Raw genomic sequence first — 72,089 nt, forward strand, 5'->3', positions numbered from 1 at the left:
TGACGCCTGAATGTGTATTCACACAGACTGTCCTTTGGGGTCAGGATCAACAGACTATTGGCAGCTGTACTACAGTCTAATACTGTCTGACCACTAAGCCAATTATGGTATAGGTCTTAGAGTGCAGAGTGTCAGCTGAGTGCGATAAACCCAGTTTCAGATGGCTCCAATGACCCACGCTTGTTTAGTGATCCGTTCCTGATCAGAGGATTTTTGTGGGTACCTTAGTGTTTATGTAACTATTCATCATAGAAGCAATGTTATTAGATGTACCTTTGTATGGCTCAAAGCTGAAGAAGACACAAAACAATATGTGACAGAATCTAAATCGAGCAATCTTACTAGATGAGCGTGATAATGGCACATATGAGGTATGGGACATGACTATAGTCTGCGCACTGGATCCATCCCATCCCAGGTTCCCCCAATAAATAATATGGGAATGATACGCGCCTCAGGGCATGACCCGATGTGTGTGTGTGTGTGTGTGTGAGAGAGAGAGAGAGCGAGAGAGAGGGAGGGAGGGAGAGAGAGAGAGAAAGAAAGACAGAGGGAGAGAGATCCCTGGACGCGAATCCCCGTGAGATGAGCCGTGGTGGAGAGACCCAGAGTAATCCCGTGGAGTGGAAAGAGAGGAAGATCTCCGCAGCAGCCCGGCTCGGATATCAGAGCTTTATTCTCCCCACGTTGCCAGGGTGGGTGAGTAAGTTGGCGCACATTCTGGAAGTCAAGCAAAAACTCGTTCCTCTGATTTACTAAAGCGGACCGGTGGGTTGGTTTTGGAAGGGGAGCTCAATGCGCTCCCGACGCGCAACATGAAGGAGGAGGAAAGCAGCGGAGCGCACTGAGAGACTCTCCAAGAGTTAGCGGCGTGTTAACGGCGTTAGAGTATGAAGGGATGTGAGCTGAACTTGTGGTAGAATGGCACCTTATCTCGCATGGATCTCTGAGGGATGGCAGCTTTTCACCACCACCATCATCATCATCACCACCATCCGAGCGCGGACCTGCGACGGCTCTTCCACCGGCTCACCATCGCCTCCTCTCTGAGCATCCTCTGCTTCTCCTTGGTCTATCTCCTCACCGGATGCTGCGAGTCGGAGCTGACAGACAACTCTGAGATCAAGCCACCCACGCGCGAATTCCTCGCGTCAGGGTCAGGATGGCCGTACGAGAGAAACGGAACCAGCGTCACCAAGGAGGTTACCGCCGCGGCTGGCGATGGCGCGTTCAGTGGTCATCCTGGGCTGGAGGCGAACAGCTCGGGGAAAGAATGGACAGCCACTCGGAGGTTACCCCAGGCTCTCATCATAGGGGTTAAAAAGGGAGGCACCAGGGCCCTGCTGGAGTTTCTGCGGCTCCACCCGGACATCCGCGCCCTGGGGTCGGAGCCGCACTTCTTCGACCGGCATTACGCACGGGGACTGGACTGGTACAGGTACGCGCACATTACGCATGGATTCTATCTCAGCAAAGGCATTGAATCTACCACATCCAAAATGTATCGTTGTTTATTTTCTCTTTTCTCTGTCTTATTCTGGCACTACACTTCCAGAGATTTTCTCAGTCCACTTTCAACTTTTTGCACAAAATGCAAACTTAATGCACGACTAAAACACATAGTGACGGACTCTGCTTGTCCTTTATATGTTGGATGTTTTTTTTTGTGTGTGTGTGTGTGTTTGTGCAAATCGGATGCTTTATATCAGTGCAGTCTAAGTCGGAGTGCCAAACAGGAGCCTGCAGCTTCCTCTGGAAGAAATGAATCTCTTTGTGTTGTTTGCATACCCGAACATATCCACAGCTATTCCGCAGAGGTTTAGGTGACAGTCAAAGAGACTTTGCCATCTGGCTATGCCAATCTGTGCATGTGTGCATGCGTGTGTCTGCAGTGCTTGCTGCCTGTGTGTTTGTGCATGTGTCTGTGTATGTGTGTGTGTGTACAGTAGGGGGAGAGAGAGAGACAGAGAGAGGCCTTGCAGGATGAGTTCTCACAGAGCAGCAGAGTAATCATCTCTGGAGCCTGAGCCAGATGTTACTGTTGTCATGTGGCTTTGTTCTCAGCCTGCAGTTCCATGAAAACTTGGAAATACTCAGAACACACACACACACACACACGCAAATGAGATTCAGGGGAACCAGATTCAAGTCACTCAAACTGCTTGAGGATAATTTGGGATGATAAAGGAAATGAAGGCTTTAACCAGACCCAGAATTTCAGGCGTAATTTTGCTTTTTCTAAGTGCACATACTGTAAATGCAAGCACCTATAGACCCACAAACCGCTCCAAATATGCCAGATTAAAAATGCATCCAAATCTGGACAACGTGGCGTGCTATTAACCAGATTACAGTATATTACTGGGGCTCAATAGTGGCATTGGCTCAGCTCTGGGAGCCTCTTTGGCATGTCAGCAACAGTTTAACCTACGATGGAGATAAAGTGAAAGGATGAATTTTTGTTTTCACGTTGATGTGTCACACACAGATTGAACAACACACTCCTGTACAAAGGTGAGGGGTGTTAACAAAGGCAGAGAATCTGTGGATTCTGGCGGTACTGGAAAAGCAGCTGCAGCCTCTCTGGTCTGCCAGCATGTCTCCTGTGTGTGTGTGTCGCGCCAGGTGATGTGAACGTGACACCAGATTGTCACGTCTTCCCCTCGGGCCAGATGGGGCTCGCCGCATGTCGAGCCACTTGACATCACTGTCAGCTCTGTCAATTGACCTCTGACTCCAGGTCACTTTACGCTGCGAGTTAATGATGTGTTCACACCACTTCATGACAAACAGCACACACCCAAAGTACACATCCTGACAAAGGAAATGTGTCTTTGCTCCAGTTGCCCAAGCAGAAAAATACAAAGAGGTTGCAAAATGACTTCAAAAGATATATACTTCTACATCAAATCTAAGCACATTTTCTTGTATCTTGGAGGATATTTCTGGTTCATTACAACTTGGGTATTATGTTTGTAGTTTTGACTGTCATTTACATCAGTTATGATAACATTGCTGCTGAAGTCTGATGGGGTGAAAACTCAAGCGGTCAGACAGCATGTTAACAACAAAACAGCTGAGCCAGAACTCACTGAACCACTTTATGTGGAGATAAAACATGTGAAATGTTGATGAATCCTTCACTGCACAGGATAGTAAACACACCTGCAAACACACCTGCTGAATAAAGAAGCTGAGCTAGAGAGTAAGTCCGTAAATTGCAGTGGGAAACTCTCGACCAGCTGCTACGACCTGCTAGCTGAGCTAGCCCTAATGCGCATGAGCTAATCTGCTAGCATGTTTACTGCTGACTGACCTCTGCTAGCTGATCAGCTGTTCTTACAGTATCCTCTTATAGACCACACTGACTGTGTGTGTGTTTTCTTTCTAGCAGTTTAACATTAGTTACCTACTTAGCTGTACGGGATACTGGGGTACGTTCTACATATTTCAGCAGCAAAACTTCCAGAATATTATTCTGCGCTTGCAGAATTAAAGCGAGGGCAGTTAATGTATTTAAGAAGCATTTACATCTCGACAACAAACAATAAATCAAATGCTCTGCCTGCTGCAGGCCTGTAATAAGTTCATTTCATTCATTTTGATCATGGGATGATTGGATGGATCATGTGCATGACTTCCACAAGGCTAGGCTGATATAAATCTAACTCCATAGCTAAATAGTGGCACAAGAATGGCAGAAAAAATGGGACCAAAGCTTGAAGTTTTATTATTAAATGGAATAGTTATTTCTGCACAATTCACAGCACTTTAGTTATTATTTTATTTATATGTGTAACAGTTCAGTTGCTGTTTCATCACATCCTCGCCTAAGAGTAATCTCAGTTCAGTGGGGGATCTTCTGTGAACCCACAGAGAGGGAAGTTGGGTGTTCACTGCCTTGCCCTGTTGATGTTAATTATATAAGATCAGTCAGAGAGAAACCTTCTGGCCTGTGGGTAGTAACTGGGCTCACATATTACCCACAGGCCAGAAGGACTGGAGAACACTACCAACCAAGAAAACAGGGTTCCAGTAGTGTTAAGCGGGGGTTTCTTCATTATCTCACATTTCTCCAGGCAGACATTGGTAGAAATCAGATCCACACATTAAAGCATTTGAGGGAAAATTCTGTAAGCAACTGAAAACTAACTTACATTAATCTTTAAATGTTGTTTTGAATCTGATCAACAATAAGTTATGTTTGCATGAATATTTTTCAGCTTATATCCAAATTGTAGGTTGTTGCAGACCATCAAGAGTCTCTGAAGCTGTGTCCTGGCTAATACTTTTACTGCTTGCCTTCGTCTTCTCTTGCAAATAAGTTTATCTAACCTGGGGCGTTGTGTCTTGCCATGGACTTCTATTTCCCAGAGAGCAGGTATTAGGGTATTAGGTTAACTCAATAAGTACACTGTCAATGTTACTGATATGGATTATGGCCAAAAACATGAGAATAAGATGCAGGTTGCAATAAACCAGAATTATCCTTCAAGGCAACAGTGCACCTTGAGATCACACTGCAAATGGAGGGTGGGCTGTAGCGCTTACTGAATCAACATTACTTTTCTATGTAGGTGCTCTTTCTCTTAAGCCCTATCATGGACAATCAGAGAGGATCAGATATAATGTATCTTCCTCAGAATCACTCCTTGCCTCTGTTAGAGTAAAATAACATTTAGCTTTACCAGGGTAATTGAGATCAGAGCCCCTGACAAAGATCCACTAATGGTGTTTGGAGCGGAGATTGGATCTGGAACAAGGCTGCGATGAGCTCTGAGATGGACTGGAAGCTTCCTCCTTACAGTGCTGTCTGAGATCGATAGCTCTATCTCCTCGCTCTGACCTTGGGTTGACTCCAGCATTAGAGCGTTGGTCAGCTCGGCTTCTGTTACAATTAGGAGGAAGCTTTATCCTACATTGGCATAATCCCTCCGCATAGGCACACAGGGGTCAGGTTACACACGGCCTTTTCTCTCTCTGTGGCTCTGGAGGAATCCATTAAAATTGCTCAGCTGGAAACTCACATCTCCCTCGTGATGGGTTCTTGCTGAAAGATGGCTTGACGGGTGGACAGCGAGAAAAGGGAGAGATAAAATAAGAGATAAGGCTCGGGTGAGCTGGAGGTTAAAGGGTGAAGTCAGTGTTTCCGCAAACTCACACATCTCCGCTGACCTTTGCCTCAACCCGGGGGACTGTCATCAGAGCCGTGTGTACGTATTCGAGTGCAATGGCTGACTTTTTCCAGGTTCAGTCACACTCAGGCTGTGGGGAAGGTTGTATTTTGTTCTAGAGATACGGCAGATTTATCGATTTATTATTGACTCTGAGTTACTGGCACAGCTTTAACCTGATAGGTTGCATTGTCAGTGTTTGCTGCTCATGCTTATTTCCAAGAAGTCACATAAATAAAAAAAAAAAGGTCGATGGAGTACAGATAAATGAAGAGGTCAAGAGCTTTATTTGTGTTTTGTTGGTGCACAGCTGTGAATTTTCTCTTAGCAAGCCCTCAACAACATCAGCTGACAGCATACAAATGGCAGAAATTTTAAGTAACTAATTGCCGTAATTTATGTAGTGATATTTTGATTTTAAGACATGAATAAAAGCAGCATCTCATTTCCAGCTGATTATCATTGATTTTGACGGCTGAAATGAAAGCTGTCTTTAACAGATTTGATCAGTTGTAGCTAGCTGGTGTAAAAAAAATGCTAACACTAAAGTTTTTTGAATGTACATATATGATGTTAAGGTAAACAACTGAAGCAAAAGCTACAGGAGAAACAGACGAGGGAGGAAAAGCCAGTGAGTTACGCAAACTTAACGCTGGCTAATGCAAATGTGGCTTAGCTGCTGAAGCATAATAATAAAAATCCAAAAGCTGCTGTAGAGCAGCTGCTAAACTCTAATATTAGCCTTGGCTCAGGTAGTTTCCAAAGTAGCATGTTACCTCACAAAACAATGTAATAAGCCAATGACATAGCCACTACTTTGGGAAATAGTGCAAGGTTACTACTGTCGGTAGTAGGTTAAGCTAGTTAGCTGGACATGCTAATGTTCGCAGCTAGCTACATTAGTTATCCATCCTTACGTTTTTGCATGTGTTTTTTGGTTTTGTAGAAGCTTGAAAAATGACGCCACCCATTATTTACCTTCTCTGTAACTTCTTTCAGTTGTTTTTGTTGTCCTGTGTGATTTTGTTCCACGAGTATGATCTTCAATTTGACTCTATTTTATTGCGAAGTTTAATGTTAGCCAACTGGTTGTCATTAGCTAGAGAATCACTATAGCTAGCATGAATAGTTTTCAGTGTTTGGTTAACCCCTTGACGCCTGAATTTATTTAGAATTTTTGCTTTCAAATTGATCCTAAATTAAGAGGAGTTTGTAAATTTTTCTGTAGCACATAGAATAGATATAAATTTAGGCAGGTTCACCAACTAGAATAGGGTTCAAACAAACAGTATATGTTCACTTTTTTCAATGCTTAAATGCAGTAAAACATCTTTTTTTGTGTATTCATAATTCATTTATTTCATCAAAACAGCCACAAAATTGGCTGACAACCATTACATTGTAACAACAATTAGAACAGGGGTTCTTTCACTTTGACCGGTCCGACGAGAAACCAGTGCTTGCAAAAGGTTCCTAGGTGTGTGTTGAATATGCACAAAACTGGCAAAATTTGCGACAATAGGCGTTAAGGGGTTAAGGCCCTCCTCTCTTTTTTATTTCTTTATTGTTTTGTTTAAATGTTTTGGGATGTTTATCAAACTTTTTTACTTTTACAAGTAACTTTTTCAAAGGGATTAAAAATGCTTTGGATTTTATCTCTGAGGCCTCTGCCAGCTTGAATTCATTTGGAGACACCGTGCCTCTCAGGACATACGGTGACAAGAAGGGGGGGCCGAAATTACTCCGTCTTTTCAGAGTCAGCTGCTCTGATGGCACAGATTCATTTGCAATTCATATTGAACTCGTTAAGGGAGGCTTTTAAATTCATACCCATACATTGGTGGCTTTGTCCTGCCATGACACAGCACATGGTGCTACTTGTGTTTTTTGTGTTTGTACAATGGAATATAATTGCCATGCAAATCAGAGAAGAATGGCTGCCAAAACATTTGATGTTCAGCAGAATTCAGTGGGCGAGAATTAGCAGCAAACACTGATCTGCAGGAGGGGAATCAAATATTTAGATTTTTTGCCTTTTTTCGGCATGTTTTTGCACTGAGAAACATCATGCTGCAGTGTGAAGTGATTAAAGCCATCAGTACAGATTCAGTTTTGACCACACTATAGGTTTTGAGTGGTGTGTGTGTAACTAGGGTTCAGGTGTGGTCTGTCCTGTCTCCGTACTGTATTGGAGGTGATCACCATAAGGCCCAGACGGGTGGGGCGATCTGGCCCTCATTAAGGCTTTCTCCTGGGAATTGGGTAGTGAAGGTGGGGGGATCTGGGGCCCCTCTATGATGGATGTGTCCTGGAAGTGGACAGGGCACAGCCACAATGGGCCGACCCCTTAATGGTCCTTCATACAGAGGAAATGGATGAGCGGTCCCCCAATAACACTCATGCATTCATACAGACAAGAAAAAATACACACTCAAATCTCATATCTGGCTCATAAATAAGCAGTCAGGTGTGCATAATGAACACAGTCAATACTCTGCTCTTTGACTGGTTATTGTTTCCTCCTTGGATCAAACATCAAAGACAAAGACACCAGATTTTACATCTTTGATCCAGCACCCCCTCAAATCCCCAAATCCTTTGCTGAATATTTCCTGATGTATATGTCATGCATATTGCAATTGCTTCACATTTGTTAACACACAAACACACACACACACACACACACACACACACACACACACACACACACACACATCACATGACACAGCATGCTACTTTGGGGCTCCAGAGGGTCCTGGCTCCCCCAGTCTCCACCTGCCACTCTTGGTCCCAGCTGAGGCCAGTACTGCATTACCATTCTCAGCTTACATTTACACTAACGCCTTCCTGCTTCATACACCCCATCATACCGCACTCATCCCAACACACACAATCCCTACTGTTCCCAGTTGTACACCATCCACACCCGCCTACGCATAGTTACCCTAAGCCCCCATAGGATCAATAGCCAGTGGCCTTGGCTGGCCCGAGGTAATTCACCGGGGAGACTTGCTGAAATATTGGGAAATGGACGACAAAAGAGTGGTTCCTCAAAGGCAAACAGGGGCTTATTATAAGCTGCAGGATAATCCCTGTGTTCATCATACTGGATATTTGATCTCACACTCAATAGTAAATGAGCAGTGTAAGGATGTTGGTATAACAGGGTTTTTAAACTGCCAATTAATTGAGCCATCTTTTTTTCGCTGGGATTTCCTCTGTAACATCTGGTGTCACCAGCCGGCTCTATTCACCTGCCAGTGATGGGCTTGAATGCTTGGGAGTTTCAAACCCCCCCCCCTTTCTTAACCACTCCACTGCCCCACTGTGCAAGCACCCAGGACAACCAGTAGGAGTCAGTAGTGCAGTGACAAGGAGATGCCTCACTGGCTTCGCACCTGTGAGCATGGCTGATAAGTAACGCTGCTTTGAATCGGCAAAACCCGGAGTTCCACTTTTTGCCACAAGCGAGAGTAATTTGCTGCCCTCCTGATGCAGCAAAGGTGGAAATAGCGTGACGTTTGTAATACCCTTGCAAAACATATTTGGGAGGCAACTGGGAGGTAAAAAATACTTTGATTTGGGAAACTTTGGTTCTCGACACACCCACAGTCAACCCTGGTTTAACTATGATGATGATGGATTCCCACCCATGACCATAATCTTTCCCTGCCCTCAACCAAATTGTTTCAGTTCCTTAAACTTGACCAGAACTGAACCACAAACATGGCAGATCATTACGGAAGACACTGCCAACCGACCCATTTGCTTGTTTAGATACACCAACTTGATGACACCTGAGGTGCAAATTACTTTCATGTTCAGATGCAGTGAACACGTGAAACTCGCTGACTCTCATCTCATGAATCTCACCCTTTCTCACTATTTTGTTTAACTCCAGATTCTTCAGTTTTAAGGATTGTTGCATTTCCTAATTAATGTGTCGTGCTGTTTCTGCATTTAAATGGCAATATTAGTCTTCTTTGGCTTTGCCCACTGAGACTTAATTCAGCTGATGACATTGCATCTGATTCTGAGAAAACATTACGTAACTAAAGCTTCAGTCTGCTTTCATGCAGAGATAAAATGGAATTGAAGTTACAGGTGTAACCCCAAGATTTCTATGCCAAGAGCAGCATAAGGGCGTATTTAGTTATTAGGAAAACTAACAGCAATTTTGTCCGTCAATTAGTGTGCCCGGGCAAATCATATAGCAGAAGCATATTTATAATAGATCTTTTCTTTTGATGGTGTTCTTACGAGCAGTAATTAGCTCTTTGTGCTTAGGTAATGGTATGGGGCTCTTGGCTCTAAGGCCATTCACAGACAGATCGCTAATGGAGGCACGTTTGTATGCACTCCCATCATTCCTTCATCAGTCACCCACCCCTTTCATTTGAAACACTCTAGCAAATGCTCTGAGACACACACACACACACACACACACACTCACACAGTTGGATGAGCACACACACAAGCTTTAAAGGGGCTGGTAAAAATCCACCACACCCACCTTTTATGTCTTCAGTGTTTGTGTGTATGTGTGTGTGTGTAATTTTTACGTGTGTGTGAGGGATGGGTCCGGTGGGATGATAGCAAATGCTTGACTAATGAGTGAATAATAAGTATATATTTGTGTTTTGCAGTGTGTGTGTGTGTGTGTGTGTGTGCCCGTGGGCATGGGCCTCCTGCATGTTTGTGTGTGTGTGTGTGTGTGTGTGTGGCAGACTGTGCTGCACCTCCTGCTCAGGGCATTGGAGTTAAAAGGGAGGTCTTCAGGCTAAGTGGTGGTAAGCACTGGCTCACACCGATCAGATCAAATGAAATCACTGTGTGTGTGTGTGTGTGTGTGTTTGTGTGTGTGTGTGTGTGTGTCAGATTCATAAAAATGGGCTGTGTTTGGGGGGTGGATGTATTGACAGGAGGTCATGTTGCAGGCACATCTGAAACCCGAGCTGATACCAGAGGACAGTCAGAGCATCCTGTCCTCACTGTACCAGCCGTGTGTCCCCTCTGGTCTCTTTCTGTTTGTCCTCCTGTTATTAACGTCTCATTTATAACTCCTTGGGAACATCATTTATTGACTCTCTTAGGTTTGTGATACATGCCTGAAATATAACACTACCTAAAAAAAACAAGGTCACCTCAGTCGTTACTTGTGAGCTTTCTCATTACGAGAGAGGGAAAATAAATTAAAAACTCAAAACAATAGCAACAGTGAACAACTTAAAGCTGCATTAACAAATAATTTAATATTAACAGTGGGTCAACTGGCAATATGTAATGTGAAGGGGATCACTTAGAGGGATGAATGCATAGAGCATTATGTGCGTGTGTGGGTGGGTGGAGGTCTGCTGGATGTGTAAATAGGCAGTTGTTTGCCAGCGTTTGCTGTAACTTCTTTGTAATACAATTAGTGATTATATGGAAATGCCTTGTTCCATTGGTCCTGAATAGAAATAAAAACATAACAGCAACAACCAAAATGCAAAAGAACAACCGATGCAGCTTTAATGTTTTTGCAAATGCCATATAATGGAAATTTAGATAGCGATTTCAGGCACAGCCTCAGGGGCAAATGTCAATATCATGCTTGAACACCACCAGGTTTTCATTTTTAACCTGTGTATTTCAAAAAGCTTTGATTTAGAGAAAAAACAAGTATGTTAGTTGAAGGTTTTTGATATTAAAATATTTATAAATCCATATCAGTTGAAATGGCCAGCACATTTAGTAAAACAATACCTGTTACATTGTACATCACAGTGACAATTTTGCATCCATGCTGCCATGTCTGCCAAGTGGAATGTATTCTTTAGGCATTTTAGACAACCATTGACTATAATTTATGCCTTTAGTGGCCATGCCTGAGCAGCATTAGTTTCTATTAGCAAACTTTTGAAACTTGCTTATGTTATGTAATCCACCGCAACAAATCTTTGCTGTTTCGAAAGTAATGCAAACTTTAGGTGCCTGTGACCTCAAAAAAATGTAAAACTGTACCACAAAAAAAAAACATGGTCAGAAAATGTATACATGATTTGTATTTAAAAAGATTAACACACGGACACGGGCCTTTAAGCTCTGTTTTAACAAGCCGAGATGCTGATTCAGAGCTGTGTATGACCATGCTGCTGAGGCTGCGTGTGTTTGGTCAGACGGTCAGGTGTGTGGCAGGTGTGTTGGCAGATGTCCTCGAGTCCCCAGCCGGTCCTGCGGACCCTCTGGAGTCATTTATCTCTAAATGAGTCCCATCTGCTGGGCTTCTGGTGTGGAGGTAGAGGTGAGCAGAGCCAGACACATTCAAAGAAAGCCCGCTGTGTTTATGCAGCACGGCTGTCACCTGCCTGTGTGTTTGGATCACTGGAGATCGGCACTATGAGCACTCACCGCTCAGTCTGTAAGAGTATGATGTCTGTCAAAGTGACTAATGGGGGATTGTATCAGGTTGTGTGAGTGTGTGTTTCTGATTGTTGAACACACACTGCAAAGGCATCATGGAGGATTCAGTTTCTGGCAAATATCTATATGCATCCTGAACTTCTTGAACTAATTTCCCTATAAATTCTCTCATAATCAGTTGTTAAGTTTTAATACAGTTGTTGGACATTTTTGGAGATTTATTTTGCGAGAGTTAGACGAGCAGATAGATATCACATATCTGCCTAGACAGTTAGCCTAGCTTAGCATAAAGACTAGAAGCTGGGGGAACTGCTAAATGTTAAAAACATCTGCCTGACCACACTTCTAAAGTCCACTGATGAACAAATGTTATTTTGCAGTTTCCTTTTGCTTCCAGTCTTTATGCTGTAAACTAAGCTAATTGTCTGATAAATAGTATCCATCTTCTCATCTATGTTTGAATAAGAAAGCAAAGCAATAAGCGTAATGACTGAGCGCAGCTTTTCTACACTGTATTACCACATTCAACCATGTGATATGGTGAATTATGGAGAAAACAGTATAAAACGAAACACAGTATATCTAGAACATTTCCATTCATTGGACTATTGCACCAATGGAAACATATTTGAAACAATACTGAAAAAAGTTTAATCTCTATTTAATGCTGCCTGCATATCATATCAGCCTCATGCTCATGAAAATGTAAGACTATTGAGAGATCAAACAAATTTAATGTTGCTAATGACAGAGAGACAATATTAACTGCTCTCTACTGATATTTTGCCAGTAATGTGTCTTAACAACATATTTTTCCTGTACTTCCAGAAGTATGATGCCCAAAGCCCTGGACGGCCAGATCGTTATGGAGAAGACGCCTCGTTACTTTGTTACTGTGGAAACGCCAGCACGGGTCCATGCTATGTCGCAGGATGTGAAGCTAATTGTGGTCGTCCGCGACCCTGTAACCAGAGCCATATCTGACTACACGCAGATCATCTCCAAGACCCCCGACATCCCACCCTTTGAGAGCCTCGCCTTCAAGAACCGCACCACAGGTACCGATCCTGCTGTCCGAGTTCAAGTGTTCAAGCACATTCTCAGGATGACACCTGAGATGTTCTCACACACACTTGTGTTAGTATCTTTAGTACCAATTAAAATGACAATGAATACATTAAAGAACAATGATCTCATATATTTTTAATGTATAAATATTTAAATGGGATATTGGTTTGATATGGAAACAAAAAGGATGCCAAACTGGAGCAGCAAAGAAATTCTGCTGCTACATGAGGTACATCAGGGAGAATTTAGTGCCACATTGACAGTTCCGACAATGAAGTGATTTCAAACAATCCCAGCTTTAATTGTCTGAACCTCTGAAAAAAAGAAAATAAGAACGGTTCAGTATACTTAAAGCCTTTAGTTGTCTGTTCATCCATGGGTTCACTGCAAACAGAAACTGCTAATAGTTAATTCTGCATACTTCTAATTGGCACACAGGGCTCAAGTTGTATATCAGCCCACAGCTAACTAACTGACACCGTGGCAACATTATACTTCCTGTTTATGGCCCCAAAATGACTGGTTTGTGTATTCCAGGAATGCTGATTTTCTCAGCCATCCATTCATATACAAATATTTGCCCTGTGTTGAAACTGGGGATGGGGCACCATGTCATCAGACATTGAAAACCCCTGGACTAGACCAGTAAATAAAGGGAACACCTCAGAGGTAAAAGTTGGATGAGATGATTTCAGACAATGGTGACAGTAGCAGTGATGAGTATGAATATCTGTGTTGTCTCTAGGTCAGATTGACTCTCTGTGGAGCCCGCTGTGGATTGGCCTGTATGCCCAGCACCTAGAGCGCTGGCTGGCCTGGTTCCCCAGGACTCAGATCCATCTGGTCAGTGGGGAAAGGCTCATCTCCGACCCTGCCGGAGAGCTGGGCAAAGTCCAGGACTTTCTGGGCCTCCAGAGGATTGTCACGGACAAGCACTTCTACTTCAACAAAACGAAAGGCTTCCCCTGCCTGAAAAAGCCAGAGGGCAGCAGTAAGCCTCACTGCCTGGGGAAGACAAAAGGGAGAACGCATGCCTCCATCGACCTGGAGGTGATGCAGAGACTGAGGGATTTCTACAAGCCACATAACCAGCGCTTCTATCAGATGGCGGGCCAGGACTTTGGATGGCAGTGACCCTTTGATCATGTGGAATCAGAGGCTTTTGTTAGCATTACACTGGTTTTGGTAGAAGCCTGCGCAAATTTCCCATCTTAAGTGAAACAGATGACAAAAGATTCAGAGAACAGAGCCAGTTATCCGCTTCTGACCAGCAGATGGACATGTCAGAGACTCACTAATGAAAACCCAGTGTCAATACATTCACCTCTATCAATCAGTTGTCTTGTTCTAGAATTTGAAGGATAGCAGCGTCATTTTATCTATCATAGATGTTCAGTAAAAAGGTGCTTTTGTGGTAATAAACAAGGGTGTCTCCTTGCAACTTTCACATTCGGTAGGCTACTTGTTCCTACCCCAGGTGGTAAAACACAGCATTTGTGTGCAAAGCTGGTCACGTGACTGTGGTTGCTATAGGTTGCAGCTGTAAAAAGTTGAATGGTGAAATACACAGTGTAGCTTTTCGTGTCTCTGGTCTGCAGTGTAATCCCGATGCTCTAGTTGGTAGGCTGTAGTGGCAACAATGAACCCAGGACAGACACATTGTCACATTCCTGAATTTCCATAACTTTCTTTTTTCTACCTGTTTGTTCTTCAGTCTCACTGGTTAAGAATTTAAGGGCAATCAATGCATATATATTGAGTATCGTCCTCCAAGCATTGTTCCCGAAAAAGAAGGGATGAATCTTTTATGTGGTGAGCAGCAGAGGGGTGAGTGAGAGAATCTTTATATGAGCTCAGATTTGACTGAGTGGTTTTGTATTCCTGAATAATGAATGTGGATAAATGGATGTAGGGGAACTGGTGTGGATCACTTGCCTCCTCGCCTATTGGTGCATTTATGTGCTAGGCTTAGGTTAGAATCCAAATGCAGAACTACCCTACTGTACCTTTAGAGAAGTAAAGGGGCCACTGGAGGACAACCAAAACATGACCAGGTCAAATCCATGAGAGAAGGTCGACCTATCAATGGTAATTTCTCTGAACGTGATGTATAAAGCTTTCAGGCTTTACTGTGTTACTGTGAGAAGGCCTGCTTACAGGGTTGTCTGTTTTCAGTTTGCATGTATTTGCACTAGTTTGAAAGCATAAAAAAATAAAACTATTTTTAAGCAAAGGACTTGCAATGGATTATTTTGGTGATCTTTCTAACATTTCTTGTTTTCCTCATTGTTTGCCACAAAATGCTGTTTTTTTTAAAGGTCTCATTGAATCTTAATGAATCAGGTTTGGATTTATGTCGAATGTGAGGGCAGACAGCATTAGTGCAATTGCTTTGCAAATGTAAATGTTTACGTCAGAGATGTAGGGCCTACACACTGCCTGGCGGATAAGATAAAAAAAAAAAATCTGGTATCCGCAGTAATAATGTGAATCAAATTAATGTAATGAGGAATTTTAATGGGTTTCTATGGGTGACTCAAATTTTAAAGGGGTAAATTACAATTAAAAATTAAAATCTGTCACAGAACACATTCTGGTATCCCAGTCCTGTATGTGTGTATACAAATGGTTGAGTTAAAGACAGAAACAAAGAGCAAATTTTCTCAAAAAAATTGAAAGTTGTTGGGTTTAAACCAAAAAGACGAGACACACTGATCTGCGCCAGTGTCAGAGTTAGACAACACTGACATCTTGTGGAGAATAAAGGAAGCATTTGAGGGCGGGGAAAAAGTCCAGCAGAGAACATGATAAAAACACGTTAATTCTTTATTATGATCTTCCCTCCTTGTTTACCTTTAAATAATAACTTTTCATAGAAATTTCTTCATATCAATATATTAGGTTGCAAATAATTATCCACAAAAAAGTTAACTAAAGAACACTACACAAAAAGTGCCACTGTAAATAAGTCTGACGTACACAAAAAGACACAACAGTCCATGCTTCAGTATATAGTGCAACCCAGGGTGATGAAATAGAATTTGAACTGAAACAGAATAAATCTTTAAGTTGTCTACAATAGATATCACTTCAAATTAAACAAATAAAATATGCAAATATACAATATACATTTTCAAATGCACTTAAAATGACTGGAAATAACAACAATCCTGCTCGGTGTTTCTCCATCAATGCAATTCTGCGTATACATACAGTAAGAAAAGTTATCAAGTAAATCTAACATAGAGAGCTTCAAAAGAGGTGTGCTCCTCCGGCTGATGAGTTTTGGCAGTTTGAACAGACAGCTACATGTTTCCTCTAATACAGTTATTAGTCGTAGAAACAGCGTTGCCCTCGTTAAAATGTTGTGAGCACAGAGCATGCTGTTTGATCAGAGGCATGCTGCTGTAAGTAAAGGCACTCAGCATGGCCTATAGGCATCCTCCACCCATTTTACACTCATTCTTTACATGCCTGCATGCCTGTGTGGGTGAAGCAACAGCCCTCTGGTCCACCTTGTTGCCACCTGTTACTTCCCTTGAATGGCGAGACGAAAACAAATACTGTTGTACAGGGATGAACACCCGATGAGGTTAAGCTACTTTAATGCTGTTTGGTTCACGTGTTGGGTGGCAGTCACTCCACTATACAGTATGTGTACCATATCAGAAGCAATATGCAGCGCTTCTTATCACTGGGCTGTCCAGCATTATGTATCTATAGCTGAGTGAGTCACAGAAAGTCATGGACGCACACCTTTAGCAACTTTGTACATTTTCCTCAATGAATAAAATCCAGCAGGCAGCGAGCCAAGAGGCGCTATATAGAGTCCTTACAGTGTGCTAGAGTGTTGGCTGAGGGAGACCACTGATCGGGCCACCGTCCTCTTCACAGAGCTTCATCTTTGTACTGAGGGTTCTGTTGTCACAGCGTTAAAGCACCGACCCTTCGTAGCAGTATTGCTTGAGAAGAGGTATAGGTCTGCTGTAAGTTTGGAGTAGTAGGGTGGATGTGGTGGCGGCTCCAGTGGTCCAAAGATGTGATGTTTGGTTCAGCACTGGTCTTTAAAGGTGCTATATGTAACATTTAAGCATCAATACATCATCACCGCATCAATTCGGAGACATTAGTATAGTTTCTGTAAACAACCGAGACCACTGCTTGAAAGACTGCAAACCTTTATCGTGCAATTTACGCTTAATGTGAACGTATTAACGTATACTAGCAAAGCACATAGGTGCCATAAAACACTAGTTCCCAACCTTCTGGCAGATGGCATTTGCTAGGAAACAAAATGACTTGGTGAACATTTGGCTGAATAATAATATTTTTATACTTTATTGGGTATTTTTGCTGTATAACTTTGGCATGTCTGTTTGTGCTCCATGTTAACCCACAACCACAGAAGTCTGTTTTTGAACTATGGTAGCTTATCAGTCCATTATCAACTACTTGGCAACTCAATCTGTGTTGCTATTACAGTTGTAACCTAGCTAGTTAACTGCTGCTGAACCTGAGCTAGCGAACATGTTGCTGGCTAGCTTCTGATGTTGTCACCTAGCTAAATATCAAAATCAAAAGTTTCTTGTTTGTTTCAGTCTCACCAATGTCATACACTGAAAATCCCACACAAACCCACCGTACGCTACCTACAGCACAGGATAGCAGCTAGCTGCCGAACAAAGTAAAACACCTAGCAAGCTAAGCACACAGCTATAATTCTCGGGACGCAAAAGAGAGCTAAAAGAAAAGTGAATAATGGACTCTCATTTTTAAATTTCCAAATTAATGGTAATGTTGCTCCATATCGGCTAGATGCTGAAACTGTTCGCTAACACGTTAGCCACATTCACTTCATATGTGTGTGCTATTCAGCTTGTTGGGGAGTAACACATCACCAGAGCTCTCAACCATGGTCTCATTTGGTTTACAGCAATTATATTATTGTACCACACTGAACATGACAATGACCTGCTGATGTTTGAAAATGCTACACGCAGCTCCTCTAGCAGTACTCCTCTCCCTGTGGGTCGGGCAGGTCATTGAGGTCCAGGAAGATGGAGGTGTTGGAGAGTTTGCGGCCGTTGGACGACAGGTCCAGCAGCTCCTCGGCCGTGCTCGGCACCGAGCTGATGTACATGTCCCACACCTGCTCCGGAGAGTCCAGCTCCAGCAGCTTCTGCTTGATCTTCAGGTTCTTCTCAATGTTCCTGCGCTTGTGCTTGAACTCCAGGATAGTTTTGGTGTAGCGGTTGATGGTGGTGACTGAGGACGCCATGCAGGCTGTGAAGGAGCTCCACGCCAAACTAAAGGAAAGAGACTCAAACAGTTTGTTCCCGCTAACCAAGACATTGTTCATTCAGATCAGCTGATAATGAAGAAAATATGTCCCGGATAATGTATTAATTGCTAAAGAGGTAATAAATCTCCTTCCAAATGAGCTGAAAATATACTACAAAACATTTTCAACGGATTCTAGAGAGCATTAGAAACAACAACAAAGGAAAATCTTAAAGGTAAACCTTAATGCACCAGGATGCAGTGATACTGTGTTGCTCACAACTTTGCAGTAACAGTTGGTGTTCGGTCCTTTGTTGTTTCAATATGTCTCTGCCACTGTGCACACTGCTAACTTCAGAAGGACATGATCTTCTCAGTTTATTCTGGAAGAATTTGCCCGCCCTGCACAGAGCCCTGACCTCAACCCCATCCAATGACTTTGGGATGAATTGGACCTAACTAAATGGGATCAACTCCCTGCAGGCTGGTTCCAACATGGGGTTTGGGAGATGGTATCTGCATTTTTTGCTAGTTCTGAAACAGTCAATACTCCCTAATAAGCTCCATCAAGACTTGTCTAAATGAACTAAGGTAACTACAGACGATTTGTTACAAAGCTCATCCTGTAAAAGTAAAGTATATAGTAAAGTACATCCACTGGTACCACGCAGTCTTCCTATATGTATGTGCTGGTTGTCAAAATGCTGTATGTGGAACTCACATGTACGACCAGCTGTAGTCCCATGTTTGAGGTTTCCAGTCCTCTGGGCCCAGGCTGACGGTCAGTTGGAAGGCCGTGGTGAACATCATGTGGGCCACCATACCCAACAGACCTGCCAGGCAGAGAGGGGACATGACGATGAGACAGAGATCCTGACATTCTCCTCTGAGACCAATCACTGCACTTCACTTCAGTCACCACTGGGTGGCAGTGTCATATTATGCTAGGTTGAATACACAATGAAAAGGCACGGTAAACCGACCTTCTGTGAGTGTCAACAGAATTAAATCTGTCATGTACCACATTTACATCCATATATAAGAGCCAAGCACCTATTTTATTTTCTGACAGCTGTACAAATAAGTTTCTCTTTCTTCCCTTTGCTTGCCATTGAAATGTAGGCTATAACACCACTTTTGAGCTCCCTTACTGCCACTGATGGAACGAAATACATTTACTCAACAACTATACAAAGTAAAATTCTGAGATATCTGTCCTTGACTTCAGTATTTCCATTTTATGTGACTTAACCTCATAGTTTTTACTCTCCTACATTTACTTCACAACTATAGTTACTTCACAAATTAAGATTTTACATAAAAAATCACACATAATAAGCTTAAAAACTATTCTTCCAACCTTTATTAGCTTGTGACCTCTTACAGAAAAGCAGTGTCTACTTGGGGCTCAAACAGTGAGTCTACATCTTAGACTTAAGCTTATTGCAGCAGAAATTACAACAAGTGCCCGTCCCAACTTTTTTGGATCGTGTTCCAGGCACAGTTTATCAGTTCGAACATTAGATATCTTGTCTTTCTTCTGAATATAATCACAAACCATTGCATTCTGTTTTTATTTACGTTTTATGCAGCATCCCAGCTTTTTTGAAATCAGGGTTGTAATTAAAGTATTTTTCATTCTAACAGAACCTCATTTGCTTACTATGAAAAAACAAGGTTATGCACAGGTTATATTTATGTTTCATTGGCAGCATATTTAAAAACTGTTTCACTTTTAGAAGGGGAAAGGCTTTTAGGATTAGCATCCAAGGTTTTTGGCAGCTGTAACAATGTGTGGTGTAATGTTAGCAGGGGTTGCTGGGGGGTAAACATCCCCAAATCCATGAAAGAGCAGGGCAGAGCTGCTGACGTTAACCTCTAATATGATATCATCTTGGCTTTCAGGGAAAGATTTTTTCTTACATAACCTGCGATGTATTTAGCTAGGGGGAGGCTGGAGAAGCGGCTTGTGATCGAAAAGGTCGCCGGTTCGATTCCCTCCCTCCATTAACCGACTGATGTTCCCTTGAGCAAGGCACTTAACTCCCCAATATGCTCCCTGGGCGCTTGAATGCAGCCCACTGCTCCTGTGTGTTTCACTGCATGTTGCATGGTGCATGTGTGTGTTTCAGTAAACCAGTGATGGGCTAAATGCAGAGAATAATTTCCCAGTTTGGGATTAGTAAAGTAAAAAAAAAAAAAGAAATGATGGTAATGGGTTTGGAATTAACGCCTGTGCGTTGTCATCATCCACTCCTCCAGTCAGTGCTCCTCATTGTCCTTTTCTCAAGTACACCTCTCTTTGTCTCTCCTTTTCCAGCTCTTGTGTGGTTTCCTCTATTCCCCATTCATTCATTTTTTTCCTTTTGTTGTTTTTTTCCCCTCTATCACGTTTCAGATTTAGTCAGCTGAAGCACAGGCTGTGGCTCTTCTCACGCTGGACTTCTCAACGCCCATAAAACAGAGCAGGAGCAAAAACCAGCATGTGTAGCCTACCAATCCGATTAGCACCTAAGCCGCCCAAATCCTCGGACTGAACAAGAGCGCACCGGATTCAGCACCAAACACCTAAATTCCCATCTCATCCCTATCAGTGCTCATGTTTATTCCTGAAGATATCCCAGTGCAATATTATCATAATGTTATTCAGATCAGTGGCAGCTTTGTGTCAGGATGAGTGGAACAAATCTGAGATCTGAGTCCTGGCACGTTCTGTCATGTGGAAATTATGCGTGTTCCGCTCGCACAAGGTCAGGTTTTTCCGCGTGAAGTCAATAAGTGTCAATCCAGGTTGTTTATGTTCAGTGCCAAAGCACTTAACAAGGACACACAGCATCACAGATGTGATGTTCCTTACACTCTTCAGCTGGATTACAGAGAGAGCGTGGTTTAGTGTCATCAATAAACATTGTCATGCCCAACAATGGCCACTAGAGGGAAGCACGGTTAACTATGATGTGATGGAATTCTGATCTATGAATAAATGAATGTCTGTTATTGTGAACAAGCCTTAATTTATTATTGTGACCTTTAGAAGCCCTACTTTAGTTTGATTCCTTTTCGTATTGTATTAATTTAATCCTGATCAACAGGATGGGAAAGCAGAAAAAAAAAGTGCTCCGCTAACTTACTTGTTTCTACATTATTCGATAGTTTCACCTCTAAGAAAACAAAACAAGAAAAAAAATCCCTGAACTGGTCACAACCGCATGGGACTGGCGACAAAAACAGATGTGGCCTCGTTTTAAAGGGCCCCACTCTGTGCGATAACAGTGATCTTGCACATTCACTGCATGTCACACTGTGGAAGACAAGCTTATTAAAATCTCAGTGTCAGCCTGTATGATAACAATTTTTAGACATGACGGACTGTGCGATGAATGCTACACTAACAATTACAAGTAGGCTTTAAAGACACAGTAACATAAGCTCCTCAGCCTCCGGGTTAAATTTTACCATCTAGGTTATGCTAAATATGTGCAAAAAAAATCTAAATCCCTCTCCTGTCTCTTCTTGGTGACTCATCTTGAAGTCGCTTGCATACAAATACGTTCATCCAATTAAATGTGATGTGGGCAGATTAACTAACGCCTCCAATCATATAAAATTGTCTGAGGGAGGTGTGGGTGGAGGCTACACCTACCATGCTGTATTTGCTAAGGCACTTCGGAAGGATTTGATTTGAATCTCTCTTAATTATGATATTCCCTATTCTTGTTTACCTCTGACGCTCTAACTTCTGTTTCCCTGTGTGATGCTTTCAGTGTCACCTTTGCCAGTGAATTCTGCATTAATTCATGTGGTAGACTGATTGGTTGGAGTTGGGCTGCCACCTCATACTGGCAGATGAAGAGGCACCGGAAAACTTTAAAGGGCACGTTGGAGACGCAGGTTGATATGCAGGAGTAATGATGCATAAAGAGATAACTAAAACTGAGGTGAAAATGGACCCCCAGGTAAAAGAAATTAAAGGTGGGGTGAGTCATTCAGACTAATATTTAATTGGCATCTCTTCTTCATCACAATGCAATTACATGTTGGCATGCCCCTCCCCTTATCCTGTGCTCGAGCAAGAATGCCACCTGTTGCTGATTGGCCAGACTAGCGTTGTGTGGCCCGGTCCGAGCCACTTCGTGTGTTTCCCATTTTTTTCAGTGCACACCCAGAACAGACAGCTAGCAGATCGTGAGGAAATAATTACTGAATTTCTAATTCAGTGACTATCTCTCTCCAGAATGACTCACCCCACCTTTAAGCTGAAGCAACAAGGAAAGAAAAAACTCAATGAAAGCTGCAGCCTCACAATAAGCTGCCACCTCCTTCCTCCCCTGAACTGCAGTGAAGGGCACTTTACCTTCAGTGTCACTTAAGTGGAACCTACCACTTGCACAGGTGAACATAGGGTGAACTAAACAGTGATCAAGCATTAAAATCAATCAAAATAATTTACAAAACACTGATGTAAAATTTAACTTAGTGCTGACATCACAATTTACCTACAGGAAGGAAGGAAGTGGATCCCTTTCAACAGCTTTGAATCCTTTGATTTCACAATGAAACAAACAATTAACAAATAATCCTGTGTTATTTATATAACCTGAATAATTTTTTTATTGGATATAATTTATTGAATAAACTGAAACATTAGACCAAAATGAATAATCATTATTAAATCATTCCCATCATTTAATAGTAATGGAAAATAAACAGAATAAATATGATACATTAGACAGAAACGAGGGGTCTGACTGGCCGGTTGACTAGCTAGACTGCATCAGATTCCTATCTCTGCTTTTAACTTTGGTCTGAGACAGCAAAACATTGAGGGATGGGAGCTTTAAGGGAACACAAACAAACAGTTGGGAATCACTGTTCTATTCCATTTCCCTTTGGCATATCAACATAGTTCATTATCATTACAACATGCAAATACATTACAGCTTGAGTGGCTGTAAAAAGTTTTTTTTTAACATGGTAAAATGAATCAGAGTGTCTCTCTCATCATCTCCCAGATGATTGGCAGCTATAATAAAGGTTAATCTGGTCCCTTCTATTGTTCCCCTGCACCTCATTACCATAACCACTCTCAATCTATTCACCTCATTAAAAACAAAAGCAAGTTTTCAAAGCCTCCCTCAATTCAAACATTTTACAAGCACACTAAACCCTTTGTGATAAGCCTGGGAGGCAGTTTAAGCCAATGGGCTGGGACAGACGCTAAAACATCTTTCTCACAGGGATGAAAATTACGCTCAGCGTGTACTTCAGGGTTCACCTCTCCGTTTATGCAAACAGCTCACTTCTCCAGACAGTGAGTCATGTATAAATAAAACATAACACACGCGGACGAGGCTGACAGGTTCACTTACTGTTCGAGTGAAAGTTAGAGCGGGCAAAATGCCAGGGCGAGGCCGTGAAAACACAGCTCATTCAAGCTTGAGTTTGAGAGGCTTCACCAGCCGGAGAGCGTGCCGGGTTCAGCTCCTGTCAGCTAAAGATGAAAAGTTGAGGACACCACGAATGGATGACTGAATTCATCTCTGTTGAGATTTACTGATTGCGAGGATGGTGTCAGCTCCATAAGAACCTATGGGCTGACCCTGCCACATGTAGAATGCACCAAAAACCTAAATATTTTCTGGCAACTTTTCTTGTCCTGTCATGCCGGGATGAGGAGCTGGAGTTGATTTTTTTCTGTTAAGGGAATTTGCACTTGGTTGCTAAGGGCCTTGTAAGATTTCCAGAAAGCACGTGGGAGCTAGTTAAGGCATCTTTCACATTGTTGCCTATACCTGTTTTGACGCCAAAAATATTTATTTGCTTTATTTGCTCAAGCCCTCATTCAGAGGGGGAGATGAATTAGCCTTCTTGAAAAACTGCAAATTAAAGCTGCACTCATTGATATCTTTCAATAATGGGGTCAAATGGCTACATGTAATGTGAAAAAGGCTTATCTCCCGACTCTGCAATTAGCTTTAAATTCATAGAGCGTTTTAGTGTCTTTTGGTACATTTGGTACTTTTTGGTTGTGGTTCACTTTCACCACTCTCATTAACCTCATTCGTAGCAGCAGCAGGCAACAGCAGACAGACAACGTCAGCTGCTAGCTGGTGAACTTAGTGGAGCATTTAGTGGCTAAAAGGTCCCTTATTTTCCTCACGAGTTGGTTGAGACAAAAACAGAGCTCCATCTGGATGCTGATATTGCTCTGTCGCTGCTGGATGTGCAAAGTGGCAACTGTTGGCCAGTGGCTGATAACACGTCAATGCTGTGTTTGCTGCTAGTTCCACTCCCCCTAAGTGACCAAAAGAAATCAAGTAATGCAGGTTTGAGGAACACAACTTGTTGAGCAGTGACCAAGAAATGAATGAAAAACAAATGAACAACTGCTATAGCAAAGACAATGATGACTCACTTGAAAACAGATGCATATATACTAATGAGCCAGTGTCTAATGATCATACACAACCATCTGTGCCTTATGAATTGTTCCTGATTAGCTCTGAATCAGCAGCTAAATGACAAGTGGTTAATGGACTCCTCTTACATATCAGATGTTTGTGCAGAGCGCTTTACAGTCCCTCACATTCACCCCCACACATTCCCCTTTATCCTTGTCATAGGACAGGACAAGTTTATGTGCTCTTAATATCATGATCAAAATGCTTTTTTTTTAAATTCTGCTCAATATGTATGTCATACGTACGTAAATTACTACAAAAACATGGTGTTCATTTGATGGGATGATGCTTAGGTTACAAGAGGTGACAGAAAGATGGTCATTCATTCTGAAGTCTCATTAAGTAACTGAGGCCGGTTAAAGGATCATTCCAAGACAAAAACCTGCCTGTGGCTCGCAGCCCACAGCCCACTGATGCCTTTTGATGATGTAAATCATTGAAAATTAGTCATAAATATATAATATATATTTTAAAGACTGAGTAATTTCCTGCTACTAAAACTGGGCGCCGTAGTGTTGAATTAAACATTACTCAAACAGGAGTAAACAGTGCATTTGTTAGGGACTATTTTCAGCTGCGGATGAATACACATGTATGCACATGCAGCAGGATGGTATATGTGGGTCTGACTGACTGATTCTTGCTTGCCTCTTGCTGACTATTCTGGATTTTATGTTCCTTATTGCTTCCTGCCATTAAAGAAGTAGATGTGTCATTTCCAGTTAACTGTACATCAAGAACAGACGCATGTCACATGACACCAAGCAGCAAGGCCACAGCCTCTCCATTGTTTCACACGCCAGCAAGATCAAAGGGGACTTAGCTGACTCTGTACTTGGTCTGAAATCAAAGCATTAGGCAGACTAGGAGAATCCTATCTCTAACACCAAGCTGATCAATATGCAACCTCAGGCCCAGCAAGGTTTAAATATCTCATGTTTCTGCAAAGAGCTTCTCCAGATCTTTGTCAATGGAGTCAGTGTTGCAAGATTATGTAAACTTTGTTTGCTGATCAGGGGCGTTCCTTCATAGACATAGTGTTGGATGCTTCAAGCGAGATAATACTTGCTGATCTCAGGATCCAGGAACACGACAGTCACATAAGTCTATTTGGACTTCACTCTCCTTACCTAAACCCAACTCATTCCCATATCCCCACATGTCCATTATGACTTTTGGTCACAATAACATTTAATCACAATTCAACAGAAAACATCTCAAACACTCGTCTTTTAATCTGACACACAAAGCAGTCCCCTGGAAACTGCTGTGGCCACGGTAACAATACACCTACCAACACTGTGAGGTCAGTGGGGTTGCCAGGTTTGGTGCACTCATGCCTGTACAGACACCTATACCAGAACCTGTGTACTTACAGCTGTTTGGATGGATTAGCAGCTGTTCATCGAGAACTACCCCCACAGCTCTGTTTATGGCTATCATCTAGCTAGTCTTTATTTTAGGCTACGCTAATCCCTACCCAGCTCCAGACCTGACACACATCTGCTAATAAGTGCTTTTGAGGTTAGCAGTCAGCTGGAGGAACCTGGAAGCTTTTCAGCACTTAAGAGAAGGAGGTGTGATTACACACATAATGAGGTTAGGTTAGGGTTGGAGTTACATTTCAACTCGAAGGGCGTCTTCATCTTAAGAAAACACTTGTGCATAATCAAAGTTTTTAGTTGTCGGCTCCATACCTGATTGCTCTGTTTTTTTAGGCTCCATGCTGACAAATGCACAGAGATTCCCTCGTCAGTCCATGAATTGAGGAATTCAGGCTATTCCAGAGTGAAAAGGCAGCCTCGCTGGGACTACCTGGGTGTTTCTAATGAAATAGACACTGTGCATATGGTGTTCATCAAAGAACATGTTCAAAGTGTGGACTCGGGGTGTACAGGGAGTACAATTCTTCAGCCTATGGCACTTTTAGACATTTCCTGAACCCGACCAATCAAGTCACTAAAACGCTGCGAGGCATCGCCATAGAGCAGAGTATCTTTCACTGCTGATTCACTGCCCCGAGTGTGGCGGTCGGGATCACTTTCACAGAGCGGATTAGAGAGAAGGTCATTGTTAAGTCCTCCGCCGAGAGAGGGAGACAGGCAGCGAACCGGCTGGAAATCTTCTCAGCGGCAGAGAGGCTGCAACTGGCCTGATTGGCCACATCCCAGCAACGAAATGTAATGAAGAACTTCATTGTTTTTTATGCTCAAACTGAAATCAAATAAAACATTTCCCCCTAAGAAAACAGTATATATCTTTAATTGTACATTTATTTATTTTTTTTGCAAAGAATAAATGTAATTATTATATATCTTCCTGCAGTGACAGCACAACCTACATTAGTGTTCTCCAAATCTTTGGTTCCAAATGGCAATGTCACTGCTCACTTTGGAGTAATTTAGTGAGATTCAGGGGCGGTTTAGGGGTACGTGGGCTCATTCCATCAAGAAATATTGCAATATCAGTAAGTGCCACATGAATGAAGTACTATTGTTATTATTATAATTATTAGTATTAGTATTATCTTTATATTACTTCAAACACACAATTAACGTTCAGCTGTATGAACAAATGAAAACTTTGCCTGAACTGCAATTTTATTTCACATGATTCATTTAAGACAACCTTAAAACCTTCTGACTGAAATGCATTTAATAATTCAGAAAGCAAAATCACCACCAGTGCAAAATAAGTACAATTACCAGCTGCCAAAGTTTCTGACAGACAAAACAGAAATTCTCCATCAAGTTTTGAATTAATATTCCAGCTACTGCATATTTAAAATAAGAGCTAATAAAAGAAAGGTTATTATCAGCTGCCACTGAATGAACAGCTGGGTAAAGTTATGTATCAGGCACGCCTCCAGGGCTCTGCCATCCTGCGGCACTCGTTCTTGTTTGGGATTTGGGGGACGGGTTGGGCCAGACCTGACACCTCTTCAGTATCATCATTATTATGGCGCCATCTGTTATGTTATTTGGCTTTCTAAGACATTTTGATGTCCAGGAAATGCTTTCTAACATAAGTAATGGTAAACCTACACTGTGAGAGCAATTTGGGAAACAATTTCTAGTTTTACAACTGAGTTTTAAGTAAATGTATCTGCTTACTTGCTTCATTTTAGTGTCCTGAGTGGGGTAAGGGTAAGAAATCTGGTCACTGGAAACTATCCCAACCCTTTTTTGTTGTCAGGGGAGTTGAAGTTGTATTGAGCTATGACTTATTTCAAAAATATTTCCCATGTCATGTCTAGAAATTTCCAAATTCCACTTGTACAGACCGAGTTTGCAGCCTGTGTGTCACCTGATTATAACTTTTAAATATACAACTGCACTATTCTGTATAACCTCACCAGAACTGACTAGAAAAGAGGACAAAACTCGTTCAACACAAACGACCAACAATAAATGCAACAAGAAATGTTGGTACAGAAATGAAATAACCGGCACTTGAGCAGCGGAGTAACACATAAACAAATCAGACATCACAGAGGTGTGAAAACAATATAAACTCCACAGCAGCTGCAGCCACAAGCACACATTTCAAAGCACAGAGAGCTGCACAGGTTTGCACACTGTGTAGCACGCACACATTCTCTTTTGAAAAATGGAAAAGTGTGCACGATAGCTACAGTATCGCTAAAGTTGAAAATTTTCTCACAGGAAAATTGAGGACAATTTAAATTTCAGTTTTCATTATCGGGATGCTTTTGATGGCACAAAGACGGCAGACATCGTGACGCCACTCACCTGAGAGCACAGTGAATATGGCAGCGAAGGCGTTGAGCTTGAGGCCGTCGATGACATTACCAAAGTGACACACCTCTATGGACATGAGGATGCCCCCGGTGGCCAGCAGGAGGATGTACAGGCACTCCGCGACAATGCACAGCCACAGCACTCCTATGGAGAGAGTTGGTTGTGACAGAGGAATAGCAAAGAGGAGGCATAAGAGACATATTCATGTTGTGGGGGCGCGGATGAACACGGCTGAGTGAATGACGGAGCGGGTGTAGTGCTAGGAACTGAAAGCGAAGCCAGATGGGGGGTTGGGGAATTGAGAAAGAATATGGATAAGCAAGGGTAAAGGGAGAGGAAAAGATGGAGGAAGGGCGAGAAGAAGCAGTCAGGAAAGGTGGACCGGTGACCCCATCACCCATATCATTAACCTTCACAGACAGAGGAAGGATATATGATCTACCAAGAGACGTACAACATCCTGAGCTCAGGCTGGTGCTTGTGGTAGGACAAAATATCAGCGGATTTAAAAACCTGTAGATGTAAGCTGTGGTGTAATTGCATATATCACCCAAGGGCAGGTAGTTATTGTGTGGTTAATTAATCACCAGGTGGACTGAAGTAATATGCCTGTTACCCAAAATATCCCTGTATGAATTATGAATAGAGTTACATCCCTCAGCTAAGAAAGTTTTTTTTACCTGCTGTAAAGTGAATTCCACACCCCTAAAAGATTTCTTTAATTAAAATTTATAGCAGGAGGGTGGAGAGGATTAAGGAAAATGTTATTAGAGGACGTTTAAAGCCTGGCCGCAATTAAGTGCATTTCGTAAGAGAGTTTCCTCTCATTTTGCTTTGATATATCTGATATTTTAATCATGTGATGCCAGCATGCGGTGGAGCGGCGTGCAGATGAAATCGCAGCAAAAGAGGCCGAAGCTCTCAAGTGAATGTAAAGTGATTGGTGCCAATGCAGCTGTGTGATAACAGATCACTACAGTGTCTAAATGCACCAGCATCCAAGCTGATCTCAGATTATCTAAATTATCTAAAAAGGCTAAGTCAGTTCCTAAAACGGCTGGGCGCTGGGCGTTTTTAGCAAACATTATTCACACAGCAGGAAACAATGCATTTATTGGGGACTATTTTCAGCGATGGATTAATCCACAGCTGTGGCCCACTGCACCAGCTATGTGTAAGCTCTCCCTTAAGTTTAGGTGCAAACTCCACACTAGATACTTGAAGCTAGTTAGTTTGATTTTAATGCTGTGTTGTCGGTTGGTTGCACCATGGACACATAAGATTCATCTTGACAACTCTGACGTAAAGTCCAAACCAATACTGCTGCAGGAAATGACGTTTTCACTTCCTGCGGCCAAGCATTGAAAAGCACTTTTCTTAATGCAGTGTTTATTACCATCTTGTCTCTCGTTTCCAGTCATCGTTGAACACTTTGCTATGCAATAGCAAGCAGGCAAGTTATTTTGTATTTGTATTTGTAATTCTAAAGTTATCTAACCTTTTATATTTCCAGTTAGTTTGTGTGCTAGTACAGAGGACGTGTTACCAAGGCAAAAATCCAGTGTAGTTTGTGAGTTATCCCACCTTTCAAACACATAAGCCACGCCAACTGCTATTTTATGGAGGACCTTACACCTACTGAGGGCTAGGTGTAAAATGTTAGATGTAGCTTATGCCTATGTTGGAACTATTTCTGCTGGGGCAACCCTTAAAATTTTAGTAGCACGTAAACTCTGTCCTAAGTCAGAACTTTGAGCTTTGGTGGTTGGTGCAACCCACTTCTGGTGTTCCACCGGCTACATGGGCTATGTGGGATTGACTAACGAAGGAGCAGGCAGAGGCGAGCAGACATTTATGGTGTTTATGAGCTTTTCTTATGCTTTCACTTTTCGTCTAGCAACATAATCAGGTCAAGATTTCAGTTTGTCCAAAACTTAATAAATGCTGCATAAACAATAAGAAACCCATTAATTTCTCATTTAATAAGAGGATGTATTTAATGATTTACTATTACTATAAAACACTGTAAAGGGCAGTGTTATTAAATACTTATTCTAGATTAGAAGCTCATGACCTCAACAGTTTTTTCTGGCAGCTAAACATTTTTCTCTGACACTGTTCTTCAGGTGGCTCACCATGACAGTCAAATACAAATGTTGGACCTCGCAGAAGCATTAGCATGGCTTTAGACCTTTAGTCTTATTAGTAGTTTTGGACAACAACTGAACTCCGTGGAACAGAGGAACCCGGGCAGCATTCATTACGATACATTCATTGTTGATTTTTGTCTTTCCATGGGGTTTATTGTCGACTGTAAGAGAAACACACAACATTCCCACCCTTGTCCTTTAAGGATGAGTATACCATCTTCCTGTGCAAGAGCCAGAAAACTGCTGACATAAACATTTCCCAGAAAATGAGAAAGCCTGGATGAGACTGACGCAGCTACTAGCTTCTTGGAAGCTGATTTACAGAAATAACCACTTTTAAATCATTACAATACTTTGATGGCCAAACCGCTCCTGGCAACCTCTACTGCAGCTTCTTCCATGGCAACTGAAACATGGACGCTGCCCAAACAGAAAACGGCTAACATGAAGTGAAAGAAACAGTCTGATTATCAGGCTAAACATTGAGGACGTGGATGGAAAGCAGGTTTCAGCACGGGAGGACGGCTGAGGAGACCTATTAGAGGACATGTGACCTTATGGAAGTGATTGATTTGCTGAAACACCACTTTACATATTACCAAACAGTGCAACTGATCCACAGCTCTGTGGCATCACCCCACCATCAGCCATAGATTGCGCAAAGGCAGTGAGGTTGGTTTAGCCCTGGTGTTATGTTGTTGACTTGATCAGCAGCGATACTACAGGTTAGTGCCTCAGTAGGGCATCATAGTCCTGCTTTCATTTCAAGTAGCCAGCGGTAAACCTGCTGATGGGAGGCTGACAGATGTTCTAACAGCTGTCTGCTTGATACAAAGACACTGTCAGTATTTCATCCCAGTGACAAAAGATCCTTTTCCAAAATGTCCACTTCAGTGGAAATGGGCACCACAGCGCTGAGCAGCTTACTGTGAGTGGTCAGAAAACAGCCCTTAATGTTGAGAGAGCGACCCATTCCAGACCCTAAAAAAAAAACAAAAAGCCTTGTGCTTTTCTTCTCTGTCTCTCACGACTCTTTAACCCATGTGAGCAGCACTGTGAACTTTTTCATGAGAGTGGGTGATTCTGCACCCGTGCAATGTATGGCCACATGCTACTGAATTAGTGATGGACTGCGTGCATGAACTGTGTGCATACCTCTTTCATTTGAAGGCGCAACATAAAGAAAACTCCTGCATTTTTCACCTGGAAAAGATTAGAAATTAGTCATTTCATTGACACTCATTGACAGTACTACTCCAACATGCTGATAGGAGGAACAGGAATTCATCTGTAATCTAACAGTGATTCGGATTGGGACAACAGGTAGCCTACGTGTGTCAAAGACAAAGCTGTGATGTGAAAAAAAAAATCACCATTTGATCCAATCTGTGCAGGGATTTCCTTTCTGTGTCTGTGCCACTTCCCCCCAGCATGTCAGACTCTCCTGCCTCAAATCCAGCTTGTAGCAGCGTGCTGGCCAAAAAATTCTGTGGGATTTCACTGCCAACAGAACAAACGCTCGCATGGCGGTCTGGAGACAGACACGGATACTGACACATATTCCTAGATCCACAGCTGGGGGGGACGTGCAACTCTCAGCCGGCTAATCTGGAACAGGCCAATAAATCACCTGAACAGCGTTCACAGTAGCAAATGCTGTACGTAAGAGAAGAAACCATCAGCTCTGAAGTGGAGATAATAAACCTTTAATCTAGTTTTTTCCATGTTTTTTTCTGAGACATTAAAATGAGCTTCAATGATTATTTGATTAATCAGATGACATATAGTTAACCAGCAACTACTCATTTTTAAATTGGAATTGCCAATCTGGTTTCAGCTTCTCAAAGGTGAAAATAAATTGCTTTTCTTACTGTATGAAAGAAATAAATATCTTTGGGTTTGGGGATTGTTGTTCAGACAAAACAAGCAAATTGAATATCAGAATATCAATGTCAAAATTGGAAAATGGAAAAAAAAAAAAGAAATATTATGAACCTACCATCCCCATCCCTTTTACTAAAACCTTGCTATGAAAGTCCATCATCTGCATCTACTATTCTTAGATGACCTGTTTGATGCGCAGGTGTTAAAATGAAGGATTATGCGCCTCTGATGATATTTTTCATCTAACTTTCAAATGATTTTCTGAGATTAATCCCGAGACCTAGTCTGTCATAAAGCAGGATTACTTTTTTTATTATTGGAAAATGCTGCCAGAAGCAGGACTTCTTGTTCTGAGTAACTGGATCGACGTGCCTTTCCATGACGCACCTCTCCGCGCGCGCAGCCCGCGCGCCCCCCCTCAGCCCGGTGCCTTTTTCCTCTCCAAACTTACCGGTCATGTTGATGTGCTGCTCGCAGGAGAACCAGATGCCGGTGTGAAACTTCCTCATCACGTACTTATCCTCCCCGGTCTCCCAGATGTACTGCACCAGCCGCGTGTCGTTGATGTTGGAGCTGTTGAACCTGATGCAGAACGACTGCTTGGTGGTGACCGGGCCGGTGCAGAACGGCTTCACCACTTTCCGCGTTCCCTCGCACCAGTAGCTGGTGGTGAGAGCCGAGACGGCCAGGAACAAGGCGAGGAAGTTCAAGGTGAGAGCCAGCGACGCTCTCCGCCGCCGGTCTATCCCCATAACGGCGACCGGAGGAGTGAAGACGCCTAACTTAATCCCTCGCCTTGTATGACACCGGATTCTGGCGACTTCTCTCCCTCAAATCCTCATAATCCGGTTATTCCCGTTAATATCCGCGGCTAATTATCGCGGCGCGTCTGGCCCCGGCAGTGCGCCTCTCACATCTGCTCTGCCAGCGCTGCTGACTCTCTCATTTTGTAGGCTGGCCCCCCTCCCGCCCCCATACCTGATACACCCCCTCATTCACACACGCACACACACACACACACACACGCCTCTTCTCAGCCTCATATCACGGAGGAGCAGCGGAGCGCATGTGGCTCTCTGAGGGCTCTTGATGAAATTCCTCTTGTTAAAATAATCACATAAAACTCCAGACAAAAAAATATATATATAATGTGGCTTTTCTCCAAACAACTTTTGTCAGAGGTCTTCTTAAGTCTTGCTGTTTCCAAGGAAGCTGCACTTGTTTCAGGATCAGCATCTGAGTGATGCAGATCGCTTGTTCGAGGCTACTAAGGACTCACCTGCAGCGATGGGCAGCCCAGAGAAGCAGAAACAGGCTGCACTGAAAACAGGTGGCGTCACGCCGGCTCAGTTTGTTTGATTTATTTCAAATGTCGATAAAAATGATTTGTCCCAGTTTATCTATAGGCTTCATTCTCCAAACACGTCCCACCACAACTATAAGAGCCTTTAAAAGTATTCACCCCCGTTGAGCTTTAAAGTGCCGCCACAGCCACTGCTCCTCTATAAAGTTGGGGGACCTAAAACCTTTCAGCCAAAGTCAAAGATATCCTGACTTTGAGTCAAGCTCCAAAAACATTCCATCCGACATTTCCCATAATGCAATCTGCAACATCTCTATCATCACTCCCTTATTCTTTCAAACCTCTGTTTTATTGTTTTTCCAGCATTATTTATTTAGGTACAAGTTCAATTCCATAGAAATGACAGTGGAAAGTAATGTTGAAATCATACAAAACCATATTCACAATATCAAAGACATAAAGTTGCTATATAAAACAAAAGTAGAAATTATATATGATGCACATAATTATGTAATTAAGTCTCTTTAAAGCCTGCTCTGTAGAATCTGTTTAAACTAAACCAGGAAAATAATTCTATAAACTATGACATAAAAATTATGTTTTAATTTATTTTGCCAAATGCCTCACAATCAAACAGAATAGCTTCTTGTCGAGAAATACATTTTTTTGTTCCAGTGAAGCAAGAGCCACGTTCATGTAGTGCAGGGAGCTCAAAGGTTGGTGTTCAGGGTGGACGGTGGGCGTAGAAAGCATCACCCTACTCTTTACTGCTTTAGTTGTTGCTATATTGGATCAAAAGAGCTCATATTGTCCACAGACAAATTAAAAATGTGCCGTCTTTTAACATTTGGCAAATACATGCATTTGATTTTTTTCCTCATTATGCTGACATACAAACCAAGTTCCTGAGAGACAGAGCTGCTGCATGGGTGAGATGTTCAGGAAGACGGAGATTAGCTGACTGTCTGCCTGAGTTACAGTCAATCTGTGAACGAAATTGAAAATAAACCACAGAATTAACTGGAAGGTTGCAACACGCTGTATATTTTTTTAAATGTACCCACCTCCCCAATGTTTTTTTTCCTACTGGACATGAACCCAAACAGCAGCACAAAAATTTCCTGCATGCAAATACACAGTTTATTTTTTGGGCCATAACATCTGGGACCACTGGCGGACCCCTCCCCCCATAAAAGGAGAGAAAAATTACCACTGACAGCAGAAGTTTATCACTCCGCAAACACACAGGTGCCACCTCCACGTAACTGCTACCGGGGGAATAGCTGTGCTGGTTTGGGGTCAGGGTGGAGGCAGGACAGCTTTCAGTCGGTGACAGAGGCACAGAAATCCATCAGAGCGGTCGAACTGTTCAGGCACTGATATCTGGCTTTCATCTTTAGGCAAATATTCGGTTTATATGAGCATGTGTACGTTCTTTTCTGAGGATATTCAGGGCAGTGTGATGTCCATCAGTAATTTCCTCTGACTACATGCTGTAGATATGAATAAGAGTGGTGTGTGTGTGTGTGTGTTGGAGTGACGTGGGGGTGTGTGTGTGTGTAAGAAGGAGGAGAAGAGCTGCAAACGTTTGTCCCCTGAGATTAAAAGTCATCATTCTTTCCTCCTTGCCCTCCCCCTTCTTCTGACCTACACCACCCCATTACACACACACACACACACACACGCACGCACACACACACACACAGTATCAGTGCGGCAGTTTCATGCTGCTGTGCCCCCAGAAGCGACACAAACACGGTCGTTCAATTGCGACCCCCTTCACATTCTTCTCAGCGTTCAACTAGAATCATATTTAATATCAGTGATGTATGCACTGCCTCTGCTTCCCATCACGGGGCACCAGAGATAATCAATAGGGGGTGTCAGTGCATGGATGTGACACACACACACACACACTGTTTGATCCTGCATCCTCATGCCTATTATCCTGATTCGAGGCAGCCTGAGAAGCCTTCTGCTCGCTGTCACCTTCAGGTTGATCTATACTGTTACTGTAGAGGAGGGAGGACTCACTCTGGCCGGAATATCTCGCTGAGGGCTGGCGCAAATGCTTTACTCCTTTTCTGCCCCAAAGCCACGGAAGAAAGACTCCAAGGGCGGCCGGCGAGATGGATTCTCGTCGCATGCGATGACCTTGCGGGGGCCCGGACGATGGGCCAGAGAGGCAGAGAGATAAATATTTGAGATGTTTCGTCTTCGCAGGAGGGCTGGTTTGCATAGTCTGCTCAGGTGATGGATTGTTAGAGGAAAGGCTGCTGTTTGTGGCTGAGGTCAAAGTATTAGCACTTATTCATGTGATGTATTCATTTACATGGGACTTCTTATCATTTTCGTAGGAATGTGGCAGAGCGCTGTGCTGCAGCCTGCTTTGCACATTCAAACATGTCATGTCCTGCCATGGAGAGCGACAGCAGCAGCCGTTTCAGCAAGCTGCCCAGAAGATCGTCATTTTAACCCAAACCAGGATGTTTCCCGAAACCTAACCAAGTCCTTTTTGTGCCTAAAACAAACCTATGTATAGCAGTGTCAGATCATAAACAGATGCATTTTCAATAGCATTTGTGCCAGTTATGGAAGACAAATGATGCCATTCTGCTGGTAGTGGTGTCAGGTGAGAAAAAAACAAAAAAAAAGGTGACGCCCTAGAAGGCACAAATGATTTTAATTTGGAGGGCACTTACTGAAACAACCGGAGGAAAGTCGCTGCAAATGGCATTCACAACCAAACATGGGATGGGAGCCACGTGGTCGCAGTGATCTACACTCTGAAATTAGAATGAAAGTGAAGGATGTCCAAAGATTTTTTGACTAAGTATCAGCTAATAAATCCAGATGTTTGCTTCTGGAATGACAGCTGTCAAAAACAACCCATTGCACCCTGTTATAAAGTATCTTGCGAGGGAAATACCATACCATCCATATTTTCCTGCACTGCATCCAGACTTATGTATCCCTATGACTATTACAGATGTAATAATGTAGACTGTGTTATTATAAAAAAAAAGCAGGTCATATTGTCTTAATCATAAACGAAAGTCAGATCCTGAAATGACAGACTGTTTTATGTAGAGGAGTTAAAGACATTCCTGCACAGATGACCAGAAACCTGAATAATGACAGAGTCACACGAGGATATGTATAACGATCTCTCGGTATCTGATGCTCCATAGTATGAAACTGATTAATAGCAGGATAAGTCATAACATGGACACTAGTGGGCCTGTTAAAATGCTAAATAATACCAGAAGCTACGGTGAGGTTGACAGAGTTACATTAAAAATAAAATATTATAAAAGATTATGTGCTATGAAATTATTATGTGTGCTATAAAATATTAAAAAGGAAAGAACAATCCCTCGGGGGCGCCGCTAGATGAAATTTAAAAGATATAGTGTTTTTAGCCTCACGCAACCAGCTCTCCAATCATACACCCCTCCAGAGTTGATGATGATGCAAACACTGGCATGCTGTAAACACAGCGGTCCTTTCTCTCTTCACCATCTTACCATGCTGCCCATATGAGGTGAGCACAGCGTAAATGACAGACTGCAGATCAGTCGTTTAATGAAGCATGCAGGTGATACTCACATTTGTGTTCAGGTGGTCATCAGTCATTAGTGTATATGCTCCTCACATTACTGCAACTACATACTGCAGAAACTAGACCAGCTGAACTCCGTTATTTCCTCTAAAGGATGGAAATAATAGAAGAAACTGTGTTGTTTGTTCTCCTGAGCAGCCGGTACATGTTGTTTATCAGATGAAAAGAAGTTATATAGATTTATTAACCACTAACCTGCAGGTTGTGGAGGTTTAAATTCACATCACCTTTCAAAATGATCTGATTTTAAGGCTGAATCTGACTCTCTCAAGTTAGGTCTGGTTCTAATTAAATCTGCTGCAGGTTTTAAACTGTTTCTTGCACTTCAGTGCAAAACTGAGCCTTTATAAGGACAGTTTGTAACAGCCCACCACCCCTCTGACTTACATTCATGTACTGGATGATTCTGCAGCTCGTGATTTACATCTACTGGCAAGTCCCAGTGCCAGTGCAGGAAATAGAGCACCCTTTATGTAGTGAGAAGGACAGTGTGGGTGTGGAGGTCGGGGTGGTCTGACACTCAGGAGGGAGACAGGAGTCTGTGTCACAGACCTGCGATTAATGCTGAGCCTTTTATTAACTCTAACCACAAACTTTTTCTCACTATAACAAAGCTTACCGTACCTTAAAGAGGTTTTCCAGAGGTGAAGCATTGCACTTCTATGCAGTTGAGTGGGCTTGGGAGAAACAGGTGGATTAAAGGATGGTCAAAATTGATGCAACCCTAACCTGCTGTCCGACAATTCCCATCATGCAACTGGACAGGGTCTTTCGTTAGATCATCCCTGCCCGACAAATGCCCACGTCTTTCAAACTCCACAGCTCCGGGTCGCAGCCCAGGCTTTCTGTTGTAAATTTGATGTCTCAAGCCGAATCTGAGATAACCCAGATGACATCACCATGACATCATCATGGCTGTTTTTTAAAACTTCTTTTTAGGAGCCATTTGGTATGTAAATGTTGTGTCTTCTCATGCTGAACACCTCTTTTCAATATGTGTTCAAATGAAATGCTGATAAACACTGTAAACTCGCGGTATCATGACAAACCCTGCCGACTTCCTGGTTATACACATCAACTTTTGGAATGGACGATGTGACCGGGGCTCATGACTGTCTGAGGCTAGACTGATTCATTTGGAGATGGAACAGCTCTCTATATAACCAGTTTGAGTTTGTGTGGATTTGACCCTGATGCAGGGTAATAAAGAAAATAAAGGGGAATAAGGGAAATGATTACGTAATGAGAGAAGTACATTTTATTGACTGTTAATTAGAATTTTACAGACCATTTTTATTGCAGTCCCTGACGAGTTAATTTAAACACGTCATATAATTGAGGCAGATAGATTTACGTAATGAAAACAGTAACAGTGAAAGCAATAATGTCTTATAGTCAAGGGGGCCCATTTTTCTTCAATTATCTAAGAGGCTCATTTGAATAAAGATGCACAGTTTATGTGGCTATAAAATACCTTTAGGATCATTTGGCTGATTGAAATTTACATTCATTATTCACTTATCTGCATGCTGGGCTGTGATGTGCAAAACAGATTTCTACCATAAATATAAAGTCTTGTGCTGCTTTTGTTTGATTAAAAGTGCCTGGCAGGCCTCGCAGGCAGTGAAATATGCCTCTGAGTGTGTACACAGGGGGAGAAATTCACAGGTGAGTCACTTCCTTTCCTCTGTCACACACACACACACACCTCTCTGCCCCCTCTCGGCCCCCTCTCTGTTGTTGTTGATTCACGTCTGTGCTGAATGACTGTCAGCTGTAACTAACAGACAGACTGTGACAGATGCTGGCTGCCGACTCATCCCGCTCACTCCTCAAGTGCATTCATTTCCATAATTACTCTCTCGCCACACATACATGTAAAGTGCATACTGTGTATGCACACACACACACACACACACACACACACCTCACACGTACACGATTCACATACAGGACAATAAATCGTGTGGATGTATGTACAAAGAGGTAGTGCTGCCATGTGGTTTGCATTAAAGCTGCACAATCACAGACGGTGTCATGTTTGAATGTCCTCAATGTAGCTGTGGAGCACATGCGGCGTTAGCTATGTTTCATCCATTTCAACGGAAACGGGCCCTGCCCTCCTAAAGGGCGACTGCCGATTCAGACTTTATTGTTTAATGAACAAGCACCCCACGATGGCAATCCTACAGCTGAGACAGGTGAGGAAGAGAGCACCACCTGCGCTCCAGACAGGGAGAGGGCCTCACTAGCATTCACATGACCAATCAGGGACTTACCAAGGAAAGCTATTTTATGAAGAGACGAAAAATAGATAAAGCGTTTGCAGGTCATGGTTAACGTACTCCGATCACCCAGCTGGTCTTCTGTTTCTGCTGTACTCTTTTTGTCTCACTCGACTCGCTCTCACATTCCAGGATCATGAGAAGCCAAACGCGTACCATGCCAACATGGATAGCCGGTGCAAGCTGGAAATGCACCTGAGAGCGCACAGCACGGCTGACGGCGCTGACCAAGGAATAGGTGTCACGTAGAGGTTCACCTTGCAGAACGAAAGCTTGCCTACATGAATCAAATAGCGAGAACTCTCTAGGTCTGGCGAGCAGAGGAAAACAGAGATTGCTGACCAGGATATGGGGAAAACCAAACAAAATGAGGTAATCGCACTTGTTGGAGACATGACACTGGAAGCAATAACAGAGAGAGTAAAACAATTAAATTACTGTGATAATGGACTGCACCACTGGCGCTGCACACGGAGCAGCTCTGCCTGACAGCGCGCTTGATGCCAAGTCAGTGTCGGGGTTGCTGTTTGCAAGCATTTTGTTGGTCTCCTACCAGTGCATGACACTCCAGATGCAGACCTAACAGCACATGGACAAGTTAGGATTGGATATCTCATAGTGCAGGGGGCAATCGGAGCAAGATGAGGGGGGTATCTATGAAAAACCCCCAAATCCATATCCAGCGTGCAATGGGAGTGTCGCGTGGAAAGTGTTAAAGTCCTGCACTACCAGATTCCTGATTTCGGCAATCCGAGAAAGGTGTGTGCTGTGTCTTCTATTTTTAAGTGTGTTTATGATCATTTTAAGTTATGCAAAGTGTCTTTGAGCACTTTTTGACTTGAATTCATTATTACTGCTCTTATCATTATTATGAGGTGACTGTGAAATGTGTCTGCAGCCAGAGGAGATCATGTCAGTGGAATTCCGACTGACTGTTGTCATCTGGTGCTACATTTTACATGAGGTGAATTGTGTCAGCAGGCTGCCCCAGAGCCCACAAGTGGGGGTCGACATTCTACAGCGCGAGGTGGAATATGTTCTGAAATCCCTCAAGGGATGCACAGAAAGAACATTCATCTGCCCAAACAGATGCCAGGGTTGGAGATGCCGGTGGTCTTTCCTACTGCGCAAATCTGAAAACCAAAACGTTGGTTCCATTATGAGATTCTTGCCTGACAGTGACTCCCGCTCGCACACTGAAAGACAGCTGCGTGCACATGGAGAGAAAACCTGACGATGTGGATGCTCAGGACCTTTTTGCGCAAGGTTTCGCCTGCAGTCAGTGCTGTGCCTGCATGAGAAAATGCTGGCCTGCAGATTCGCAGCTACAATTTAGTTGACCTACAGCCTTAGCATGGCTCTGCGAGTCATGTTTCTCATGCCTGAAGCTCATCCAAACATCCACGATGCTCCAGGAGCATCTTTCAGCGCTTGAGCGTGAGGTACACGATCGCTGGACAAAGATGAAATTATCAGAGCATCCTCAGCACTCAAGCATAGGATGGGGAAGTTCTAGAAGGACAACCTCAGACTGAATCAGAGGTAAATCTTGTAACTCATTTTTAGCAGAAACCAAGTTTGTAAGAATAATATTGATGCGTCGAGGCAGCGACCCATTTATTCTTATTTTCCAGCATTTGTACTGTCTCTCTCCTGCTCCCCCTCGGTCTCTCGCTCTCCTTTTCGCTCTCCATGCCTGTGGTAAGCTGTCCATGGTGCTGAAAGAGCCTGAAGCATGGTTCGTTGTAAACTACCAGTAGATTCAGACGTTTCTCATTCCCGAGCCAAACATGGCATGGCTTTTGCTGTTTAATTTGAGGGAATTGTTGAAGCTGCTGCTATGCCAGCTGATACACGCACACAGTGCTGGTCAATGCAGACAAGCCAAAAAGGGCGAAGCTTCTCTACACTCCAAAGCAAAAATCTCATTGTTTTTTTTTTCTCTTTTATGTTTATTTTGGGGGGAGAGAGGTCCTTCAGATCCCAAGATGCTTAAGGCCACGACTGCTGTTGAGCTTTTGTATATCTGACAGAACATTTAGTCAGTGTCTGATGAGTTTGAAGAAGTTGTAGCACGTGCTTGTCAGACTGAATCCTATAACTGTCTGTGTCTGTCTTTCCACACTACGTACATATGACGCTACAGTATGATTCAGATCAGGGAAGGATTGTGTTTATGATAAACCATAATAATAGTTCATGTTAGGCAGCTGTAACACTTGGACTCGACTGATTGTTAGCCATCACTCGTTTCCTGCAGTGCTGCTCAGGCGACTGCGTGGTCATACCAGTACTGTCACGTCTGCTCCTGTCTTCCTCCTGTGTTGGAAGGCTCGCCCTCTTGAAACTTAGCAATCAATGAAAATAGCCTCATGTTGTGCAGACCCATCTTCACAGCCTAACCTCAAGCCTCACTAAAATAAAGGACATACTACTTCCTGCATTGCCGCTGAATGTTGGTACTAGAGATTCCTAGAGATACTGGGCTGGGACACTAACCATGGTTGCTGCAATTACACATATCAGTGATCTGATTGACTGAGAGAGCTTGTAGTGGACAATCCACCGCCTGAGAAGAAGCACTGCCCTCTAGTCTCAGTTCAGACTCAAGTTTATTGCTCCTATCTATAAGAGTATAAGACTGTGCTGAAAAGCTCTCCATTTTATGCACATAACTACAGTGCACTGCCAAAACACGGGTGACCTATACTGAACGCTATGCTTGGACCAGTCCTGTGTATGCCATAAGATTAGCTCAAAAAATACCATAGTCACATAGAAGCAGAACATGCATTCATCACCTTCTCTGTTCCAGATGGCTTTCTCTTCGACAGTATGAGCTGCAAAGCGCCATAAGCTGCGTTAAATGCATGAAATGCAGCTTATGACTGAACTGTGTTTCTGCATGAGCACAAAATGCACCACTGCTCGCAGAGCTATGGCTTTAATGCGATGGAATGTGCACTGCACATACAAAGTAAAGACAGTAATGGAATAATTATACCACAAAACAGAAAAACTCAAGACAGAAGGACTACATTTACAACTTAATTAGCTCAGATTACATGAGACAGTTGCACAGACATGACGTGACGCTTTGTGAAAATGTGCCACAGACAGCACTTCTTTTTAATCTATCATGAATTATTATAATAATATAATATATTGCACAGAGCTGAATATTATGATTTTATGAATGATACAAACACACGGCACAAATATCTGTCACTGATATTTATGTTCTATTTTGTGCAAATGCATTCTATTCTGCAAAAAGTCACGTTTGGTGGCCATAGTTTCTTTTGTGCATGCATCAAAACATATGATTCCCAGCAGGTGATAGCATCTCCTTCCACTGAGGAGTCCCACTTCGACCTTTGTTCCATCAGTCTGCCGCCTCAGTTAACTGGTTGTTGGACATGTCACGGACATACTGCTTCCCTCACACACAAACACAGTCCACTGTCCAGCTCATTGAACAGGCCAGAGGTCATCACACCCCGTCCACCTTCAGCCCCACAGCAGGCGATGCGTTTGTGACCACTGGTGCTGAGGTCTCCTCTCGTAATAACAATAATAATGGCTTCACTCCAGACCCTCGTTATATCATCTCCTCCATGTTTCCCACCACTGATGATGTCGGCTCACTCTGACTGATTATGAGTGCCTGTAATGACTCACAGCTCCAGTGTGCCTCATTTGATGAAATGGACAATGCTTTTCAAGGTTAAGAAAGTGCCTGTCCACTAATGCTTGTTTGTGAGTGTGTGAGCGCGTTTGTGTGTGTGCATGCCTACGCTCTGTAATCATCAGCACGAGTGCGCGAGTTGTAACAGAGTGCATCCCTGGCTGCGTGTCAGTCTCTCACTCTGTCATTGCTGAATGTCAGAGCTTCTCTTCCTAATAAACTAATCCCACCTCAGGTAGAAACTCATCCCCCCTTAAATGTGATTTACTGCTGACAGTAATGTCCAAAGTGCATCACTGACTCGTTACCTCCCCGGCTAATGGAGGCGCTTGCAGCCGTCTTCCTCTGAGCTAGTTTGAGGGAGTCATTACTCCTTTTTGCCCCAGCTCAGACTCCTAGCGCTGCAGTTCAGCACATATCATTAATCAATCCTAAATATGCTGCATTCACTTGCAGCCTCTCAGTGGGAAAGAAATGCGCACACATTTGATGTGTTTATTGGCTTTAGTAATGTTACCTATAATTGTTCCTTTGAGGCAAACAGTAGCTACAATTTACCTATTTACAGGAATAATGAGGGAGAAAGAACAACTCTGTGTTCTAGACATCACATCTACACGCTACCATGTTTAGCAACCATACGCATGGCAGGCCTGTCAGGCTTTGGATTTCCAAAGCTGTAAACACAAATGCACCAATCTAGGAGATGTGATCATCAGTGATGATGCAACCAGCTAGCCTTGCTAGTCTTTTAGCATGATTTATAATGTCGCCACCAAGTCCACTGGAGACATATAAAAGTCAGCTGGAGACGGACGGTGTTTTCAACCAGCCAACAATAATTTAATTAGCTGGCTAGCAACAGCGAGATCTGCTTGCGACAGCTGTCATTTCAGTCTTTAAAAAAAGCTGTTGTTCCAAATGGACCAACAAAGTGGATGTTAAATTCAGGCGAGCAGTCAGTTGCTACGCTGTGTTCTCCTGCGCCACAGGAGAACATGACAAGAACACGCTGCAGAACTGACACTGATAGAAAGCATCTTAAGGCTGAGAGGAACAATACATGTGAAGAGACATTAGAAATCCATGACAATAATTAAGGGAATGTTTTTTTATTTTAGTAGAAAATCTTAAACAAACTCTTCAACTGACTATTGACTCCTAATCTTTTTTTTCCCCTACACACCTGTCAGGTGCACATTAGACTTTTCTCTATTTCTCTGAATATTGTATAGTTTTCCTCTTAATGCTTCTAAAAAATATTCAAATGAAACAGTCTGAGAGAACTGTTCTTATTATATTATCTCTGTTTTTTAATCTCCCTATGTGATGGTTTCTTGTCTCAAAACCTTCTCCACACTGTCAGTAGTAGAAATCTGGTGGCGGGCATCAAAAACAGTCCATTCTAAATGTATCTGTCTTGAAAAGCTAAAATGTTTATTTTATGTGTAGATGAAGGATGCGAACCTCTCCTGTGACCATTGCACATCCAAATTTGCAGAAACGACACAGAGGATATGACATCTGTGTCATCACAAAAGGCTGGGAACCACAACAGACAACACCAAGTTTGAAGTTTAGGTTTAGGATTGTGTCTTTCCACTTAAAAACTTCCCCTCTTAATTTTAATATTGTAGGACAACATATCAAATAAATCAACAATGAACATTTTGCAGATACTTTAGTTAGGGACATTTTGTGACTTCACTCATAACATTTTCTCATTATGTTGATAAAAATCATATTTGGACGACATTTAATTTGTCACAAAACAGATTTGCTTTTGCAAATGAGCATGTACAATTCAATTTCCTGGAGACAGTGTAATATTTACAGTTCATATTGCAATATAATATGCATCCTAAGACCACACATGACAGGAAAACAAAAGTCTGTTTGTACTAGATCAGATTAGATGGCATATTAATGCATATGCTTAAAAGAAAAATGTAAAAAAAACTGTGATATTCCAGCCATCTTCACAATAGTGGCAGGCAGCTCTGTGGCCTACTTTTCCATGAGCTGATTTTGTGGAGAAAGAATCTCATCCCCCTTCCTTTCACTCTTCTCTTGTTTTTTTTGGGGGGAGGTTAAAAGGAGTCTCAGGTGGCAGGGCACACTGGCCAATTACACAGCAGATAGGAGCATAACAGGAAAGCAAGGACAGTCATAGGACTAGGAGGAAAAATAAAAGCCAGGCTGTTACTGTTACAAAGCCAGATGGAACAGACAGGGATTATGCTTCTGAGACCCTCTTTTTTACCAACAGTACACATCTGCAAGTATACATCAGCCCAGACTGGAGCTGCAACTGCAGGGAAAATGGTCTTAGCAGATGGATTTCTTATAAGATCAGAGCACCTGGTTGGCTGCTTAATGAAAATGGCAGTTATGAAGACGATGAATAAATGATTGATGATTTAATAAATGAAGCCGCACAGCTTTGGTTGCTCATTTAGATCAAGTGTGTACTAATTTTTGACGCGACAGACTAATAGATGAAAAAATGATGCTAAAATGATGTTAATGAGCACCGGACCAGACATTTATATCAATGTCATTTTTCAATTCTGCGAACTCCAGTTTCTTTTCCTTCCACTGTGTTGAGGTGGAGGAGGAGCTCTGAAACCTGGACAAACAAAACGAAAAGTATTTTCATGGCTGGTAGGCTTGGGTTTCAATAGATGGATCCATCTTGGATGTGTTTTCAGCCTGCAGGCCTCAGGTGGACTGTGCGTTTCTGCTGTCCAGCAAAAGCAACGAAAACATGAGTTCAATCATCTTAGCAGAAATGATCCGATCGATCTGGAGAGAGAAGGAACAAAGATGCCCAGTCCGACACAAACTGGAGTCACCGCGGTGCCCAAAGGTATGCATATCAAATCAATATTTACCGTTTGGAGAGGCAAGATAACAGGACATTGACATATTATCACCTTATTAAGTTGCTGCAGCGAACAGTTGCCTCATCCCTCCGGCACATTAGCATTCATTTGGAGTTCCACCCAACATGACTGTCTGGTTCTTTAATAGTGCTCCACTTTATTCCCAGCTGTTCACTAACTTGTTCTGGTTTAAGTCCGGTGCTGAGCAGGGGGGGTGAAGTGAGTTCATCAGTGCTCTGTCGCCGCCGCCTGCCGCCGGTTGACGAGAGCAGAGGCTGAACCCAAACAGCGCGTGGGCCATAAAACCAAAGCAGCGCTCATAAAGACGCTGAGGTAAGCGCAGAGTCGGCTGATGAGTCTCTGTGGGTTGGTCACCACAAACTCCCCTTTCACGCTGCATGCAATCATTTGACCGCTTGTTCATAGAAAAATATTGATTAGTGCAGCTTTAAGCTAATAAAGGAATCAGCTCTGTTCCTGTTTGGCGCAGAAAGCTTGTGAAAGATAAGGTATAATAAATCGCACCTATTTTTTCCTATATTTAATCAACATTTAATCTGCGGCTCATCTCATTTTCCAGTTTGTTTCTACACATGAGAACATTCATTATGCTGCCACTCAAAACTGTAGTGTTTCTGCCCTCTCACCCAAAGCTGATTACACATCTTTTCATTTTAGTTATCTATAAATGTTGGAAGCTAAACCTTATTGGATCTGGCATCATTTCATTTGATGTGGGATTGAATTTAATAAGCAGTTTGATGCTGAATTCAGATTCAATAAAATGCCAACCCTAATGGATTGATGCTACTGGTGGTAAGTGAGACCAATAATTTTGAAATATGGGGAACCTTTGAGTTCATTTGAGATATTTATTGTGAAATGTAGATGCAATATATTAAAAGAGCCTAAATAAGGAAATGATGTACTCAGGGTCAAGACTTCCTAGCAACAGCAGCTAAACATGATAGCTAACAGTGCTGCATATGCTCTGTGGTAATTCCCAGTGTTATATATTGTAGCTCCTTTCATATGAGCTCCATTTAGTTGCCTTCATGCAGCAACTGAGATTTTAGCCAATAGGGCAGCCACAGAGGGTCAATAAGCTCTTAGTTACGGTTCACTTAGACCCTGGCTAGAGCAGCTTGAGATGTATGACCAGGTAACATGGGGACTGCTGTATCAATCTTACTGCTGCTTGGTGCTTGACTAATTCAATTAAACCGAACCTGCCGCATGTCCCCTTTGGGGAGTGAGCGGTTGATGAAAATAATGAATGCTTTAACTTGATTGGAATTGCAAATAATGGTATTTCTGTTTGAAAGCGGAGCACTTGACTTCATTGTGTGATTGTTTTGGGTGGAAATTCAGTGAGATTCAATCAGCCCTAAAGGACAGAGCTGGGCTGATGAATATCTGTCCGCATGCAGTTCATAATGTTTTATTATGAGGATTTTTGAGTGATGATTAAATGATTATTTCCTGAACAACCTGAGAAATAGAAAAGAGAAAAGAAGTTAGACATAGAGCTACACTCCATCCATAAAGCTTTTGTTTTATGGCCAAAGGAAGAAAGGAAACTGTTCAGACAAACATTAAATGCACCTGTTAGCAGCCAATGATGCATGGAGGCAGCAGATAAGGACGCTGCGCTCTAGTTATGGAATGACCTACACTTCATGGACACTGACAAAAGAAATGATCACAAAATACAGTTTTTTTTCAATAGTAAATTACATCTGTAGTAAATAATGACAACAATAAAATCACACAGACACATAGAAATGTAGAAATATGGTGACATCAGTGCAGAAAGTCTGGAAGCTGCTTTAATCTATATTTCTGTATTAACAATGGGCCAAATGACTGCACGTAATGTGAAAGAGATCGCTTGGAACGACGATTAACCCTCGAATTTGCAGTTTCAGCTCTACAGAGCTCACTGTTTTTGGGTGTACAGCCACAGCAGGCAGCTGTTGTTATTGTGATAAACCCACCGTACACTACCTGCCCAGCCCCAAAGAGCAGCCACTTAGCAACTGGCTGGTGGAGTGGGGCATTTAGCTGCGTTAAAGACAGATGTATTTCTCAGGAGTGGGTGGAGATCAAAAACAGGGCTAAAAGGAAAGTGAACATTGGGCTGACATGTTAGATAAAAGAAGAAGTGTAACAGGCTCGTTTAATATACGTTTACTGGCTTTCTTTGTAAAGATTAGATGAGAACATAGATATGAGTCTCATGTGCGTTAAGTACGGAGCTAGAGTCAGGGCATGGTTAGCCTAGCTTAGCATAAAACTAGAAGCAAAAGGAAGCATGCCTCTGTTCAGAAATGTATGTAAAGATATCGGCTATCTACCCTTTTAAAGGTCACGTTGCCATGCTGTCAAAAAAAATAGGACCGTGAATGTGGCCATTAAAGGCGATTTGTGTATGAGCAGCAGATCAGGACGCGCTCATTTGAAAACTAAAAACGTGAGATGAAATGATGGCACTAGAGGAAAGGTCACAGGAAAAGGTCACAGGGTCAAAATCAATACGTTTGCTCCTCGGGGAACGTGAACGTGCACAGAAAAGTTCATGCTATCTGCCCATCAGTTAACTGTTTGACAGAGATAACCAGACGGCTGTCCACTGTGTCTTTATAGACAAACGCAGCCACGGACAAAGATGAGATGTCGTAAGTTACTTTTCCCACACAGGTCATTGGATTTCTACTTTTGCATCCTTTCTCTGCTTTATATTTTGCTATTTCCCGCCGGAGTGAATGGGAAGATACTCCAGGCTGCTTTCATGTTTCAGTGTTCCCCACTCATGTGACAGCCACATCACCGCCTCTCTGCGCCAGCAGCAGTAGCTGTGTGGCAGTCGACGCTTTGCTGTTCTCCCAGCAGCAAAAAGCAGCCGTCAGCACATTAAGTCACGGAGGCCCCTGAAGTATGAGGAGCTCCCGCTTTAGCACTCCAGCTGCAATGGCAGCAATTCAGCATAGACGTCGTCGAGGTGATCGCTTCTGTATGTTTACCGTCAATAAAACGGTAGTGCAGCGTAGTCAGCTGTTGCCATATTTTACTCCGCCACCAAGGGCCGTTAAACAGGATCACATTTCAGAGATTCAGATGCTGAACTGCTTTAAAATGTGGAAAGCATTTCATTTGCATTCTTTAAACTCACATTATAGAGGTCATTGCTGCCCCTCTGTGAACAAAATGAAAAAATACACATGTGCTGACAGGACCACCACCAATATAGATAACTTAATGTATGCAGATTAAAGAAATGCGCGAAAGAGATTTTCAAGCACTATTTACACAGTAAATAGTTGCACACAACAAATGGTGCTATATATTGTCCCATTTCTCAAATAATCGTCTCTATGAAGCTGCAGATTCATTTGCAATGCATGGGTCACAACACAAATGTGGTGCTTGCATGTTGCAAATAGTAAATGATGATCACCACAAGGTGGATTGGCCTTTAAATGAATAAATGAAATGATTTGAAAAGGGTACTCCAGTGATTTCCTGTTGTAGTCTACTTCCATAAAATGGTGAGGCTTGTGAGAGTGGAATGAGAAAAAAAGGTCAAAAAGGTAAACAAACTGGTATGCAGATATTTTGGTTTTAGTCCCTGATGTGAGTTAATCCCTCGAAATATTGGATCCTTCATTTCCCACAATGCAACTCAATGGCATGTTTTGATAGACCCTCCTTGCCTTGAACAAACCAGTCTTGCAAAATCAGTGAAACACTCCAATGTTCCAGTGCATTAAACACACAAATTCTTCTTCCACACCTTTGCATACGACATCGTGGCTTTGTTGGCTGCCTCTCTCCACCTCACACTCAGTAGCTCTCCTACATGCTTGCTGCTTGCATGTGTCTGAACGTGTCTTTCGTTGCCTCTTCCTAATTACCGCCAGATTTCCAGACACTGTCTGCACGCTGTCAAGCAAGGACAGTGAAGAAGTGTGCCTCAGTCCTCTGTCACATCCCTCACAAAGACACTGTGTCACACCTGGAAATAAACAAAGTGGCCACAGACTTTCAGCTTTCAGGAGAGATAATACGCTGGGTTCTAAGTCACCCTGAATTACAAAGGTGGGTGAGATACTGTGTCTCAGAGGAGAGGTGAAGAGGAGTGAGCTGATAGGAGTGTCTGATAGTGTAAGGCTGAGAAAAAGGAAATGAGTGGGCTGATGGGAGAAGACAAGACAGTGCTGTGTAAACAGAAGGAAAGAGGTGGATTGTAAGTACAAGAATGGCTGGTTGTCTGGACTCTTAAGTAAGAGAAGTGGTGGGGACTGAAGGAGGCACTTGAGTGATGAAGTGATTTGAAGACTGCTGGAAAAAATAAGTGAAGACAGTTACAGCAGGCTGTGACGGGAGGGGACACCTTGTTCATCGCTTAACGCCTAAGCTCCTCTTTAGCTCTGAAAATATCATCATAATGAAGATGGCACTGATTTGTCCCAGAGGAGAGCCTCAAACGAATGTGGTGCAATCGCCAACATGCTTTTAGTGCACGGAGGTTGAAAGACTTTAACTGAATATGAAGTGAATTCAGACAGTATGAAAAAGTGTTTTTGACACTGATAAGACACTGTGCCTAGCTGAGATGCAACAGCTGTCAGGACCTCACTGGAATAAAACAGTTCTATCATCCAGGCGAGCAGACGTGCCTTCACTGAACACATGATTACATGTGATGCAGCAAACAGCACAAGTGATTTCTTTTTCTGCTGTAGCTTTTCTAAAAATGATATATTTTATGCGCTATTTGTGCAATCACGCATGACACTTTGGGCCAGTTTGCTCTACACATAGGGTCTAAATGTGTGCATATGTAAATTGTTTAACCATGCTAGTGCTGTGGCTCTAGGGATGGAAGTGTTGGCTGGTCCGTTGCTTTGGTCCACACTGAAATGTCTCGACAAATATTGGATGGAATGCGATGAAATGACGTGCAGACCTTCCAATCCACTGAGGATGCACAAATTTCCCCGGCTGGGGATAAATAAAGTTTATCTTTTCTTATCTTATGATGGCTTTTCATTTAGTGCTATTACCAGATAAGAGTTACAATTATCCATGAAATATACTTCAACCTCTCTTTGATTCACTGGCACCAAATTTGGTGCAGATGTCAATTTTGGATGCATTTATGTCTAAATACCTGCAAAACTAATGACATTCTCATCAGCCTCAGTTGCACTTTGTATTTATTGTTTACCTCGTTGTCCCTCCTTCAACAGGAAGGCTATATGTAAGGAAATTAAGTCTGTAGGCTAAAACTCGAGCCAGATGACAGTTAGCTTAGCATAAAGAAGGGAATCTGAGGAAAGCAGCCTGGCTCTATCCAAAACTAACAAAATACACTGAGTGCAAAGGCGTAAAGACAACATTTTGTGGTCTTACCAGAGGTTATGTGATGGACTGCTTCTTGGCCAAGTGACTGGTGCCATCACTGTTAGACCAGGCAACCAGGAAAATTACGGTGCCCAGCAAAGAGAGCGTAGGCTGATTTGGGCAGAACTAGTCTTTATGCTAAGCTTAGATTAATGTCTCCTGGCTCTATTGCTTCATATTTGGTCAACAGACGAGAGTGGCATTGATCTCATCTTCCTTCCTGCTAGACTATTCCTTTATATTTCCATTCCCTTCCCCTGTAGCTTATGCCTCTAAACAGGAAAACCATAAAATACACAAGTCAGACACACTGTTTATGGGTGTTGCTTTTGGTTTCTTTTACCTCCTTTAAACCTTGGTGCAGTACACATTCAGACTATTGATTTTCTAACAATGTAGATGTTAATCTAACATCCAATAATTGCTCTCTTGTTCTAAGCTATCCAACATTGCTTAAAAGCAACAAATTATGTCTGTGTCTCGATACACATTGTTGTGATCGGTCTGAGAATTCAATAATGAAGTGTGATCACCTCACAAATGCGTCTGGTTCGTGAAGCTATTTTCAGTCCTAACAAGAATAAAAGCACCTGTGGAAACACTGAAGACTTCTCAGCTCATAGGCTGAAAATGATGAAATGGGAAGATTTTATCCGGCCTCAAAAACCCACATCAGTCGATCTTCATTGTGAAACTACATAACTGGGCTGACACTGTGTCCGGCGATGACTCTGTGATTCATGCGTCACGCAGGCTGAAAGTTGGTATCAGGTCCGAAATCTCTGGGGTTAATGAAGCTCTGCTGCATATGGGGCATGTGTCGCGCTGCAGAAATGGCCTGGGATCCATCCAGCAGGACAGGCTCCTGATAAGACTGTTCGAGTGACAAGAGAAAAAAGCAGATCAAGTGAGAGGGATTAAGAGGTAGTGTGTCAGTCTGGGACACACAGCTGTGATTGACAGGGGTTATGTAATAAGGCATTGGCCGCTGACAGACGACTTCCACCGCTGGACACCATTTCCACATTGTTCATGTCCATCACATGATGGGTGATGATGCAGGTGGAGGCTACAGCCTTAACATGTGAATAAACACTGTTGACTGTTTCAGCCACACAACTGTTCTTGTCTCATTTGGCATGTTTGTTGGGATTGTAAGTAGTTATGCAGCTCAGTCAGACAGGTTTTAAACAAGCTAACATCTTAATGCCAGGATCAGACTACTCATTTTTTTTTTAAATGTCTTTAACAGTAGGTGGTGATAAAGTCTACATCAACGATACGTGAAATACCAGAGAATTACATTCTGAGCCTGCATAGTGAGCTTATTTTCCTTTGGCAATACAAGTTAAAAACACAAACAATAGTGGCTAGCTATTAATTCATTTGTAGTTACTCAACGCCTTTCTGGCACCTCGCCTAGCAGTGCTAGCCAAACATAAACTAGTCGTCCACCATTGTTGCTGTTTCAGAACCATGCTCATAACACAAAGCCACAATCGGCATGCAGTAATTAAGGTGATGACATCATTTCTCAAACGTGTTTACATGTTTGCAGAAACCGGACTTCTGAAAAAGGTTTAGGTCTCTAAAACAGTGCTGCCGTCCAGCAAGCATGCATGTACACAGACGCGTGAGCACCAGTGTGCTGGAATAGGCTACATGTAGGCCTGTGTTACCCCACAGAAAGTAGTGCAACAGCATTAGGGAAGTATGCTAGTCCACAAAAATGATCCCAAGAAGCTTATGCTAAGCTAACCTATCTTATGCTAAGATATTTGGCACTGACTCACCGAGGGAAGGCCAGCAGTAGCTGTCGCTCTGTCTTTGTGAAAGCATTATGATAATGTTTTCTTACTATCACCATCTGTAATTGAATTAGTCATAATTCGTGAGCGTCGTCGTGGCATGACACACACACTACCTCCCTGGTTCCCTGCATGCTGCTCTCTGCCCACTGCTTCAATTACACCCTTCTCCTGCTCACTCTGCCCCTCAGCCTCCATGAGCCACTACCATAATGCTTCTGACATGAGAAACAGGAGACGTGGAGGTGCATTGGCCCCGCAAACTGCCCGTTATGCTAGACTGCCAGTCCAGTGCTGACTGTGGTACAGCAAAATAAGTCAGTGTGGCTGGCCTAAGCCTGTGTCAGGGTCTCACTGCTCTTGTTTCTTGGCTCTTCTCACCTCTTTTTAGCATGCCATTAACTTGATAAGCATGATGTTATTGTTGCTGACAGAACTGATGGCAACAATAGAAATAAGATCAAAGTTATAAGAAACCAGCAAGCTCCTTTAAGATGCTTATCCAAGATTTTTGTCAGGAAGGTGGGGACTTAAGGGGAAACTAGGAGGGGAACTAAGGGTTGAACCCAAATGCAGACAAAGGGGACGTAAACTATGGATTCCAATTAATAAATGAATTTATTAAACACAAAACTAATTCAACATAAACCAAATCTCGGGGAAAACACAAGAACTAACTTGGAACAAGACACTTAGGACACAGACGAGACTAGCAACTGATGTTAACATAAAACATGGCATGACTAAGACAATGCAAGAACACACATACATGAAACATGACAAAACTAAAACACTATGGCTACAAAACTAGAAAACCAAAAACGCTCCTGAAGGAGGAAAGCACAAAGGGCTATGAAAAAAGGGAACTGACCAACTGAAAGAACTAGATATGAAAAAACTAACTCAAAATATCTTCCTAGAAAATGGAGAAACTAAAATCTAAATAACAAAAGTAGTCAAACAGAAAATCACTCTTACAAGAGGCAAACAAATCGGCAAGGCTATAACTATGAAAGCAAAATGGAAACTAGATTATTAAGGTTACAAACAAATATCAGGAAAGGACTATGGGTTGGAAACTCAACTAACGCAGACAACACAAGGATGGTGGAGCACTAACATAAAACAAGGCCTAAACAGGAACAAAGACAAGAACAAGACAAGAAACAAACTTACGGGAACTGTGGCAAACAAAGGACAGAGATAAACCAAGGAGACAATCACACAATCCACGGCACAGACATGAACAAAGAAAAACAACAAAGAACACTCACTTACAGGCTAGGGCTATATCAAGGAATCATGGGCTACAAGAATACATGGGCTTGGCAAGAGACATAGACAAGGTAGTGTTGACGACGACCCGACAAGGACAAAGGGGAAGACACAGACTTAAATATACTAGGGAGGAACACTAATGAGACACAGGTGAAACACATCAGACAATCACATAGGAGGGAAAACACAGGAAGTAAAGTAACACAAAGACACATGACATGAACCTTCAAAATAAAACAGGAAGTAACCGAAACCAGGCAAAGACAGGACACAATGGGAAACTTAACCAATGTACAAACACAATGTGGCAAGACAATACAAAAACTCTTACATAAAATGTGGCATGACTAAAGACTAAGACATTAGGAATACACAGAGTAGAACAGAGAAATGAACATGAACAAAGAAAACACTAAACAAAACCCGGCGTGCATGGCACGGGTCATGACAATTTTCGGTTTTCTTTAGATTTTCAGTATTAGCTAAAGAGTTTAATATTTCACCCAACAACTGTCTTAGGAAGAGAAATCTCTACTGATTGCCAAGTTTATTTTACTTCCAAACATTTGGAATATTGCAGGACTAGAGAAATATGTGATGTCTAAGAGGGTGTAATAAAAACTGGGTAATTAATAGCAGTACTTGGAATGTACATTTTATTGTAATATTGAAAAAAATCTAAACTAACATAAAGCGCAGCGACATGAAATGAATGACAAAAAGGGTCAACCTGATGCAAAAGAAAAAATGTAAAGAACCAAGCATGACCAGATTTTCCATCAGCCTGGTGGGAGTGGCGAGGGGTGGCTGAGCCAAGATAATCCGGACTGGACAACAGCGAGAAAGCAATCAAGCTGTGTTGACAACAAGGTGAAAGCTCAGTGACCGTGTTGGGACAAGAATGGTGTTTGGGTGCAATAGGCACGCTGATCCTGAAGGGCGAGGGCTTCGTGTCAGTCAAGTTGTTTCTGCAATGGGAAACCCTTATCCTCAACATGTAACTGGGAAATGACCTTTCAATAAACCCTTTCCTCATACGAGGATTGTCCAATCATAGCTTAGCAACTGTATCAAGGCACAGAAGGCCTGTCAAGTGTTGGATTTCTCCATGTTGACGTGGTTTAAATGAGGCTCTGGTAAAGGCTACGCTCAGCAGTGTAAAAACTCGATGACTTAACACACATTCACAAGTAGCACATCCGCTGTTTTGCATTTCCCCGCTGTAAGGATGCCTGATCCTGGATGCTAACCAAGTTTAGGCTAACTTTAGCAGCTCTGTCCTTCTCTTATAAGCCAGTATTACCCAAGATAATGTTAATTTCCTCAAACATACCGAGCAGCCTTTTTCTCTTTTAAGGTTAAAAGTGAATGGAATGGAATACATGAAGCATCTAACGGGTTACGTTTGAATGAAATAAGAATTTTATCTGATTTCTCCTTATCATTGTTTAAATACTAAATAGCTGTTCCTATTTCCATGAGATCTACATAGATCATCCCCTGCTGATGCTGATGCTTCTGACTCTAACACTAACCTAACACTAACCCTTGGGATCTGTCTCCCAGTCTCAGCTGATTAAATATATTAGCGACAGTGAGCCGGCTAGAAGCGACAAGCTGCTTTTGTCTACCTGTGCTTGAAATAAAAAAAGTGGAATTTCCAGCGGTAACTCTGCTACCTGTTATCTTTGTAATCTGCTTATGTGCCGTGAGAGAATGGAGAGCTGGACAGGTATATCAACAGTGCTGAGGGGGGCGGGGCTTAGCAATTAGCCAATTAACCAAGTGCCTGCATGTTAAGACAAAACCTGTTTTGTCCTCCTCATGCTTCAGTCTGCATGGCTCAGCATCAGATACTCATGCTCTGTGCGGATGACGTCCACTGCAGGCAGATCAATCGTTTCTTGTGCAGAGATTTTAACTACTGACTTAAGATTTGTGTTTAAATTATAACAGCAACAAATTTTTCCAGAGGGGGATGTGAAAAACTAAGCAGCGGTAAACAGGAATGATTCACCAAAACCCTGCTGCTCACAGCGTCATCCCCCATTGTTCACCTCTCAGACACGATCAAACCGAACTGCATTTGACGGACACATGCGGCACAGGGAAGGCAGGAGCTTGGCCGGTGCTGTGGAAAGCACAGACAATCCCATTATGCCATGTATGGGAGCAGCAGGGGATATTATAGCTACAGTATAGGCTTGGCAGGCTGAGCTATATTAGTTAGGCTGGCTGGTTCTTCATCCTGGCCCACACTGAATTCCCCAGCTGACTGAGCTGAGTGGGGAGCCTGCATGATTGCCTGGGACCTTTCAATTTGCCACTCTTCACACCTGCTCCCAGGGGGCGGAGGTGGAGACAAGGAAAGACTCATAATACCCAAATGAAATTGTGCGATGATGCATCGCATATAATTCATACATATAGCTCATTATTGCTGTTGGAATATGAGCAAACACATTGTAGTGGGAGCCTGTAGCACCTCCCTGAGGACTGGTATGATCCACAAGTTTTGTTTTACATATTTCTTGCACAGCGGAGTGCTTTGTAGATGATTGCCCGGCATGGTATTTAACACCAGAGCACATTAGAGCACATTCCTAATGACTGTGAAGTGGAGATAGAGAGGCAGAAAGAGCTAGGGGATCGGACTATGATCAGAAAGGCACTCATACACCCTGAAACCACACAGTACACTGTACCCCAGGGTTCACTGCTGCTCTGACCTAGATACACTACATGAGCGCGGGAGCACTGGGGCAATTACTGAAAAGAAGATTCCACGGGCACAATGCCTTAATTAGTCATGCGGTTTTAACTGCCGGCTGGCAAAATTAATCAGAATAGAGAATGGGCTTCAGGATGGAAAAAATAAGCGAAGAAGTGGGGAAAGGGGAAAGATTAAAAGGTATGAGGAGGAAGGAAAGGCTTTCATGGGATGTAAACTTAACTATAACACTGCGGAACAAAAGAATCTATTTGCCTTGATATACCCTACTGAAAAATGCATGTGTGATGTGTTGGTGCAGGTTATATTTGGTGTTTTTTTTTCTAGCATGTCTGTCTACCCGTTTCTCTGAGGTACTCCGAATGGATTATTTCTGTGTTTTGTGCGTCCCTCGATTCCAGTTTTTTTCTTATTTTTGATCAATCATACAAGCTGAAAAACAAGCAACAAGTATTTGTGGGAGGCAGAAGTAGGTCAAGATGGTTTCTCTCACTCGTCTCTTTGCATTAGCTCTCCTCCTGTGAGCCATTATGCTGTGGCCACAATCAATGAAATCACTCCCAGACAGAGAATAATGAAGAAAGAGGGTTTTATTTGAGCGCACTGTTGTGTGGTTTGATGCTGGGGAAGGGGCAGGAAGAAATAGCGTGATGTTAAACCAGTGAAAAAAACATCTCAGGGAGGAGGACTGGTCAATATAGTCAGTGACTGCAGTTCACATATTCTCATATCAACAGTCAACAGCAGCAATGTTTTTTCTTATCCAACTGTTTTTAGCAGTCTGTTTTATCGTTTGGGTGTGAAGACTTGTTGCACCTGGCTTGCTAACGTATAGATAAAAAGCTCCTGTGTGAAGACAGGTTTTTCTTCTATATCGTCTATATGTAGAGCTCTGGTTGGGACTGAGTGGTGCCCGTTATGTCAGCTGTATGGTTGAAAGTCATGCGTGGAGAATTTGTTCCATATCAAAGGGGCCACAAGGGCTGAAAAAGATCTGACTCTATGGAATTAATTTTTATTGACTGTTTCTTTGTCTTAATCACTTTTGTACTCAATAACAGTTTTCAATCAGGTTTTTGAGTTTGCCAAAGCACAGAGACAGCCCTCATGAAAGTCTCTAATGGCCTACTATTAGCAAGTTGATAGAGATAACTGATATGTCCTTGTGCTTTTAGATTTGAGTGCTGCGTTTGACGCTATCACCTCTTCTTTCTGCACTGTCGAAAACCCTGGCTTGATCTTAAGGAGACTGCCCTACAACTGCTGTGTTCCTGTTTGTCTAATAGAACATTTTCAGTAGTTATAATAAATGCCAGTTCCCCTGTTGCTGATTTTAACTGTGGTGTCCCTCAAGGGTCCATTCTTGGCCCTCTATTGTTCTCAATACACAATTCATGCTTCCTCTTACCCAGATCATCCAGAGGCATGGTGCTTCCCTTCACTGTTATGCAGATGACACACAGCTTTATGTTGTTTTCCAATCAGTTTAGTACATTTTAATGTCCTTGCCTTCCTCAGTGATATAAAATGTTGGATATGCTAAAACATTTGAAAACTGAATGATGAGAAATCTGAGGTCATACTCTTTGGTCAAACATATTCCACCAGCCTGCTTTACAGAAAGCTTGGTAAACTGAATAAACATATTAAGCTGGCTATTGGAAATCTTGCAATAATCTTACCTGGAGTTATCCATGCCTTTATTCTTTCCCACCTAGACTACAGTAACGTACTTTATGTCAGCATCAGTCAGAGCTCCCTTTAGTGACTGCAGCTGGTGCAGCATACTGCTGCTTGTAACAGGCATCAAGAAATATGATCACATTACTCTTGTGCAGGCCAATTTATACTGGCTGTCTGGTATATTTTGTATTGATTTTAAAATGTTATTGATGAGTTTTAAAGCTTTAAATGGCCTTGCTGCAAATTACATAAAAGATGTATCGACATGTGCCTGGGCATTCTTTGAGATCGGTGGCTGCAGCTCTGCAGGTTGTTCCTACAGCCCAGCATATGACCAAAGGTGACCGAGCCTTTGCTGTTAGAGCCCCCAGACTATGGGAATCAGGATACATCATTAGCATCTTTGAAATCCTCTCCTAAACCTTATTTCATGGCAAGGCATTTATGAAGCCTTAAATAGAAGTTACAGGTTTTACCACTCTACTACTACCATTTAACATTTTTAACTTTATTTCCCCCCAACTGTTCTATGATCCCCACCTTGTTTTTATTTGGTTCTTCTTTATCTGCTGTTTTATTAATCTGTGTTGTTTGTATCTGTGCTGTTTTTTTAATCTGTGCTGTTTTTTTAATCTGTGAAGCACCTTGTGAGCTTGTCAAGAAAAGTGGAATAAAGTTTATTATTATGGAGAATTCATTGTTGACACCACTTCCTACTGAGCTGAGTGATATGAGGAGTAACACGGTGAGAGCCTAGATGCCAAACACTGTACATATTTTACATGAGGTCAAGATTACTTCATTTTATGGGCTCACAGGCCAAAAGGGTTGAGAAGCACTACATACTTCATTCATTGAATTCATTGGGATTATCCAATGGTAAACGTTTCCAGAGTGCCAGACACAAAAAGTCATGTTTTTAAAGATGTTAACCCCAAGAAGCCAGAGTCCATTTATTATTTTCCTCTCTTTTATCATTTATGGGCACCCCCTACCATGCTACCTTGCCTGAGCTACAATCAGTTAGACCAATTGGATCTCATTTTAGATGAAAGCCAACAATGTACACCATAATTCTTCCAAATCTGCCTCATCAAAACAAAGCTTTTCTACCTCCTGGACTCCGTAACAAAAATGAACAACAATGTAACAACAGTGTCAATCCAATAAACCTGTACTACCTCACACATCTCAAGTCCCCTGTATGTACACCATTGTACCCCACACTGGAGGGCTCATTTACAACATATACAGTAATATTTCGGTTATGGGTCTAAAGTATGTTCCTGGACTTCTGTTGGTCCCAAACACAAATATACTCTCTATCTGTCGAAACTATCTATCCTTCATTTGTTATCACTGGCAAACCTTCAATGTAGGTAAAATTATAACAGTAACTAAAGCGAGCTGCTATCTAAAGCATTAAAGAAGTATTTTGTAGAACCTATGCCGATACTTCTATAAGTTTCTATTAGCTATGACATTCATCCCTGCTGCTATAGATGCACTCCTTACAAAAAATGAACGTCTATGAAGAAAATTCTTCCACATTTCCACGCTTGCTCGTCCACTACTCTTCCCGTGCCTCTCTTTGCGCTCGCTTCTGGAGGAGGATCAGTGAAAGCGGTGAACAGGTGTGAGCAGGTGCGCTGAAGGGGTTTGATCTCTCCCTCTCTGGCCTCATTCATCTCTCTCTGTCACACCCAGCTGTGGCTCTCTGTTGCTACCTCATTGTCATTCTGGAGAGATGTCTGTCCTCCAAATTTATCTGTAGACAAGCCGGGCTCTTACACTGATTATACAGATCCTCCAGAGGAAGAGGAACCCACAGCCAGCTCCATCTCAGACATTATCTCCTTGTTGTAGGTGACAAAAAGAAGCCTTGCACCAACAACAAACAGGCAATACTTTAATGCTTCATCTGATATGGGGGATTGAAAACCAATGAAAATACTGACTTTTTTTAAACAAAAGTGTAAATAAAAACAGAATGAAAACCCTGTAGAATATATTGGATTGAAAACATTCAATGTTGAAACTGATTGAAAATGTATTGTTCTTTGTAAAATTCTGAGTTTCTGTTTACCACTGTGTCACATTACCGTTTCTTTTACCACGACTCAGTAAGCAATTGGGAACTAAGGACAGAAACTGTTGAAGTTTTAAAAGTGAAATTCTTTCCCATTCTTGATTGATATATGACCTCAGGTGTTCAACAGTACAAGGTCTTGTAATTGTATGATGTCCTTCATAGTGCAACACACATTTTCAATGAGACACAGGTCTGGACTGCAGGCAAGCCAGTCTAGTACTCTTTAATATGAAGCCAATACATTCTACATAACACATGCAGAATGTTGCTTGACATTGTCTTCATGGAACAAGCAGGGAGGTCAATGAAAAAAATGTCATCTGGATGGCAGCATATGTTGCTCCAAAACTCCAAAATGTACCTATTACCTGTGCCATGGGCACTAACAGGTGCTGGCTTTTGAACTTTGCTCTGGAAACAATCAGGATGGTTTTCCTCTAAAACCCACAGGACACAATGTCCATGATTTCCAGAAACAATTTGAAATGTGGACTTTCAGACCACAGCACACTTTCCAGTTTTGCATCAGAGCCTCTCAGATGAGCTGGATGGCAATTCTGGATGCTGTTGATATGGTTTTTGCTTTGTATAGGAGAGTCTTAACTTGAATTTGCAGTGACGCACTGTGTTTACTGACAATGAAGTGTTGAATGTTCCCCAATCTGCCTCATCAGTAAAGCATTTTAATGTATACAGTTTTATTACTAAGAGCCACAACTACGAAAATAATACCTACGTTGTAATGAACCAACTTGAACGTCACACACATATTTGACGTACAGTACTGCCTAATAAATCTGGTGTGGCTAATGTGTTCAATGTGCATTCAGCAGATACAGAGTAACATTGTCATTAATATGGAGTCATTTTTCAGACGACCTGGCAAATGACAACAGTTGCCTGCTGCAGCTGGAAATGAGGCTGATGAAAGTGATTAAAGTCAACCAAAACTGCAGCAGCAGCAAAGTTATTAAAGCATATTAGAGGTAAATGAGATAATTAATGATTTTTGGTGAAAGTCTCTTAAACATCACACATAGATATCCAAATGCACATGCACACAAGTGCAGTGTGTGCATGTGCATGTCAACACAAACTCACTGGTGCACACGTATTAATTTCCTTGTTCTAGGGAGAGGATACCTGACACCTGATGAGAACAGTATCATCCTGTTCTGGGAGAAGTAGGTGAGGGAACAAAGTGCCCTTCAGACGGCCATATGGCACCGGACTGACGTCACATGAAACAAGCAACACAGCAAGTGAAAGACTGGAATGATGTTGTTGGGCGTGGAAGCCAAGTCCCATTAAGAAAATGAAGGAAAAAAATGATTAATTACATTCTGGTAAAACATGATTAATGATAAAAAAAAAGCATATAGGTTAATTAGTTGCTCAAAATAATGTGATAGCGTGTAGTATCAATTATTATCAATATATTATTATTAGGGATGTGGATCGACCCCTCTCAGGGGACGTGTATCAGTCCAAAACTTACAGAGACAATACAACACACTGTGATTGACAACCATTTTTCTATTATTTAAGTTATCTGTGATTGAATATTGATTCAGATTCTGATATTTTTCAACATTTTCTCATGTGTCTTAGTCAAATTTGGTCTGACACACCAACAATAGTTAACAGGAGCAGAAATTCTAGGTGACATTGTTATCAGTTGCCAAGAGGAATAATTCTTCAAGTAAAAAGTAGTGATTTTCAGCAGTCTTATAAAGGCTCCTGCAATGGAAAAGCTAATAGGAGGTAACTTCAACTGGGCGGGGTTCATGGTGTCCTTTGGATGTTGCGTTAGCTGCTAATGCTAACGTTACTTGCCTCAGGGTGGCTGCTTCTGCCACCAGCGCTACTGTGATTGCACGTGTTAGCTTCTTCCTGCTTCCAGTGGCACATTTCCTGATTTTTTAATTTGTATTTTTTGAAACATTGTCGTGTGGCTCGGTCTGAGTTCCTTTCCCATTCGCAGAGAATGTGTGACTGTGTCCAACAAGCACACACACACAGAACAGACTGCTAGCAAACTATTATCTTTCTCCAGAATGACACAACTTTCAGTCCTTACGCTCCTAATAACTGAGCCTTGTGCATTATTAGGAAGTGCTGGTGAATTTTTATCATTCCCAGTTTTCTTCTTATCACTTTATTGTCCTGGTGTGAAGTGAATGACTTCCATAAACGTGCATCAAATTAGCCGAGTGGGAAAAAAACAGCAACCTTGGCGTTTTATTGCTTTGATGGACGGGGGAATGATGCTGCAGGGGTTATTCAGGGTTCAGTTTCCACTATGAGCATATTTTGTCAGATAAGCATGACCGCTGATATTTCTTCAAAGAGAAGTGGGAAGTTCTGATTGGCTGATATGCCTTGACTGACCCAAATTAGATCCTGTCCTTGCCTCCTCCTTCCTGCCATTAGACATGACCAGATGGTTGCACGATGTAATCAGCAAATTGGTGTCAGTGTCCAGTCAGCACATTTCCCAACAGGCAACACTGAGCTTGAGGATTAAACCTATTAAACCTATCTACGTATATGGTTAGTAGCTCATAATATTAGTGGACAAACATTTATTTCCCCTGAGACGTTGAACATAAGGAGAGGAAATAAGCTGACATTCCGGTATTTCTCCAGGCTTTCTTGCAATAAATTATTAAGGTGCCGGGGGGAAAAAAAACAAGCTGTGGGTTCATACACCCTGGATTCATTAGATGATAAGTACTGGCGAGTTTGCTTTTTAGCACGGGTCTTTCATCATCCGAATCAAGGATGGTGGTGGATTAGCATGACGCAATTTTTATTTTAGCTCTTACACATTATGCTATGTTACAAACATCATTGCGGAGCTGATTGCTGTCACTTGGGATGACCCTTCTTCTCATGCCGAGGCAAGGATGTAGCATCATGTTATGTGCATATATCCACATTTCGGGGCGTTATTAAGACTCACGTCATATATTTTCACAGTCCTCCCCTTGCCTGTTAAATTACAGCAATAAAACAACCTCTGTTTTATGACCTGACTACTTCTTTTGCCTTCAATATCTCATCCATTATAGTGCCTGTGTGGTTATTACAGTGGTTGAATATAGTCTAATCATGGGGATAAGAGACAATTTTCTGCTGCAGCCGCCACCTGCCTGCTTCTGCACTGCATGTCACTGAGACGAAGAGGCTAAACTCACAAGGAGGCATTGTCAAGGCAAAGAGGAAAATCTTTCCCTCAGAGCAGAACAACCAGGTGCTTTCACCCTGGTCTTGTCCCCGTGTATAGCTGTGTAGTTAGCCAAAGGCAAATCTGAAGGAGGTTAATTTGAGGTGCAATGATAGTATCTGTGTTATCGGGGGTTTGGCGCTGCTCCAGCTCCCATGCAGCCCCGCTCGAGTCTGCAAATGAAGCTGTCCCGATACATTTTAATGATGTGCACTTTGGCAGAGGAAAATTCATCTTTGGCGGGAGGACGAATACAAGGCCATTCTTCGAGGTCAATCAGGATGAGTCTAAAATTGCAGTCTGCCTTCTGTGTGCTAATGTGTCTGCCCAGTGAACGTGAGATGTGAGAAAATGCTGAAGTGCTGCTATTGGAGAAAAAGATCCTTTCCATCACACACAAGCAGACCAGGGCCTTGTTGTTCACTCTACTGTGCTTATGCCTAAACGACAAAATAAAAATAAGCCCTATGACCATCACAAAAAATATGGTTATGAATGTCTTTTTATCTGCCATATCTGTGGTTAAAGGCTAGATAAACATATTTTCTCAATATCTTCCATAAAACATACAATATTTTGCCAAAGTTCTGGTTATTTCACATGACAGATTTCTGCATTTCTGTTTGTATGTGCTCTTCTCACCGGTTTTAAGTGGGCAGGACTAAGTTGGAAACAGCATTTAGCAGTATTTGAATCAAAATGTGCTGACAGTCGTGGGCTTGTTTGCACAAGTTGCCAGCAATTAATCAAACCACGTCCCCACAGTCCTGATGAGGCAGAGTTACGAGTTTTAAACTCTTGGCAAATAAAAACTAAGGACGTCCGCCCAAAACTTTGACTGTCATGCAGTCATGCATATTTGAGGTTCTAATACTTCAGATTAGAAGTTTTCAGGGTCTTATCTTACCAGATATACTCAATATGGCCAAAAAGGTCGAGCACAAATTCTTCTATTTTTACTACATGAGGCGTCTCCCTATGCAAACATGTTCACATATGTTTGTTGGTGCATACAGTCTGCATGGCCATAAAACGTATGCTGCAAGATGATGATCTGCGTGGCCCCTCTGAACACCTGTAAATGATGACGTTTTTGCCCCTTCGGATTAACAGACACTCAAAGCATCATTTGAGGCTCTGCACTATAACTGAGGCTGCAATGAACTATTTATTTTCATGCTTCTTGCCTAGAAAATGTCCCCAAATAATGAAAAATGTCATAATTCAAGTAGTCCAAGGTGATGTCATTTTAATATAATGCATGACACAAAACCTCACATTTGAGAAGCAAATGACTAAAACAATGTTTGATTCATCATTGCAGCTCTAATTTCATCATCATCCAGCTTCTGACTTTGCTTTAAAGCTTTTATACAAACAGCTGATGGTGCCATTGTTTTTCCTGGTCATGACAGTGTTACAGTGTGCTACAAAGACTGGAAAAAGGCTTTTTAAATTTAATTTGTACTGTGTTTTATCCTAATCACACTGTCCATACAGTAACTGTAAACCTGCATCTCTAACTAACATGGCTGACTGAGCCAGGATTCTGTTGCTTCAAGTGTGAGCTTCTGAGCTTCACACACAGCTGTGCTTTTTCATGTTTCATTGAAGATGCATTCACAGTCCAGCCAGAGAAAATGTGAACTCGAAGATGACTTCAGAATGGGATGACATGATGGCCCTCTAATCCATATTAGAGTGTCACCGCATTTGTTGAAATAACTGACGCTCCGCTCTATCAAAAAAAAAAAGAAAAAAGGCTGATTACCAGCAGTGCCTGCTCTTCATAACAGAGATCTGTAGGAATGATAAATATCAAAGGACAGAGACGAGTGGAAAAGGCTAGAGAAGCATTTCTTAAGACAGAGACCTCAATCAGTCAGCAGTCAGTCAGATAAATGGAAGAGAGGGAAGAAGCTTGGCAGTGCTGCTCCTCTCTGAGCTGAGGTTGGACCGCCATTATTGCTGAGAAAATGATGTCAAAGTTCAAGCAGGTAATGTGCAGACACCACCTCGCTTGCACTTGCACTGGTGAATGTGTTTCTCATGATCACACCGACCCGATTTAATGAATAAAGAACTGATTCAACACGACGTGCATGATCCACAGTGATGCTGGTATTTATTATGTGCAGCCAGAAGAGAGAAACGTTGAACTCTGTGGCACGAATGAGAACCTGCACTGTTGATTGACCATGTCCTGACATTAAAGCCAATGAAAAAGTGCCATCGTGAGTGATGATGATGAGGACAGCTCTTTTGATTGATGTGCATTATGACTGAACTCTATGGTTTGGTGCTATTTTTTCTTATTTATTATTATTCTTATTAATATAGCATCACCTCTTCAGTTTCTAACAGTTGCCTCTTTACACATCCAGCAGTTACTAAGCAACATTCAACTGGAGTTGTGTTTTTTTTAGCCATTTAACTATTGTAAGTCAAACATTCACCCTCTGTTACTTCTGTTTTTGTTTTCTACCAACTCCAGAGGGAAATATCTGGCTTTTTATCTGCTAAATGCTCCACCATGTTCACCAACTAGTTGCTAACTGTGTGTGCTGCTGAACATCAAACATCTGCAGTGTGCAGAGCCTTTTTAGAGCTTTTTTGCTGAAAGCAACTGCCTGCTGTGGCTGAAAACGACCCTTTGAGAGGGCCGAGAGGGAGCCAGAACAGTCAAACTGTGGGTCACACAGCTGAACAATGAGCTGAAAGTCCCTGCAAAGCTGCGCAAAGTCACACTGCCATTTCATCCGCTGTTATTCAAACGCATCCATTATAGTTGGTTTAGAGAGCGTGAATGCTTGTCTTCAATAAAAATTGGCTTTATTAGTTGACTGTTCTCCAAACCCCTCCCCCCAAGCAGTGACTGTCCAATCACATGTTAGTGTGGCGGGCCTTTTAACACCTTTCTCTGATTGTTGTGTCGTGCTGTGCCCCCAGTTTGTACTGGATTAAACAGTGTGCTGTTCTTCTGCAAACTTGAATATCCCGCTAATTAGCTCAACAGTAACCTTGTGTTGTTCCCAAGGCCACGACATAGCTCATTATTAGCTGAATACATTATTTTGTGGGGTTGAGTTCATGGGACTGTTAGCGGCTCTGTCTTACTCTTTATTGCATTTGTTAAAAAGTTTACACCTGAGGTACCCCGGCCAAACTTACTCTGTTTGCTAAACTCATCACGCAGTGCTCATCCTCTTAGTCTTTTCTTTTAGAAAAGTGAAAATTAAAAGAATAAATCAAACTTCTGTGTTGCCTGTCCAAGTTTTTTCCTTTGTGAGCATCCAAACAGGATTTACATTTGAACACAGCCCAGTCTGATGCATTTTTTTCTAAGCACAATTTACTAAAATACTATAGCTACACAGTTCTATCCTGCAGTTTCCATCTGCTGGTTAAGGATGGCAGCTTTTTATAGCTTTTGCATCAAAGTCTTAGCATGATATCATGTATGCAGCCAGCAAGTGCAGGGCGTTGTTTTAACAGGAAATTGTTTTAAACGGAGGCAAAGTTTTTAACTATAATTCAAAAGAGTTGCTTAACTAGTTAGTTGCAACTACTCTTCTCATCAGCCATCAAAATAAACAGCTGCCAGCTGGAAAGAAGAAGGCTGCGTCTGTCTCGCTCTGCTAGAAATCAAGAATGCATTGTCTCAAAGCTGCAGAGGAATTTCATGTGACACCGTTCTCGCTGTAAACTACATTACGCGCTCTGCTATATTGTGTTTGGGAGCAGTTACTGTGGGTTTTTCAGGCTAGATTTCCCAAACCGTGTCAGGCCCGAGCGCAGACCCCGCTGTCATTTCCACTGTGAGATTCAAGGGACACGCCGTTTGATGTCCATTGTGGCAGAAGGAGAAGGGTTGCTCCCTGCAGAGAGTGTGGCCAGTGCCACAGCACCGTCACCTGTCACAGCACTGCCAAACTTCGTTCCTCAGCGGCTTCCTTCGCTGCCGCTCCGTTCCAGAAATTTCCACACCCTCCAGGCTATTACCCCGCTGTCTGAGCGACCTGTGCCGCAGCATCTGTCCTTGACTTTGTTCTTGTAAAAGCAGCCATATATCAGTGCTGTTTTGATATTGATTGTAAAGCATTTCTCTTATTTTGCTCATCCCACATTGGCCTGCACTGATGACAAAATAAGCTGCTCCTCGATGCCACGGAGCACACGACGAGTTGTCTGGCTTCATGCCTGCGCCCACATTAGCATACTGGCTTGACCCTTGACCTCCCGACCATGTGGAGCTGTAGCACAGTAGCTGCAGTGGGAATCGCCGGGTGTCAAGGAGACAGAGGTTCAGCAACAATTGGAGATGACAGCTCATTCATCATGGCCGAGGTATCCGTTCCACCGAATAGAGCACATTCTCCACCCTAGACTGCGTCTGGCTCGCTTAATTAAAAATGGGAACACAGTAAACAACTTCAATGATTTCTCTTCGCAGTGCTACCTCATTAAAAAACATACTTTTGATGTTTGCCGCCTTTTTTTATTTTTTTTGGTGAATGGAGAATGGAATTGAGCTGTAAATTTTGAGGACATGCTGTGATTATTTTCTTTGTTGTGCTGTTTTGTTGTCAGTGCCGCGTGGCATGTAAGCATGTTTGTGTGTGAATGAGATAATGCCTTACTGTCCACTTTGGACAGAAGAAAGCTGGATGTGTAGCTCAGAGAGAGTGCAAACACACACACACATACACACACACACCTGGATTTGATGCTGGTTTCATAAAGGCAGACTCTGACTGTGGCTTACATACTACAAATAGTCTAACAAATAGCCTACGTTGCACAAAGCTGTCTAGGACCAATTTTCTGGGTAATTTAAGACTTTTTTTAAAAAAAATAATACACAACATACTGTTCAAGCTGGTTCAGGCATGCACAGAACTTTTTTTGTCAGGTAGCAGGGGTAGTACCAGGGGATGGTGTTTGGTATTCACCCCATACACAACAGGGTCTTGATAAACATAATCTTACCTGCTCCACCCCTTGGTGTTTCCCTCACTGTTCTCATCTTGAGCTTCCTGCATAGGTGATGCAGATGCACTTGCCGGTCCCTGGCTGAGCCTTCAATGAGCCGTCTCCATCCACAGGTCAACGGCTGACTGTGGGTCAGATGTGTCTGGGGTCATCTTTTGGACATTTGATTATGTTTAGACATGCTGCACTGCTCAAAGGCAGTGGAAGAGATAATTTAACCACCGTGTTGATGTTGGAGTAACAATCTGGATTGTACTTGCTGTCTGGAAGTCACAGCAATACACAGCAGCATCAGTACACAGTGCAGTGTTTTCCTGCTTGGTTGAAGTGCATCCATTCTCTCACAGTGGAGTCTGTCAAGTTTAATTTGACCTTATATTTACGAACAATGGCGCACATCGTTGTGTTGCCAAAGCGCTGTAGGTCTTGCATGATCACAAACTAAAAAAATGATCACGAGGGAGTCATATCTGATTTAAAAATTTTGTCCTTTCAGTGTCAGCGTCAGCATGAGAAACAGTGTGTGTGCTGCGGGAATCACCGTCGAGCCAAAGTGTGAACTATCTATCTAATGGCGCCGTGAGTTCATGTTTCCTTTCTGCAAGAATCAACTTTTCCCTCTGAAAGCTGTTGGATGTGCTCTTCAAATTGTTGCCAATGTCAAACGTGTTGGCCGTAAAACACTGAAAATTGTCTGTGCAGAAATGTTGCAAATGTCCACAACATGGAGCTGCGTTAAATGATTAAAAATGTAAGGGCTAGGGTCAGACATTTATACCACATGTACCATCGCGCAAACAGCATTTTATTGACTAAATTTCTATGTGTACTTAGGACCTGCCTCACATTAAACTAGTGAAATGCTGTTCAACTACAAATCACTAAATGTGTTCTTACAGGGCGGAGCTGGTTTAAAATTTAAGACTTGATATTTGTCAGCTAGCTTCAGTGCAATTGTTCAACTCCCACTAAACTTCTAAAAGCTAAATTAAGTGTGTTGGCCTGTGTAACATGAACCCTGCCCTGGCTCCCTCTGCGTAGGCTTTTTCACAGAAGACATTTTGAAAAACATTCATTGGAAAAAACAATACAATTCATTTGTTTCAGAGTCTTGGCATCACACATGTTGGGTGAATAATTGTTTCCATCGCCCTGTTTTAATGTGCATTTTCAATTTGTGAATAAAAGCAAGTTTTTTGTAAAATGACAAAAAAGTTGCTGAGATGGAAAAGTTGTTTTTATCAATATGTGACAAAGAGCAATAGAAAAACACTCAAAAAATCATGACCTAGCTGAAACATGTGACCTAAACATCCAGTTTCTCACCGTTTGAAGTCTGACTTTGATTATTAATATTATTATTGTTATGTTTTTGCAAGCTAAAGCTGGCTTGAAGCACCAAACAGAACTCTTTTAAGTCAAAAATCACCATCTCTCCCTAAACATGACCAAGTGCTTTAGCTGCAAAACCTTCCAGCACCTTCCAGGGAAATGAACCCTGGTCACTGGTTTTTCTGGTTTTGTACACTCAACCATCCTTCTCAAACGTCACACTTTCTAGATTGGAAAAAAAAAAGTTTCCAGTAGATGTGATCCAGGCAGCCAGGCATTACATTTCCTGAAAACTGCATCAGCCAAACCAAATTAGTAGTATATACATGTGTTCTGTAGGAGACAGAACTGGGAAATGACGTGTGTGAAACAGGTTTGGGTGAATCACATGGAGCCTTTGTTGTTGTCACTTTATACCCACTCCGATGGACACACGGATCGAAAATGATCATGGGAGAAATACTCATTTGTACATCCACAGAAGACCAGAATACAAAGCTGCACTGAGATTTGCTGCGTTTCTCATGTGTTTAACGGCAAAATTGTCAAAACCATGAGATTTCCAAAAAAGTAGGCCGTGAACCAGCCAGGAGCCCAGTTACACAGTGCATAATGATGAGCTGAAACAGAATCAGCTCTTCTCTCCCAAAAAAACTTGAATGTCCCCAAACTGTGTTGCTGCCTGACTTCATTGCTCCCTGACTGCTAATTTGTGCTCTGACTGCCAACTGAAAAACCTTCAGACCACCAGGTGGAGTTCACTTTCAGGCCCTCTGGTGACAGTGTTCACCCTCCTGTGTTAATGACACCTATTTGCCTGAAATAACTTTCATTGTCTGCTTTTCCTTTTATGACTCACACATACTGAATATGAGTATATTCAAAGCGGCAGACTCAAATCAGTCATAAAAGAATAAAAACCCGGCGAGGCGGTTTTCACCTTATACGCTCCGAGCTGCCGAAACAGCCTGCCTGAGGATCTGAGAGCAGCTGCAAGTGTTGAAGTCTTTCAACGTGAACTTAAAACCTCCCTTCAGCCTTGCTTTTGATTAAGGACGGTTTATTATTTACTTTACTTTATTCATTTATTTTAATGTATTTCATTTCATCTATTTTTATTATTATTCCTGTATTTTTCTATTTATTTAAACCATACATCCATTACTTTCATAATTTATCCATTACTTAAGACAACTATTTTAACTGTTTCCCCTTTTATCCTTTACTTTTTGCCATTTCACTATTTACAGCATTGTTTAATTTCACCATTTATTCATAAATAACAGATTATTCCCCATAATCGTTAGTACCCTTACACCACTGCTGAAGTACCCCTTGGAGTTCTGGTTGGGAGTCTAGTGGGAATAACTTTTCAGTTCAATTTTATCTATGTAGCACAAAATCACAACAAAAGCTGTCATGAGGCTTTTCATGCAGAGCAGGTCTAGACGAAACTCTTAAAAGCTACAAAGACCCAACAATTCCCCCACGAGCCACGACAGTGGCGAAGAAAAATTATATTTAAACTGGAAGAACCTCAAACTGAACCAAGCATCTGCCTCAACCTGTTCAGTT

General features: G+C 42.3%; 2 protein-coding genes across 2 annotated transcripts; one reads left to right on the forward strand and one right to left on the reverse strand.

Moving 5' to 3' along the window:
• Positions 1-694: 694 nt before the first annotated feature.
• Positions 695-13,778, forward strand: hs3st3l (heparan sulfate (glucosamine) 3-O-sulfotransferase 3-like). The gene is made up of 3 exons (XM_041962936.1): positions 695-1,438; positions 12,405-12,634; positions 13,390-13,778. The coding sequence occupies exons 1-3, from the start codon at positions 954-956 to the stop codon at positions 13,776-13,778; spliced, it is 1,104 nt and encodes a 367-aa protein (XP_041818870.1). The 5' UTR covers positions 695-953.
• Positions 13,779-17,649: 3,871 nt separating this feature from the next.
• On the reverse strand, positions 17,650-32,932 carry LOC121625116 (germ cell-specific gene 1-like protein). The gene is made up of 5 exons (XM_041963174.1): positions 32,632-32,932; positions 31,452-31,499; positions 28,138-28,290; positions 18,646-18,757; positions 17,650-17,950 (listed from the first exon to the last, which is right to left on the reverse strand). The coding sequence occupies exons 1-5, from the start codon at positions 32,930-32,932 to the stop codon at positions 17,650-17,652; spliced, it is 915 nt and encodes a 304-aa protein (XP_041819108.1).
• Between the last annotated feature and the right edge of the window lie 39,157 nt (positions 32,933-72,089).

Source organism: Chelmon rostratus, chromosome 21 (genome assembly GCF_017976325.1).
Source record: "Chelmon rostratus isolate fCheRos1 chromosome 21, fCheRos1.pri, whole genome shotgun sequence".
In the NCBI taxonomy this organism is placed as follows: Eukaryota; Metazoa; Chordata; class Actinopteri; order Chaetodontiformes; family Chaetodontidae; genus Chelmon; species Chelmon rostratus.

Excerpts from the sequence above, each read along its gene's own strand:
- hs3st3l (XM_041962936.1), top strand. The coding sequence starts at position 954 with ATGGCAGCTTTTCACCACCACCATCATCATCATCACCACCATCCGAGC. Across the intron at positions 1,439-12,404 it reads CGGGGACTGGACTGGTACAG|AAGTATGATGCCCAAAGCCC; the intron begins GTACGCGCACAT and ends CTGTACTTCCAG. Across the intron at positions 12,635-13,389 it reads CTTCAAGAACCGCACCACAG|GTCAGATTGACTCTCTGTGG; the intron begins GTACCGATCCTG and ends TGTTGTCTCTAG.
- LOC121625116 (XM_041963174.1), bottom strand. The coding sequence starts at position 32,932 with ATGGGGATAGACCGGCGGCGGAGAGCGTCGCTGGCTCTCACCTTGAAC. Across the intron at positions 31,500-32,631 it reads GCAGCACATCAACATGACCG|GTGAAAAATGCAGGAGTTTT; the intron begins GTAAGTTTGGAG and ends AATCTTTTCCAG. Across the intron at positions 28,291-31,451 it reads TGCGCCTTCAAATGAAAGAG|GAGTGCTGTGGCTGTGCATT; the intron begins GTATGCACACAG and ends CTCTCTCCATAG.